Raw genomic sequence first — 72,089 nt, forward strand, 5'->3', positions numbered from 1 at the left:
CTTTGGTTCCGGTAGTAGGTGGAGTCTTAATGTGCCGTCCACCAGATCACAACACCATATAGCATTATAGGTCTGACAACTGCAGTATATACCCAGTGCATGACGCGCGGTCTAAACCCCAAACTTTTGCCAATGTTGGATTTGAAGTTAAATTTCCTGCCCAACGAAACAACCAAACCGGCCGGAACGAATCTCCACCATGGATCGCATTTGTTAAGTTGCTTTCCTTGTATCTCTTTTCAGTCAAACAAAGGATAAAAGAAAAGAATTGCTATACTAATTGAATTGAAAGTTGGAAACCAAAATTTCTGCCAAATCGAATAAAAATCGCGCCCTTTAGGAGCTCAAGAAGTAAAATTGGGAGATCGGTTTATAGGGTAGCTGTATCAGGCCATAGACCGATTCAAACCATATTTGACTCGTATGTTGAAGATAATGGGACAAACTCAAGAAGTCAAGATCCCAGATGGGATTATATGACAGCTATATCAGGTTATGAACCGATTTGAACCATATTCAACACAGTTATTGAAAGTCATAACAAAACACCTCGTGCAAAATTTCAGCCAAATCGGATTAGAATTGCGCCCTCTAGTGGCTCAAGAAGTCAAGATCCAAGGTCGGTTTATATGGCAGCTACATCAAAATATGGACCGATATTTTCTACAATCCCAACCTACCATTTACAATTCCAACCAACCTACACTTATAAGAAGTACTTGTGCAAAACTTCAAGCGTCTAGCTTTACTTCTTCGAAAGTTTGCGCGCTTTCGACAGACAGACGGACGGACGGACATGGCTAGATCGACTTCATATGTCAGGAAGTCGACATATGAAGTCTGTCGAAAGCACGCTAACTTTTGAAGGAGTAAGGCAAGACGCTCGAAATTTTGCTCAAATAAGTATACAGCTGATATATAAAATGATCTTGGGTCTTGACTTCTTGAGCCTCTAGAGGGCGCAATTCTCGTCAGATTTGAAAAAAATTTTACATGTGGTGTTTTGACAACTTTTTTAACAACTGTGCTTAGTATGGTTCGAATCGTTTCATAACCTGATATAGCTGCCAAATAAATCAATATTGGGTCTTGACATCTTGAGCTTTTAGAGGGCCCAATTCCTTTCCAATTTGGCAGTAATTTTGCACGTGATGCTTTGATATCAACTGTGTTACGTATGGTTCAAATCGGTACATAACCTTATGTAGCTACCATATAAACCGATCTCGGATGTTGAAATGTCCTATCATTGAGGTCGTCTCCAAAAGGGAACAAAGAAAAATTTTATTTCATACTTGCATTTTTCATTTTTTTTTCTTGCCAACGTGCATGACCCTTCTTGAAAAATGAATACATCACACTGAGCGTTGTGCGTCACGGGAATGATTTGCATGGTTTTCAGCTGTTAGCTGTGTGTGAAATTTCCTTTCCAAAACTGCCCCAAAGCAAGACTTACTTCGCGACCATGGCAATAAAAGGCGAAGGTGCGCCTTTTATAGGCCCAGTGCCTTAAATCGAGAAATCGGTGTACATAGCATCGGATAATAAATGTATCCTTTATGGGCCTAAGACCTTAAATCGGCAAATCGGTCTATATGTGGGCTACATCAAGATATAGTCCGATATGGCCCATCGGTGGTAAACTTACCCTGCCAATGGACAATGAGAGAATCTGTGCAATGTTTCAGTTCAATAGCTCTTCTATTTTTAACGACTATAGCGTGATTTCAACAGACAGACAGATGGACTTACAGACGGACGGACATGACTAGATCGTCTTAGATTTTTACGACGATCAAGAATACCCCAATCCTTGGGTGGGGGTAAAAAAATAGAATCATTTTAAGAGAACAGTGTTGCCATAAAATCTAAATTCCGAAAAATTGTCTTTGAATCTGTTCAAAGACAACAAATTTTTTAGTCCAATTTTAATACAATCGACCAAGGCTGTTATCAATTTTGTATTCACAGTGTATAGGTGGAACTCAATATAAGTGTGTAAACTTGTGCATGTAGGTGTGTGTGTGTGTGTGTGTGTGTGTGTGTGTGTGTGGGCGTAGGTAAAAATGCAAGTATGTTGGTGAAAATAAATGAATGAATAAATGCAAATGAGACAAATGGCTTAACAATGCGGTTATTGTTACATTTTCTATTACAAGGACATGCACAAATGTATGGTAGTGTGTGTATGTGTGGGAGCATCGGTAAGGATATATCTCAGTTGCACTGAATCTTTTGTATGAATCCTTTGCTTGTGATGAAATTTCCTTATCTTGACCGTATGAAGTTTCTCTGGTGCTCTTATGTGTACGTGTGTGCATGAGCATATTTTGCATTGTTTTCGCTTAATTGTGCATGCGTAAATGATGGCCTTATAATCAACATACGTGCACATTTAAATGCATTTACAAATACACGCACACACGCTCACACACAAACGCTTACTTCTTCTACGTTTGGGCATATCCTTTAGTTTGCGTTTATTAAGAGCCTGAACACGAAATGATCAAACATCCGCCCCATTTGCATACGTATGCAGCATTCGCACTCATAACGCCCCGTCCGTTTCACGTCACGTTACGAAAATTTTGCAGCCACGTATTGTGCAAGAGTCCTCTGCTTAACTAGCATTGTGTTCTTTCTTTTTAGCTGGCATGTTTTGTGTTGTTTACAATGTTCTTAACACGACCAGCGTTGCCTGGCTGCCTATGTCATTTGTTGATCGCATTTAAAGTGTTCTGTGGGTGAACTTAAATTTGCTATAATTGTTGCAGGCCTTAACTTAGTGTTATTCTCCTTCCTTCTTTCCTTATCCACTATGAGGCCAATCTCTCTTGTGGTGGTGTGTGTGTGTGTGTGAGCCCAAATGTACTGCCCGTTAAACATTTACATTGAGAAATTAATATGGATTATTTAATTTAAGCCACAAAAGATGGCCTAGCAGGGCAAAGTATTAACGATACGCCTGAGTGTAACAGGCAGTGTTAATCAGGGCTGCGGAGTCGAAGTCGAGCAATTTTGCCCGGAGTCGTATTCGGAGTCGAGAGAACTATCTCGACTCCGGACAAAGTAGTAGAAAAATATTCAACAAAAAATATAAAATTTTTTGAATTAAAAAAATAATTTTGCCTTTTTTTAAATTAAAGGTCGGGGTCGTTTCGCTTTTATATCCACCACCATAGGATGGGGCTTTACTAATCTAGTCATTCCTTTTGTAATACCTCGAAATATTTATCTAGGACCCCATAAAGTAGATATATTCTTGATCGTCTCGACGTTCTGAGTCGATCTAGCCATGTCCGTCCGTCCATCTGTCAAAATCACGATAGCGGTCGAACGCATTAAGCTAGCCGCTTGATATTTTGCACAGATACTAAGTATTGATGTAGGTCATTGGCGATTGCAAGTCGGCCATATCGGTTCAGATTCAGATATAGCTCCCATATAAACCAATCTCTCGATTTGACTTCTTGAGCCCCTGGAAGCCGCAATTTTTGTTCGATATGGCTGAAATTTTGCATGCGGTGTTCTGTTACCACTTCCAAAAACTGTGCTAAATTCGGTCCAAATCAGTCCCATGTAAACCGGTCTCTCGATCATCCTTGTTCGGTTCGTAGAAGCTTTAATTTTTGCTGTTTTATTAAATTTCATTAAAATTTTATGCTTTAGAAAAAACTTTATTGAAATTCAAAGCTTTAGAAAAAATTTCTTTGAAATTTTGTCTTAAAAGATAAGATAGAAATTTTATTTTGGAAAAATAAAATTTGAGAGTCATAGAGGAAATAGTTGTCCTTGAGAAGATCGGTTCATAAATGCGTTTGCCAAGACACTAGGCTGGAAGGGATAGAATAGGCATTCCAAGCACTTCTACGGAAGCTGGAAAGAGAATCAGATCTCCCGAAAAGCATAACACCGCCAAGACGCTGAAGAAGAAGAAAGGGAGCTCCTAACTTTCAAGTTCTCGGGGAAGAGCAAGCCAGCACCCCCGCAATGGTGACTCCAGTCAGTGTCGTGCGGAGGGAGAAGTCGGAACGGCAAGGAAGGAAGAGCGCATGACCCCTGCGTCTTCATGCAGGACTGTGACTTCCAAAAGGATGCCACAGCCATCACAAAAGGGGAAGATGGTCGCTGAGAAAGTTAAGAGCTGCCCTCTTACGGCGGAGTGTCAAGAAAGCATAACAGGGATGACATGACTTATGCAGTCAGTCCACCAGATCATCGGTCCCTGGTGAGGCATTTGGCAAACAAACGCTTTGCGTCAGCGGAATGTATTGATAGCGTCAAAGAGCTCGTTGGAAGTATCCACACTCCCAGCTCACATAGGCGACGGTCTTCATCAAGGATGTGGGCGGCGAAATCGCGATGGAACGCATGATGGAAGTCTTAAACAGGCAAAACCAAGATTTGGTCGTGGGGAAATAGGAGGAAGGAAGGAACTCTCCTTGTGGTGGGCATTGATCAAGTCTCCGTGAAAAGTTTGGCTAAGACTAAAGGCATGGCGTACAAGGGAGCCATGGCCATCTTTCTCAAGATTGGGAAGACTAGGATAGGCAAATATCCTTATATTGAGTCATCGGGCGGTGTAGTGGCGGGACACTCAATGCCGCTTTACGGCCGGGGGGCCGACGACGAGACAATCACCGACTCTCTCAATATTGGGGAGCAAAGATCCTAATACTAAAACATCAGACATCGAAGGGGCGAGAGACCCAACACAGCCTACCGAATAGGGACCCGACGACGGAACCATCAACGACTTTCTCGCGATTAGGAAGACTAGAATGGATAAAAATCGTAATGCTGAAACATCAGGCAGTGCAGTGACAGAGAACTCAATACCGCCTAACGCACAGGGAGCTGACAATGAGACCATAACCCACACTTAAGAAGCCCATTTATTTAAGATTTGGAGGACAAGTATAAGCAACGATCCTAATATTGGAACATCAGACAGTGCAAGGACGGTAGACTCAATATAGCCTAACGAGGATCAGAAGATGAGACCATCAGCCACCCCCAAGAAGCCCATTTAATGGAGGACCAATAATTGATGTCATCCAGATAAACCTCCACCGCAATGGATGGAGAAAACTACCAAGTCTTGACCTTCATATTGCCTTAATTCAGGAGCCATGGACGACCCGGAACAAAATTTCTGGACTGAACCATATCAACTACCAATTATTCTATGCTAACACTGGTACTCGGCCGAGAACCTGCGTTATTTGTCATATATTTTCCCCTGAGTTGTTAACGTCGGAAGCAACAGTGATGAGACAGGGTGACGGTGGAGTATACCTGTCATCATTTTATCTGCTTTTCGAATCTCCGACACCGTCACTCACCTCGGAGCTGCAACTGTTGATGAGGAGAGCAAAACAGACAGGAAATGAGGTACTACAATATTAGGGTGCGATGCGAACTCTCACCAACTTTCGTGGAGTAGTAACAGCAGGAATAAACGGGCCAAGCCCTGACAGAATATACTTAATATAATAATAATGGATACCGAGATAAAGAGTAGAACATACAGCGAACTACCCAAATAAAGGGTGATTTTTTTGAGGTTAGGATTTTCATGCATTAGTATTTGACAGATCACGTGGGATTTCAGACATGGTGTCAAAGAGAAAGATGCTCAGTATGCTTTGACATTTCATCATGAATAGACTTACTAACGAGCAACGCTTGCAAATCATTGAATTTTATTACCAAAATCAGTGTTCGGTTCGAAATGTGTTCATTCACCGTTCAGCGATGAGGCTCATTTCTGGTTGAATGGCTACGTAAATAAGCAAAATTGCCGCATTTGGAGTGAAGAGCAACCAGAAGCCGTTCAAGAACTGCCCATGCATCCCGAAAAATGCACTGTTTGGTGTGGTTTGTACGCTGGTGGAATCATTGGACCGTATTTTTTCAAAGATGCTGTTGGACGCAACGTTACGGTGAATGAACACATTTCGAACCGAACACTGATTTTGGTAATAAAATTCAATGATTTGCAAGCGTTGCTCGTTAGTAAGTCTATTCATGATGAAATGTCAAAGCATACTGAGCATATTTCTCTTTGACACCATGTCTGAAATCCCACGTGATCTGTCAAATACTAATGCATGAAAATCCTAACCTCAAAAAAATCACCCTTTACAAACAGCATGCCTATGTCAAGGGAAGGTCGGTGCTCAACCTTGTGCAGGCCAGCACAAGGTTGATCAAAAAATAGAGGATTCCTTCGATGCCAAATCATGCACATTTTCATTTACTTTTGTTCTTCGCTGTGCTATACTTTGAGTAGAAAACATTAAACGAAATGGTATGGTCTATAACCGGACAATATCCTTCAATGGAATCTTCATAGGATTTTAAGACCAATAAGTAAAAGAGTGCTAAATTCGGCCGGGCCGAATCTTGGGTACCCACCACCATGGATTCTGTCTGCTACAAATTTATAACTTTAGTTGAAAGGCATAATTTTGTTCTAAATACCAAACTTCTGTCAAACCAACAAAAATAAAGCTTTCAGGAACCGAACAAGGATAACTGAGGGCTCAAGAAATAAAATCGGAAGATCGGTTTATATGCGACCTATATAAAGTTATAGACCGGTTTGGACTGTACTTAGCACAGTTGTTGGAAGTCATAACAGAACACCAAATGCATTATTGCAGTGAAATCGGATGAAAATTTAGGCTTCCAGGGGCTCAAGAATTCAAATCGGGAGATCGGTTTATATGGGACCGATATCAGGTTATACACTGATTTGGACCGTACTTGGAACAGTTATTGAAAGTCATAACAAAACACTGCGTGTTTAATTTCAGCCAAATCGGACAAAAATTGTGGCTTCTTCGATTTGGCCATACTAAGCACAGTTGTTGGAAGTTGTAAGAGATCACCACATACAAAATGTTAGCTAAATCGGATGGAAATTGCCGCATACATGGGCTCAAGAAGTCAAATCGGGCGATCGGTTTATATGGGAGCTATATCCAAATCTGAACTGATATGGCCCATTTGCTATCCCCATCAATAGTAAGCATCTGTGCAAAATTCAAGCGGCTAGATTTACGCGTTCGACCGCTACCGTGATTTCGACAGATGGACGGACGGACGTACATGGCTAGATCGAACCAGAATGTCGAGACGATCCGGAATATACATATATATTTTATGGGGTCGCTGATCAATATTTCGAGGTGTTACAAACGGAATGACTAGATTAGTGTATTCCCATCCTATAGTGGTGGCTATAAAAACAGAAAGCGTAAACAGACAAAAAAAATTTTGTTAAAAAAATTTGGTGCTTGGAGTCGACTCCGGACTCGACGTGGAGGAATCTTCCCAGAGTCGGAGTCGAAAAATCTTCCTGGAATCGGAATCGAGTAAAAATTGCTCGACTGCGCATCTCTGGTTTTTATAACCATTAAAGGGAGGCCAAGTCTCAGCAACACCATGAAGATGACTCCCGCATGCACGGGTTCATCTGTCATGCAGAATATTTACAACTTTTCGTCGCAAATTGCTCATTATGGTAAAGCACTTTCACCGCTGATAATCGATTCGTTATGTTACGGTCAAGTGTCTGAGGCAGATGAAGCTTGTCTTACTTTTCTCACTGTCCTCATTTGGTTTATTTTTGTTGTTTGTCATCTTCTTTCACTTTCGGTGTCCCTGGGGCGTATGAGTGATATTAAATTTAAATGGAGCAAATTAAGCCAAATCGAATTGAGCCGTGGGCTTACAAAAAAATAAAGCACGCAAAGGACATTCAATAAAAGATGACATGATGTGGGTTACCAAACAGGGCGGGACTTACTTCGAATGCGTTCGCAACCAAAGGACGCACAGCGTTTCTCGGAATGACTGTGCCACAGTAGGATATCCTTGTTCGCTGCAATCGATTTACATATTCATTAATATGTTACCACACACACTCACTTGCTTACATATTTTCAAAATATGCACTCTGTCGTATTGCCACACATGCGAATACACACACACACACACACACACAGAAATTAAAGATATTTATTTATTTATTATCATTTTGGAAAGCATACACATTCCCCGCCCGCATTTACATTTGTGTAACAATAAAACAACAGATTGTCATTGCCAGCGCAGTTGTATTTGTTGTTTTAACAGACTTCCAATAAATCGTTATTGTTTTAAGAAAAGTTCAAGGATTTCCTTCATTCTTCTTTTTTTGTTCGTCTTGGCATTCTGTGCCCACGCTCGGCAATTTGCATAGACAGTGGAGCAAAGTTTGGGTGAACAATACAAAAGTTAAGAAAAAATCTGCAGCCTATCTTATATACGAAAAAGTTAGGTATGAATTCAATAAATTGGAGTAAGTCATGATTTTCAATTGTCATTCAGCAACTTACAACTCTTTATCGCACCGTGGAGGTTTTGGAATAGACACTAAATAAATTTTGCTAAACTGCTGGCAAGAAATCTCACAGGGAACTTTCAACATTTTAAAAATGTATCCGATCCCCGCCGGGTCTACTGTGAGCTTCTCATAATTGTCAAAAAATTTCAATGCGATTGTCTTGAAATTTTCCCAAATCCAGTTTTACACGCTAGAAGGAATGAGAGTTTATATATAATTTGAAGGGAGAAGGACTTTTCCCCATATCCTTATTTCAAAACGTGTCATTCATGGAGATGGAGCGCCGCTACAGGAGAAATTTTGTTTGTACCCTAACAGTTAACCAAAACACGAAACTGATAATTGATTTTTGGTAAAAAAAAAAAAAAAAACTAAAAAAAAGCGTGCTAAGTTTGGCGGGGCCCAATTTTGAAAACCCACCACTATGGATTCTGCTAAACATTTTTTACAAAATAAATGTTAGTTGAAGAGCAAAATTGTATTCTACATACCAAACTTCTGTCAAACCAGCAGAAAATAAAGCTTCTAAGAACCGAACAAGGATAATCAAGAGACCGGTTTATATGGGAGCTATTTCAGGTTATGGATCCAGTTGGACCATATTTGGCACAATTGTTTGAAGTTATAACAGAGCACTATTTGCAAAGTTTTAGCCAAATCGGACAAAAATTGCGGCTTCCAGGGGCTCAAAAAGTCAAATCTGGAGTTCGGTTTTTGTGGGAGCTATATCCAAATCTGAACCGACATGGCCCAACGACCTACTTCAATAACAAGCATTTCAAGCGCCTAGCTTTACGCGTTCGATCGCTATCGTGATTTCCACAGATGGACGGACGGACATGGCTAGATCGACAAAGAATGTCGAGACGAACAAGAATATATATATTTTATGAGGTCTTAGATCAATATTTCGAGGTGTTAAAAATGGAATGACCAGATTTGTATACCCCCACACTATGGTGGTGGGTTCAAATGCTCGGGGGAACGCCCCATCCAAAACGCCTCCGAACCCCACATATGACTACTCCGGATATATGTTCTTCAATTCAATGATACCTGGGTATAACATTCGAGTCTAACTTACCAATTGGTTGCAAGTGTACGGAGACCGCCCCTACACACTCATATAAAATATAACAGAAAGAGAATCTCTCCCAATTGGACATACATGTGTCTACATAATGACAATATAGGACTCAATTTAAGGAAGTTTTGGAATAGCATCCAAATTGGGGTCAATGATCTGATGGCCCTCCTTCACTAAAAGGAGTTCACCCAACACCCTGACAAGTATATCTATCAGGGCAATGTGGATTTTAAATTCGAGGTTTTACTTTAGAGAGTACGAAATCAACCCCAGCTTTTGGGCCAAAGTATGCGAAAAGCTAATCATAGTTGGTTTGACCAGACATGCAGTAATGCTGTCACATCGAAAGAGGAGGCATTTAGGAACTGGCCTCTGAACAAGAACGCCAATACTGAACTGCTGCGCAAACAGGCAAGAACTTCGCAAACAGGTCAAGGTACTTAGACGCGAAAAAGTTTCCTTACGAACAACATCTAGGTGGCAAAAGGGCATCTACGTAAGGGGCAATACGTCGATTATCCCTACTCTAGGTTAAGATGACCAGATATTCACTGACCCTTTTGATAAGGCAAACCTAATGGCTGAAATGTTCGCAGGAGATTCTTCCTTGCCGGAAAGCAATCAACCACCCCCTTTGACTGAAGCGCATCTGGTTCGATACCGGAGGGATCAAAAAGGATCTTGACGTAAATATATCCCCGGACCCGGATGGGTCACTTGTCCTGCTTAAATGTTCATTGACGTTTGCTCGTTCATTACACAATCTTTTCAATCTTGCTTACCGAGCAGGAGTTTTCACAGCGTGTTGGAAGGTTGCGAACGATCTGCCAATCCCCAAAAAGGACAATGCGAACAAACCCGCGAATTACCAACTAATAGCGAAATTGAGAGCATGGTTAATGATCATCTTGTGAGTTATTTGGCGTCTAACTGTATTCTTAATGACCGGCATGATGGCATTTCTGATTGCATTTTGTCGGCTAGATTGGGTGGAGTAAGGTCGAGTCTCTATATATATCTCCAAGGCATTTGATAGGGGTTGGCACGGTGCACTTTTGTCCAAGCTAGTCGCTTTTGGTATGGGTTAATGACTTTGTTCGACTTATATCGATCTTTCTTAGAGATCGCACTATAGGAGTGGTTATAGATGGGTTCTCAACCGTTGCATACATTTTGACCGCAGTTATGCCACTCTCATTTCTCCCTCCCTTTCCTTTATTTTTAATGACGAGTTTTTGGGCCAGACTTCGAATCCGTTCTACTGATTTGCAGATGGCAGCAACCACTGTCACTCATTTGCTTTCGACCATAGGCAGAGTCTTCAAGAAATTGGTGACAAGAAGCAGATTATGAATGATACCGTTTGACCCTCTTGCTGGCCGTTTCAGAGAGGAGTCGATTGAACAGAGTAGATTTTAATGCACCTAAGACCCAGTGCTGTTCGTAGTCGCATAAACGATTCACCGACCCTTTACAATTGTCATTAACTATCGGCGGCAATCACACGCTCTTGATGTTCTAAGAATGAGGATATAATGTGATATCCGTTGGTCAAAACATATATTCGCTGTGTCGAAAGAACCATTCAAGTGTTTGGACTGTGTTCAGGGGCGAGCGATGGTATTTATCTGCGATAGTAGGGTATCCAACTGTGTTGTTTCACCTCTCGAGGGTTTTTGTATAATATGTAAATTTCTCTGGCTTACAGGGTGTACTACTTTTCCGAGTTGAAGTCACCGTAGAGCAGAGGTATGCATGTCCGCCTTTGAACTCCTGGGTTCGAATCCTGACGGGACCATTAGAAAAAATTTTCATCTGTAGTTTTCCCCTCCTAATGCTGGAAACATTTGTGAGGTACTATGCCATATAAAACTTCTCTACAAAGAGGTGTCGCACTGCGGCACGCCGTTCGGACTCGGCTATAAAAAGGAGGCCCCTTATCATTGAGCTTAAACTTAAATCGGACTGCAGTCATAGAAATCTGAAAAGTTTGCCCCTGTTCCTTAATGAAATGTTCATGGGCAAATTTTCATTTGAGTCGCAGATCAATATTTCAAGGTATAACAAACGGAATGAACATCTAGTCTAGTGCACCCACATCCTAATTTTTGCCTCTAAGGGTTTAAATAAATCAAATACATAACTCAAAACTTCAACTTTTCAAAATCTAAAAAACTTTACGAACTTTTGTGTTCAATGAATGCTGTCTTTAGTAGACACTATCCACTGTATCATAGTTTTGTGAAGGGAAATGAGTTTTCAATTAAACAACACCATATGAGTGGGGTTGGGAGGGGCTCTCACAAAAATGTTCATTACGTTCCGAGTGCAGATTGTTATTGTTTTCATTAACTTTTCGATTTGATTCATACCAACCAAATGTTGATGTGGACCATAAGTTGCAGGGTATGGTGTGATAGAGGTATGTATGTGTGTAACTGTATATTGTCGATTGTAGATATTAGCGTGGAGTTAGCATAAATAAATAAAAGCGGCCGGGTCGAATCTTTGGAACCCACCACCATGGATTCTGCTAAGAATGTATACAAAATAAATTTAGTTGAAGGCATTCATTTATTCTACATACCAACCTTCTGCCAAACCAGCAAAAATTAAAGCTTCTACTAACCGAACAGGGGTAATCGAGAGATCGGTTTATATGGACGCTATAACAGGTTATAGACCGATTTCAAGCGTTCTTAACCCAGTAGTTGGAAGTCATAACAGAGCAAATCGGACGAAAATTGCTGCTTGTAAGAGCTGAAGAAGTCAATTCTGGAGATTGGATTTAAGGGGAGCTATATCAGGTTATAGACCGATTCGGACCGTACTTGACACCGTACCTGGTTGGTAGTCGCAACCGAACACCGCATGTAAAATTTCAGCCAAATCGGGAAAATTGCAGCAGGGGCTCAAGAAGTCAAATCGGGAGATCGGTTTATATAGGAGCTATATCTAAATATGAAACGATATGGCCCATTTGCAATGCCTAACGACCTACAACAATATTAAGTATCTGTGCAAAATTTCAAGCGTTCGACCGCTATCGTGATTTCGTCACACGGACGGACGGACATGGCTAGATCGACTAAGAACGTCGAGACGATCTAGAATATATCTACTTTATGGGGTCTCAGACGAATATTTCGAGGTGCTACAAACGGAATGACTAGATCAAACTACCACCATCCTATGTTGGTGGGTATAGAAAGCATAAAAATGTTTACAATAAACAAGACACAAAATCAAAACAGTGTTGCTGCATTACCCGAAGACCATACACACAATACCCTACACAGATGTATATTGCCATACTCATGAGTGTATGTCTGTGTGTGTGTGTGTGTGTGTTTCTGTATGATTATGCGGGTGTGGTGTTTATGCAAGTATTTGATGCATGTGAATTTGCAACAGCTGTTGCTTACGGCCAAAAATTATGTACCAATTTTTTTGGAGTGTAAATACAAAAACTTTTCCCATGCTCATGCTACTCGAACAGAGCAGATTTAAAATGTTTTCATTTTCGCTTAAACAACAACATTCTGGCAAGCGAAACTCGAAAGACAAACATAAGAATATTTTAAAAACTATGCATAATTTACTAAGTTTGCAGCACAAGATAGCTGCTACCACCAACACAAGGGGAGTGTAAATTTTGTTCCCATTAACTGATCTCCATGCTCTGGACATAAATGATGTTCAATCGATTTGGTAATATGATGCAGGAGTGAAATAATCCAGAAAATATGGTAGAATCAACCACGACCGAAGGGAAAAAATTTATACAAGTATTTAGTTTGACATCCTTGAGAAAATCCAAACTGTGAATGAGAATGGAATAGAATTGAAAGATTCATTCAACTTAACACGCAGAAACCCTCCAAACATTTGGGTATTAATTTCTCACTCCCTCTTTGAAATTACAATTTTTAGGTACTAAAACAACAAAATACTTTACTATCGGCATTCTATCATTCATGTTCCACTAAATAGTTTCATATCATATCTAGAAGCTCAAGAAGTCAAGATCCCAGATCGGTTTATATGGCAGCCATATCAGGTTATGAACCGATTTGAATCTTATTTAGCACAGTTGTTGATAGTTATAATAGAATGCGTCATGCAAAATTCAGCCAAATCGGATAGGAATTGCGCCCTCTAGAGGCTCAAGAAGTCAAGACCCAAGTCGGATAAGTATTGCGTCCTCTGGAGTCTCAAGAAGTCAAGACCCAACATCGGTTTATATGACAGCTATATCAGGTTATGGACCGATTTGAACCATACTTTGCACAGTTGTTAGATATCATAACAAAATACTTCGTGCAATATTTCATTCAAAACGGATAAGAGTTGCGCTCTCTAGTGCCGCAAGAATTCAAGATTCAAGTTCGGTATATATGGCAGCTATATCAGGTTATGAAATGATTTGAACCATACTTGACACAGTTGTTGAACATCATAACAAAACACGTCGTGCAAAATTTCATTCCAATCGGATAAGAATTGCGCACTCTAGAGGCTCAAGAAATCAAGACCCAAGATCGGTTTATATGGCAGCTATATCAGGTTATAGACCGATCTAAACCATACTTTGCACTGTTGTTGGAAGTGATACCAAAACACCACGTGCAAAATTTCAGTCAAATCGGACCAGAATTGCGCCCTCTAGAGACTCAAGACCCAAGATCGTTTTATATGGCAGCCACATCAAAACATGGACCGATATGGCCCATTTAAAATCCCAACCGACCTACACTAATAAAAAGTATTTGTGCAAAATTTCAAGCGGTCAGCTTTTTTCCTTTGAAGGTTAGCGTGCTTTCGACAGACGGACGGACATGGCTGGATCGGCTTAAAATTACATGACAATCAAGAATATATATACTTTATGGGTTCTCAGAGGAATATTTCTAGGAGTTACAAACAGAAAGACGAAATTAGTATACCCCCCTCCTTTGGTGGAGGGTATAAAAATGATATTGGCTCTAACAGCCAAAAAAAACTTGGAAAAATAAGAATTTACTCTTCATTTTAATGACGCATTTAATCGAATTTTTACCTTTTTGTAGTCCCTTTTTAGTCCCTCGTTTTCTCCCGTACCGAGATACCAATTAGACTAAAAATTGATATCGCCTGAGGTGGTTTTCTACTTCCTTGAGTGCTGATTTAGTGACTCGTACGACAGAAAGTGTTTGCAGGGAAGGGAGAACTATTAAAGTCATCAGCTTAAGCGCAGTTATGCAATCCTCGGCGAAGGTCTAAAATTGTTGACGCCTTGTATAGCTTTTCTTAAGTTAAGTTACAAGTCGCAATTTTGGGGCTCGAGAAGCCAAATGGGGAGATCGGTATATATGTGTGCTATATCCAAAATGAACCGATATGGCCCGTTGGCAATCCCCAACGACCAACATCAATATTAAGAATCCGTGCAAAATATCAAGCGGCTAGCTTTACGCGTTCGACCGCTATCGTGAATTCGACAGACGGACATGGCTACTTCGAGTCTGAATGTTGAGACGATGACGAATATCCACTTAATGGGGTCCTAGGGTGTTACAAACGGAATGACTAGATTGGTATATCCCGATCCTATGGTGGTTGGTATGATAATCAATTTTCACATGATGCGTGCGGACAGGGGAGTTTTGGACCCATGTATTCCACAGGGTAGAAAGGCCTACAGGAATAGTTGGAGTGTTCACCGAATAATCTATTAGTCGCCAACTTGCACCGAATCCGTTGGGGCATGGGAATTTATGGTTTCAGGTATAAACCGCAGTAAAAAGTATCACAAATTTTGACCACAATGATATTTGACAAGCCATACAAGAGAGTACTTGGAGTGTTCGAAGGAGAAATACTTTATAAGATCTAATGATAATCAATCTGTTTCTTGTGGTTAATTGCTTTCTACTAAGGCTGAAACTTAGGCAAGGCAGAGCTTCTACAATATTATCCATCTTCTATATCAAAAAAATTTAAAGATTTGAGCCGAAGTTAACGATCTTTATTTAAAGATGTGCAATTGTTCTACTTTTTAAGCAAAGATTTTTTTTTTTTTTGGTGAACACTTTTTTAAATGACATTACCAAATGGTTACCCCAAATAGCAATTCCGTAGATCCTTAAAATAGAATTTTTGCAATAAAAATCACAATGAGAGTCAACTATTAAATGAAATGAGAAGAAGTCAGTGATCGGAGTTCTAAACGGAAGGTTGCGTCTATTAGTATGTACGGACGGAAATTCTAGGATAAGATCTTTTTTTTAAGATTCACTTCCTACGTTCGCAGTTATTAAAAAAATTTCTTATAATATTTTTTGTGTGTTCCAATTTTCTACTCGCATCAAAATTACTCTTAGTTTCTCTTTCAATTTAAAGATACAACTTAAGTCTGTATGCACCTCAAACTAGCTCAAATTTTGTTTAAAAATATCAAAACACTTAAATCATCACCCTGTAACGGAATGCCCTTATTTGTACTCCGACAATCGTTGAAACTCACTAATAAAGCCGTCTTGTTGTGAATGTCTGTCTGTGCCGACATTGCATTGCTTTTGGGGTTATCCATCCATACATCTCACTATCGATTTTAGCTTGTTATGACAAATGGCCGAGCCATGAATAACTGCAAACTTGCCATTTGCTTTATGAGTGTGCAAAGACAAAGGAGATAACTCCACCTAATTCCAACTGCGACACGGGAGATATTCTATCGCACATTGCACATCTATCGGTCGCTTGGTCGGTCATAACTTTGTTGTCCCCTCATAGTAGAGTACTAAACGGCATGCCAACGATGATGATGATGATGACTGCCGCTGCCGGCTAGGCTGACTGGGTTGCCTGGTATCTTGATTTGCTTTCTGGCGTTCTGTTTTCTCGTTGCCTTCCATTTATGTGTTCTGTGTGTATGATTCGATTTTGCAGCTTTTCATTTGGCTGAGTTAGGATTTAGATTTGGATTTAGTTCCATGGCTCGTTAGGTTTGATGGTTTATTTGTTTGCCGGCCTAGGCAAGCACAAAGTCAGCCTAGGCCCCACAGCCAATATGGTGGGTGGGGGGGGGGACACTTTGATTGGTAATCGATGTGAGTCATAAATTTGAACATTACCTAGACTGCGACTCCATAGGAATGGAGTGAAGTGAAGTGATTTAGCATGGCGTGCCACTTTGACTTTGGTGTCTTTGTCAGCTTGACTGGACGGACTGGTTGGTTGACGTTAGCTTGGCTTATTCATGCCACATACAACGATCGATCGATCGACCCAAGTTTGTGGCTCATTCACAAATTGTTGTATTACTCAGTTGTCAACGTGCGTTTTGAATGACTGTATGGTGAGTGGAGGGGTGGGAGCAGCCGCTTGAGGCTTACACCGAGTTGTTCTATCGCTTCACGTGTTGTCATGTCTGAGAAATTAATTCAATAAACATTTCATTGATACGTAATTTATCAAAAAACAAATTGCTCCCAAAAAGCCAGCAACAACGATTCCATGCACAACCAACAACCAATGCTTCACAAGCCAACCAACTTTTGAGACATGAAGACCGATAGACACACCGAGGAGGCAACAAGAAAAGTCACACAGCTGCAACGTCACAACATTTATGGATTTATATTTTGGCAGACAAGTTGTCAACATTTCAAACCATGTCCGTCTGTCTAACCGTGTGTCTGTCCCTATGATTTGCTTAAATCGGCCTTTAAAGTAATCGTATGCCTTGGATGCATAAATCTCCCCCCAAAAATATAGAAATTTATTTCTAACTACGCAGAGGATTGTTGAAACATTACTCATGCTAACCCTTTACCCTTTTGTGACAATTCCTCAAAAATTCCCCGATTAAGTTGACTGCCTCAATCCAAGGTTGGGTAAATTACTTGGAATTGTAAACCCCCCATTAAGCATTGAACGAACCTTCGTATCATAATTTTTCGTTGAGTATGTAATGAACTTAATTAGCATTTAAGATTATCGCCATGTCAACTGAATGTCAATCCAAATCATAGGCTGATGAAAGAAGATCCGTTCAGGTATTCCATATCAAAACTTCAATATGACTTCATGCAGATTAATTGGTCATGAACGCAAAATACATTGTCATAAAAAATGTCCGGTAGAGTAGAGTAGAGTAGAGTAGAGTAGAGTAGAGTAGAGTAGAGTAGAGTAGAGTAGAGTAGAGTAGAGTAGAGTAGAGTAGAGTAGAGTAGAGTAGAGTAGAGTAGAGTAGAGTAGAGTAGAGTAGAGTAGAGTAGAGTAGAGTAGAGTAGAGTAGAGTAGAGTAGAGTAGAGTAGAGTAGAGTAGAGTAGAGTAGAGTAGAGTAGAGTAGAGTAGAGTAGAGTAGAGTAGAGTAGAGTAGAGTAGAGTAGAGTAGAGTAGAGTAGAGTAGAGTAGAGTAGAGTAGAGTAGAGTAGAGTAGAGTAGAGTAGAGTAGAGTAGAGTAGAGTAGAGTAGAGTAGAGTAGAGTAGAGTAGAGTAGAGTAGAGTAGAGTAGAGTAGAGTAGAGTAGAGTAGAGTAGAGTAGAGTAGAGTAGAGTAGAGTAGAGTAGAGTAGAGTAGAGTAGAGTAGAGTAGAGTAGAGTAGAGTAGAGTAGAGTAGAGTAGAGTAGAGTAGAGTAGAGTAGAGTAGAGTAGAGTAGAGTAGAGTAGAGTAGAGTAGAGTAGAGTAGAGTAGAGTAGAGTAGAGTAGAGTAGAGTAGAGTAGAGTAGAGTAGAGTAGAGTAGAGTAGAGTAGAGTAGAGTAGAGTAGAGTAGAGTAGAGTAGAGTAGAGTAGAGTAGAGTAGAGTAGAGTAGAGTAGAGTAGAGTAGAGTAGAGTAGAGTAGAGTAGAGTAGAGTAGAGTAGAGTAGAGTAGAGTAGAGTAGAGTAGAGTAGAGTAGAGTAGAGTAGAGTAGAGTAGAGTAGAGTAGAGTAGAGTAGAGTAGAGTAGAGTAGAGTAGAGTAGAGTAGAGTAGAGTAGAGTAGAGTAGAGTAGAGTAGAGTAGAGTAGAGTAGAGTAGAGTAGAGTAGAGTAGAGTAGAGTAGAGTAGAGTAGAGTAGAGTAGAGTAGAGTAGAGTAGAGTAGAGTAGAGTAGAGTAGAGTAGAGTAGAGTAGAGTAGAGTAGAGTAGAGTAGAGTAGAGTAGAGTAGAGTAGAGTAGAGTAGAGTAGAGTAGAGTAGAGTAGAGTAGAGTAGAGTAGAGTAGAGTAGAGTAGAGTAGAGTAGAGTAGAGTAGAGTAGAGTAGAGTAGAGTAGAGTAGAGTAGAGTAGAGTAGAGTAGAGTAGAGTAGAGTAGAGTAGAGTAGAGTAGAGTAGAGTAGAGTAGAGTAGAGTAGAGTAGAGTAGAGTAGAGTAGAGTAGAGTAGAGTAGAGTAGAGTAGAGTAGAGTAGAGTAGAGTAGAGTAGAGTAGAGTAGAGTAGAGTAGAGTAGAGTAGAGTAGAGTAGAGTAGAGTAGAGTAGAGTAGAGTAGAGTAGAGTAGAGTAGAGTAGAGTAGAGTAGAGTAGAGTAGAGTAGAGTAGAGTAGAGTAGAGTAGAGTAGAGTAGAGTAGAGTAGAGTAGAGTAGAGTAGAGTAGAGTAGAGTAGAGTAGAGTAGAGTAGAGTAGAGTAGAGTAGAGTAGAGTAGAGTAGAGTAGAGTAGAGTAGAGTAGAGTAGAGTAGAGTAGAGTAGAGTAGAGTAGAGTAGAGTAGAGTAGAGTAGAGTAGAGTAGAGTAGAGTAGAGTAGAGTAGAGTAGAGTAGAGTAGAGTAGAGTAGAGTAGAGTAGAGTAGAGTAGAGTAGAGTAGAGTAGAGTAGAGTAGAGTAGAGTAGAGTAGAGTAGAGTAGAGTAGAGTAGAGTAGAGTAGAGTAGAGTAGAGTAGAGTAGAGTAGAGTAGAGTAGAGTAGAGTAGAGTAGAGTAGAGTAGAGTAGAGTAGAGTAGAGTAGAGTAGAGTAGAGTAGAGTAGAGTAGAGTAGAGTAGAGTAGAGTAGAGTAGAGTAGAGTAGAGTAGAGTAGAGTAGAGTAGAGTAGAGTAGAGTAGAGTAGAGTAGAGTAGAGTAGAGTAGAGTAGAGTAGAGTAGAGTAGAGTAGAGTAGAGTGGAGTAGAGTAGAGTAGAGTAGAGTAGAGTAGTAAATGTGGCTTTTATGGACCTAAGATCCTAAATCTGAGGATCGGTCTATATGGGGGCTATATGAAGATATAGTCCGAGTAGAGTAGAGTAGAGTAGAGTAGAGTAGAGTAGAGTAGAGTAGAGTAGAGTAGAGTAGAGTGGAGTAGAGTAGAGTAGAGTAGAGTAGAGTAGAGTAGTAAATGTGGCTTTTATGGACCTAAGATCCTAAATCTGAGGATCGGTCTATATGGGGGCTATATGAAGATATAGTCCGATATAGCCCATCTTCAAACTTAACCTGCTTATGAACAAAAAAATAGGTCTGTGCAAAATTTCAGCTCAATATCTCTATTTTTAAAGACTGTAGCGTGATTTTAACAGACAGACGGACGGACATATCTAGATCGTCTTAGATCAAGAATATATATACTTTATAGGGACGGATATGGATATTTCGTTGTGTTGCAAACGGAATGACAAAATGAATATACCCCCATCCTTCGGTGGTGATCAAATCACCTCACAACCATAGAGTTTCGGCAAAAACCGTTAGTTTGAGTGACACACAAACCATAAGCAAAGTTAATTATAGAAAATTATCGCCGAAGATGAAAAGTAGTGCATCTACATCAAGATGACACAAACGAGGGTCAACGCAGAGACGCCCAAGTCAAGGATCATTCGGTATCTTGGGGTAAAGTGTTTTTCAATAGGGACAACTTTCAATTTAATTTGTGAACGCACTCTTACACTAATCATTGATCTGCCACAGTCAATTTATTCAGTAACCTGTCGGGCGGTGCCGACTGTATAACACCCTACACCTACCCTATAAGTACAATGGGGGAGCTATATCTGATTCTGTGAGCAAATATCTTCAGACTGTAATAAATACGGTTGACAAATGACAACATTATTGCAAGTTATCCAAAATCTAACGTACATATATATGGGAGCTATATCTAATTCTGAACCGATTTCGAACAAACTTCTCAGATAATGTGGTAGTCATCGAGGAAAGCGTAGTGCAAAATTTTGGCATGATTGGTCAAACAATGGGCTTGTAGTGGCTGTAGGGATGAAAATCTGGCGATATACATATATGACAGCTATATCTAAATCTGGGCCGATTACAATAAACTTCACCAGTAATATCGAGAGTCGTAAGAAAAACCTTCCTGTGAAATTTCGAGAGAACCGGTTAAAAAATGAGCACTTTCTTGCAATATTTCTCAAAATCGGACGAACATATATATGGGAGCTATATTTAAATCTCGACCGATTTTTATGAAATTCACCAGTAATATTGAGAGTCATAAAAAAGTCCTTCAAATTTCGAGAGAATCGGTGAGCAAATGACCATTTTATTGCATAATTACTGAAAATCGGAAGAACATATATATGGGAGCTATATCCAAATCTGAAGCGATTTTTCCAAATTTCAATAGGCTTCGTCTCTAGACCGAGAAACATGCCTGTGCCAAATTTAAAGACGGATGAAAACTGCGACCTGTACTGTACATGGACAGACAGACGAACGTAGAGACAGACAGACAGACGGACATTGCTAAATCGAATCAATGGGTCTATCTTTCTTCCCTTTGGGTGTTACAAACAAATTCACTAAGTTATAATACCCTGTACCACAGTAGTGGTGTAGGGCATAAAAATGGTCCATTCAATTGGCGCCTCATTCGTGCGATTTCCTTTGGAGTTACGTCAAGTCATTGGTCTATGCCAACAAGCCGACGACGTTTGAAGAGCTCAGAGCCATCATTGAACTCTGAGTTCTGGAAATAGCTACCATTTCGGCTGAAATGTGTGATCGAGTCATCGAAATTTGCCTCCAATGTATTGACAGATGCAAACGTGCCCGCGGTGGCCATACGAACGAAGTCGAGTTCCATTCATAAATGTTTTGATTGTACTTCAAGCTGATAATAAAGTTTCTGAAATCTCTCAAAGGGTTTATGTGTTATATTTTACGTATTGGAAAATCCAATATTAGGAGATTTCCTGAAAACAACAGACGGATAGATGAGGACCTTTACGTAAACCAATTGCATAGAGGACGATTTACAGCTAGTATGTGAATGAAATGGAATATTACCCGTAACAAAGGGTGGTGTCAATGCCCAACCCATCATCCTATTGCATTAGTAATACTAACGCTTGCGGCAATAAAAATCAGATGAAGATACACAAACCCATTGGCAGGTGTAAAAGGTTTCTAAGTATTTTGGGCCTAAATTGAGCACCTTCCAATTCCAAATATTAACATACTAAACATCCCCAAAGGCATCTTAAGGAGGGGTCGAAACATGTTTCCATCAATAATGGGTAAGTAATTAAGGAATTTGAAGGAGCAACAACTCGAGAAGATTAATTTCTATGCCTTTCCTGCAGAACACGATAAATTGGCAAAGGATAAAACGAAACCAGGTCTATGCTAGCAACTCTTTTGCTCTGAAGCACCCACCACTGCACACGTGTATCTGCAACCCGTTTGCCCTCTTTTCGGAAATCCATACAAAGTTGTCCATATCAATTCCATTTTCCTTCTCAAAACAACCACAAGTCACTCTGAGGCTTTTTTCCTTGCTTTCGGATTTCCATGTTTTCATGTTATTTGTTGGTTTTGTTTTTTGCTGGTTGGGGCCCAGATACTGTCTGCCAAATTTAAAGGGGACCAAAGCGATGGGCAGTAAGATGAGCAAATGTTGGCTGGTCCATTACCATTGCATTAAAATGTCAGTCTGTCAAGCTCAGCAGCACAAATCATTTTTTGATACGCATTCTCTGGCCACTGAGTTTTGGAATTGGCCGTTGGGATGATGTGTATAGCCAGCCTTCAATCCATTACCTTCCCCCCGCTTTTCCATCCTCTCCCTCGGGTGAAGGCCAATTTACTAAACCACTGCCTGTGGCAGATTCGCTGTCATTTGCGTCTTGATTCTGTGACCAGGTTGTTGGTAAGAAGCGGGTGTCGGAGCATTTGGCACCACTATTTCAAAAGTCATTTTTAATCAATTTCGCAACACAACGAAGCTTAAGCAAAAATTGATTAATTTATCAAATTCTAACAGAACCAACGAAACAAAAAAAAAAAACCCCCCAAAACTCCAACATACAAAAAAGAATTTTCTTAATTTGCCATGTGGCGTAACAGGAAACATGCGTCTGTCTAGCTGTTGTTGTTTTTTTTTTTTTTTTTTTTTTACAACAACTACTAACGAAATGTTCTTGCTACAAAACCATCACCCAATGAAATGACGATAATAGATAGGAGCTCTGAATGGCAAACTGGCTGGCATACCCTTAATGTCATAATAAATGTCCGGTTTTTTTTTTTTTAATCCCCCCACACCCATACACATGCACGCACGCATTACCAATGATGATCTTGGGTTTTTACTTCTCTTTCATTAAATCTGCTAAACTGCAAAGTTTGCGTACTGCTGGGTTTACCATATCAGGGGCGGGGTATCACCAATTAACTTGCAATCAAAAGAAGTTATGGTTGAAAGTTGATCTATATGCTGGTGTCTGGTTGCAACTGTTTGCCGTTGCAACAACAGACACTTGCGATTTGCTGGCAAAACATGTTGCCTTTTTACCAACACGCAATGTTGCATTTTCAGATAAATCAATTGAATATTAAGCGGAAACTTCGCCAGCAATTACGTATATGGCTATCGGTATTAGGATGAGAATGGTGAGAAAGACACACAAGAACTAATGAGGATTTAATATGGGGAATAAAGTGCTAATGTTGAGAAAACAAGTAAACGCGTGCTAAGTGTGCCACCACCATGGATTCTGCAAAAAATTTATACAAAATAAATTTGGTTGAAGGGCATACAATTTTATTCTACATATCAAACTTCTGTCAAACCAACAAATATTAAAGCATCAAGGAACCGAACAAGGATGATTGAAAGACTGACTTGGAACGTATTCGTCAGAGTTGTTGGAAATCACAATACGGACAAATATTCCGGCGTGTAAGGGCCCAAGAAGTTAAATCTCGAGATCGGTTTATATGGGAGCTATATCAGGTTATTGACCGATTTTGACCTTACTTGGCACAGTTGTGGATAGTCTTATCAGAACACCACATGCTAAATTTCAGCTAAATCGGATAAATTATGTGGGAGATCGGTTTATATGGGAGCTATATCCAAATCTGAATCGATATGGGCCATTTACAATCCCCAACGACCTACATCGATATAAAGTATCTGTGTAAAATTTCAAGCGTCTAGCGCGTTCGACCGCTATCGTGATTTCGACGGACGGACGGATATGGCTAGATCGACTCAGAGCATCGATACTATCATGAATATATTGGTTTGCCCAAAAAGTAATTGCGGATTTTTTAAAAGAAAGTAAATACATTTTTTACACTTTTTTCTAAAGCAAGCTAAAAGTAACAGCTGATAACTGACAGAAGAAAGAATGCAATTACAGAGTCATAAGTTGTGAACAAATTTGTCAACGCCAACTATATGAAAAATGCGCAATTACTTTTTGGGCAACCCAATATTTAGGATATCCAATTGTTGGACCAAGTGCTAGGGGGACCACCCCAAGCCCCAAAACACCCCTAAATCGGATATATTTACCGACGATGGCAATATGGGACTCAAATGAAAGGTATTTGAAAGGTATACTTTATAGTAATACTTTTAAGGCCGTAGAAGCAACAATTTCCGTAATGTTGTATAAGTATAATTGTATAAGTCCTATAGATTAAAGGTATTATGTAGACTCGGTGGGGTAGGGTATTATATAGTTGGCTCTGTCCGACTTTTGCCTTTCCCTACTGGTGTTATTGTAAAGCAGTAGCTTGTTTTAGGTTGAAACCCTTCTAACTTTAAGTGGCCTGTACAGTACAGTAAAGAGATCGCGATTTCGAAGCTTACCAAGCTTCATTATCAGTCCATTTTGCGAACAGAATGGACCAAAAATGGGCTGATGATGAAGCTTGGTCAGCTTTGAAATTGCGATCTCCATAGCCTTAATAGCAACTACACTCTTTAAAAAAGGGTTTTTATTTTGCCTTCTATTCCGAAAAGAAACAAAAACAAACCCTATTGGCTTCAGCTGGACAAGAAAATTCAAAGAAGGTTCTAAATTTCTTAAAATTGCTTTGAAAATTTCACAGCAACTTTCTAAGATGACTTTGACTTTCGATGTCTTCATCACTTCAAACATGGCCTTTTTCATTGGTTCCTTTGCATTTGTGCATAGATTTTTTTGTAAAGATATGAATATTTCTAAAAGAAATTTACATAAATTAAGAGACCATGGATGGCGTGATAGAATTTCCTTTTTCTGTTTGTGGGTTTTTTTGCTACAACTCTCAATGAAAATATAGAAATGAAACGAAATCCACTTTCTAATCACACCTCTCTGTCCAGAAGCAACATTTCTCAAAAAAAAAAAAAAAAAAACAGAAAAAAACGCCATGAAGCATTGTGATGACTGACTACCTGCAATTCCAGATTTGGACAGCAGAGCATGTAGTGTGTCTTTCTGTCTGTCCGTCAGCCTGTTTGATTGTTGTTAACTCCAGTTTTAAATATCATTCTTTCATTTCGATTTAAAACATCATATTCACATCATCAATCATAACCATGAGTTCTGCTCTGCACCATGCTTCTGCGCTCTCTGACTTGGTTGCTTCTTTGGAAATAACCATGAAAGGTAGCCAGCCAGCCAGCCAGTCAGCCACAAAAGCAAACCAAACGAAACGAAGCGAAAGATGTAATGTCAGTGTCTAAAAGCGTTAATCTGCTGTTCATACATTCCAAGTGAGCGCAAACAGACTTTTGATATCTTTTGGGAAGACATTTAATTATAATAATCACATCGAAATATAGGATTATGGTTGACACAATAAACCAATCAACCGGCTTCGCTGTTGGAACGCGAGTTCTGGCGCAAGTCCACACATTAGTTGTTATCCAAAGACTTAACGAGTTATTCGCACAACAGAAAACAAATGTATGGCTTGAACTGCACCCAGAGAAATCATTTGTTGGAATTCGATTATAAGAACAATGAGATAATAATGTCAAAGCAATTTCAATTGTTTGATTATTTTTATAGTTCAGTCGCTATCTTAACCACGATACAATAAATAGGGTTAAAAGAAGACCCAACTAACCGATATATCAGTTCCATCAATCATTCCCATAAGAAATAAATTCGTTTTGCTTCTGCCAATTGTATCAACAACGTTTTATTTTCTGCAGTACCATCAAAGAGTTGGCACAACACCCTTACTGTAGTTTTGCTTTTTACCCTACCGGTAGTTGTGTTAACTATCCTTCCGGCAGCAAGTACTACATATAAAATCTTCACATATCACTGAAGAATTCGGCAGCCGAGGTTCGAGTCCCCCGGCAGGAACAATTATGAAATTAATAAACAAAACAAGTAAGAGCGTGCTAAGTTCGGCCGGGCCGAATCTTATATACCCTCCACTGATCGCATTTGTCGAGTTCTATGCGCGGTATCTCTTTTTAGACAAACATAGAATATTAAATAAGAACTGTTGTGCTATTGGAGCTATATCAAGTTATAGTCCGATTCGGACCATAAATGAATGGTGAACATTGTGTAATATTTCAGTTCATTCGGATAAGAATTGCGCCTTGTAGGCGCTCAAGAAGCAAAATCGGGAGAGAGGTTTACATGGGAGCTGTATCAAGCTATTGATCGATTCAGACCATATTAGACACGTATGTTGAAGGTCATGAGAGAAGTCGTTGTACAAAATTTCAGCTAAATCGGATGAGAATTGTGCCCTCTAGAGGTGCAAGTAATCAAGATCCCAGATCGGTTTATATGGCAGCTATATCAGGGTTTATATATCGATTTACACCATACTTAGCACAGTTGTTGGAAGTCATAACAAAACACCTCACCTCATTTCAGCCGAATCGGATGAGAATTGCGCGCTCTATTGGCTGAAGAAGTCAAGATCCAAGCTCGGTTTATATGACAGCTATACCAGATTATGAACCGATTTGAATCATACTTAGTACAGTTGTTGAAAGTAATACCAAAACACTACGTGCCAAGTATGGTTCAAATCGGTTCATAATCTGGTATAGCAGTCATATAAACCGAGCTTGGATCTTGACTCTTGAGCCAATAGAGCGCGCAATTCTCATCTGAAATGAAATGAGGTGAGGTGTTTTGTTATGACTTCCAACAACTGTGCTAAGTATGGCGCAAATCGGTTCATAACCTGATATAGCTGCCATATAAACCGAACTGCGATCTTGACTTCTTGGGCCTCTAGAGGCCGCAATTCTCATCCGATTTGACAGAATTTTTGTACAACGGCTTCTCTCATGACTTTCAACATACGTGTCTAATATGGTCTGAATCGATCAATAGCTTGATACAGCTCCCATATAAAACTATCTCCCGATTTTGCTTAGTCTTAGGACGAAAGAAAATCCTCTCTTGTCAGAGGGTGGCAATACTGCCTTGCTTACCTGTGTGTAGGACTGTTTCGAAAGATGCACTACAGGTATTGCTTGGCGCGCCCCCGCTTGGTTTACTCGTGAGTCACATGGCCGCTCTGTATAGTGTGAAAAAGGGAATTCCATTAATGCGTGAGGATTGGCTCTCCGCTTCGGAGCTTGCAGATGGGGATGTTAGACCGCTCAAGGCACTCCGTTTTGGAGCGTCTTGATGATAGGTGGAGAACGAGATGGACGAACAGTGACAATGGTCGGGTGGCTTACGAATTTATTCGCGACGCGACGTTCGTACGAGACCGCCCGGACTTTGGCTTTGGCCTAAGTCTCGGACTGACGGGACATGGTTCCTTCAATGCATTTTTGCATCAGAGGAATTTGTCCGCGACTGATTTGTGCGACTGTGGGAGATCTGAGGACTGAAGGCATGTACTGACTTAGAGACTTAGGCGCGATAGGGATTAGCGAGGCGGTGTGGAATTTCAGTAGGGCCCTTGAGGACGAGACGACTGTTGCAAGGCTGGCCACCTTTTCTTAGTATTTCTTAGGAGGCGGACAAGACTTAGTGGAGGGATGATTACACGCTAGTTATCCATAACGAGGTGTTGCTGTGCTCGTGCAACCGAGTGATTTGGTGCTGCGCATGACATGGCCTGCCCATAGTTGGTTTCCATAGCTGTTGTGGTTGTGTTCGGTCACCCGTGAGGGTGGCCGCGTTGATTGTAAAGTCCCACGTTGATGCTGATATGTGTGGCCTAGCCCGTTAGGGGTGCCGTGTTCTGTTTGTGTTGTGTATATCGTCCCGTTGTATGTTTGATGCATACTTTTGTATGCTGGCTTGGGGTCGGCTTAGGGCGATTCTTTTCATTGGGGTTCAACTGGTAGTAGTTTTTTAAGTCTACGAAGTCTGACCGGATACTTTAATCTAGCACCACGGGTGTCAGGAGCCCCTGGAACTTTGGTTCCAGCCTGACAATGGTGAGGCTTCAGTAGGGAGCAACGCGGTGGCTGTGGTTTGTACCCAAATCGCGGGTAGAGCATAAGCACGGCGTGGAGTTGCGTTTTCAACCGGTTGTCGTGACCCATAGATCGGAAGGAGTTTTAGGTAGTGCTCCGTTCCTAAACAAGGAGGTGAACACGTCCAAATAAGTGGGATCAAATTGATACTCATGTGTGGGTTACCACATGTGGGGGCGTTGGTAGACGCATTGTATTCACCCTTGGGCCTTGGGCCGTGATGGCAGGTATCTGCGTTAAACTCGACATTTGTGTACAGAAATGCTTAATGCTCTGTATCATAATTAAGGAAATGATGTCGGTAGGCTAGAGGATGCGTGAAAGACTGCCAAACATGATGAGAAAAAAAATTGATTGAGGCAACAAATCTGTTTTCTGGGTGTGAGCATTGGGACGTCTGCTGAGTCTGGTGTCTTATTTCTTTTAAATTTTTTTAAGGGCTTTTTTTGTAACCCTATATCATTATTGTGTGTCTGTATGATGTTTGCATTATCATTTACGTGATTTAAGGTGTTACGTTGACTCTCTATGTGGCGAGGCATTTGCAGGTCATAAATAATGAATCGATTAAATGAATGCTCGGTTTTCACATATCTCCAAGGCGAAGGAGGCGGTGGTTGACGATGGTGAAGAAGAGGATGATGATGCTGATGAGAAGACATCGAGTGAAACATCATTCGATTTTTGAACTTTAGGCAAAATGAATGAAAGCAGATGTCAGCGCGGTCAGTTCACTTAAGTCTCTATGGCAGCAACAGCAGCATCATAAGCGAATGAATAAATTCGGGTGTAAAAGTCAAAAGTGAAGGAATTCATGTAACTCCCACTTTTCGGTTAAGTGTAATTTGAAAACTTGACAGCTGCATTTGAAACAAAGCCACAAGAACTAAAGCTCGTTACAAACTATTGAAAATGGAATCATTTTCATGTCTGGGTGGGAGGAAATTAAAAAAAAAACTTTAAATTTGTGTATAAATGCATTTTGGATTTTTTTTTTTTTTTTTTTTTTTGTAAAACACTTGAGGTATGTAATTAAAAAATTAATTACTATTGTCAAAACAAATGTTTACAACCATGTTATCAATTTTGTACTTCAGCTGAAATGTAAAAATTTTCTTCTATTGATGAGTCTATATAAAGTGAGGAAGAACAACAAATTTTGGATAACATTAGCATTGTTGAAGATGCCTCATTATTATAATTGTAATTAAAAACAAGTAAGAGCGTGCTAAATTCGGCCGGGCCGAATCTTATATACCCTCCACCATGGATCGCATCTATGGAGTTCTTTGCGCAGTATCTCTTTTTAGGCAAACAAAGAATAATGAATATGAATATGGGGCAAAGAGTTTGGCTACTACAGTCCACCTCCAAATCCAATCCCTATTTCCGTCCCACGCCACATATTGGAGATGGGTGGGACGATTCAAGCGAAATTTAGTTTGTTTATAATAACTTAAATACACAAATTTTGTATCCTTATTTAGGGTGGGATATCTATGGCGTCGTCCCACCGCCAAAGCCAGCCAAATGGAATACAAACCAACAATGACAATATGTGACTCAAGTGAAAGGTATTGAGACCAGAGCACAAATCTGATTCGCGTCACCCCCAAAAACACCTCAAAACCGGACATATTTACAGACCATAGCAAAATAAGGCTCCAATGAAAGGTATTTGGGTGAAGAGCACCAATATTATATCCACATTGGTACGAAATATCTAAATGGCAGTACCAGCACTCCCAAACAGGATTTATTTCCTGACGTGACCGTATAGGGCTTAGATAAAATAAGAGAGTGAATGGAGGCACTGCGGAGCGGGCCCTGTCCAGCTTTTCTTATATATAAAAATTTATTTGTGTATGTTCGTTTGTTTGTTTGTCTGTTCTGTGTAGACTCAAAAACGGCTGAACCGATCTTCTTGAAATTTTCACAAATGGTGCATAATGATCCCGTAGTGAAAATAGGGTACTACATTTTTCAATATCCGAAGGGGGTGCGGACCTTCCCCCTCACCCGTATTTTCAGAAACTCCAGATCGCGGAGATGGGTGGTGCGATTTAAGCGAAATTTTGTGTGCTCTCTTATAGTAACCCTAGGGGGACGCCCCATTTCAAAACTTACTAAATATATATATGGACCAATCACGACAATATGGGACTCAAACGAAAGGTATTTAAGAATTAAATACGAATCTGATATCAAAATGTTTATCTCCAAATATCCCCCAAACAGGACTTATTTTCTGACCATCGCAATATGGGGCTCAAATAGAAGGTATTTGTAGAATACGAATATGATATCCAAATATGGAACCAAGTGTTTTGGGTGCCGCCCCTCCCCAAAAACACACCCCAAAGAGCACATAACACCAAAGAGCTAGCCATTGCAATATGGGGCTCCAATTTTCAGAGAAAGTCACTTAATGGCCGCCCCATCCCCCAGAACATCCCCCAAACCGGACATGTTTGCCGACTTCGCAAATATGGGGCGCAAATGAAAGGTATTTTGGAGTAGACCATGAATCTGATATCAACATTCGGGACCAACTGTCTAAGGGACGTATTTGCTCACCATGACAATTTGGGTCTTAAAGAGAGTGGAGATCTCCACAAGGCAGAAATATTTGAAACAAAAAGGGGTTGAAATGAAAGCTATTTGAGATAAGAAACGAATTTGATTTCCAACTTTGAGTACAAATAAATGATATTTAGAGTAGAACACGATGCTGATTTTTTTTCAGGGCTAAGTGTTTGGGGGACAACCGCACTCCCCGAAACACCTAAATCGGACATATTTAATGTCCAACAGGTCAATGTGGGGCTCAAATGAAAAGTATTGGGGAGTAGTGCACTTTGGGAGTAGAATACGAATCTGATATCCAAATGTAGGATATTGTATTTGCGGCACCGTCCCTTCCCTAAGGGTACAAATTTACCGATCCAATTAAAGGTATTTGAGATTACAAAACGAATATGATAACCAATTTTGGGGCCAAGTGATTGGGGTACGCCTCATCCCATAAACTTCCCTCTAACCAATGGCAATGTGGGGTTGCAATAAATGGTATTTGAGAGAAGAGCACGATGCGGAGTGGGCCAAGTGTCTGGGAACCAACTCACCCCGAAAACACCCATAAATCGGACATAGGCGATATGGGACTCAAATGTAAGATATTTGGGAGTAGATCACGAAATTCATACCCATTTTCGGCACCACGTTTCTGGGGGTCCACACCACCCGCTTAACCCACCAACCGCCGCCCTGAGAGCCTTCTTACTCCCATAATTCCCATGAGAATATCGGGGTCAAATTAAGTCTGATAAGAATGGAGTACCCGTTGAGCGAACTCATAAATCAGAAAAAGGTCATAGGGGATTCAGATAAAGGCATTTAAATTGTTTAACTGTCAGCCAAGCGATATACATACAAATTCTATTATCGTAAAGGATAATTTAAAGGATAGTTTTGTTCCATATAAAGTAAAAGAAGGCGTAGCGAAGCGGGCCCGGTTCAGCTAGAAGTTTATATTGGGTTGCCCAAAAAGTAATTGCGGATTTTTCATATAGTCGGCGTTGACAAATTTTTTCACATCTTGTGACTCTGTAAAAGCATTCTTTCTTCTGTCAATTATAAGCTGTTACTTTTAGCTTGCTTTATAAAAAAAGTGTAAAAAAGTATATTTGATTAAAGTTCATTCTAAGTTTTATTAAAAATGCATTTACTTTCTTTTAAAAAATCCGCAATTACTTTTTGGGCAACCCAATATATTCTTGACCTTCGTAAAAATCTAAGACGATCTAGCCGTACGTCTATACGTCCGTCTGTCTATTGAAATCACGCTACTGTCTTCAAAAATAGAGATATTGGGCTGAAACTTTGCTCAGTTTCTTTTTTGTCCATAGGCAGGTCTGATGTCTGAAGATGGGCTATACTGGACTAATATCAGCAGGCCTGACTAGTTTTCCCACTGGATAATTCGACCCGTCCGAACTTAATGTCTTTTTACTTGTTTGATTTGATTTTATTAAATTTTATTTATTCATTCCTTTTTGTGGCCACGAGAATCTATGAGCAAGGAGATATTGTTTAAATGAGCTCTTACCATAAAAAATAATAGAATAACCATTATTTGATAGCCCATTGTGAAGACTATGTGCACAATTTGAATAACAAAGATTTGAGATAAAAATTCTCATGGCTGGCCTTTTTTAAGGATAATCCTGTGTTTATCAACTTCATGTCCTTTTTGCATGGCCATTGAAATGATTGTTAAACTAAAGCGTAGCTATACCTGAAAATTATCATTTGGCTTAAAAGACCATCATATTCATTCTTCGATGTAGGCAATTAGCATCTACATTAGGCTCGTGTTAACATCCTTTGTGTTGCTGTGCATTGTGTGTATACATGTGTGTGTGTGTGTGTGTGTGTCTGCTAACCAGGACCTCATTAGCATGCATTCAAGCGGAAAATTGTGGAATTATACGCAGCAAAGGCGTAATGGAGCCACACACCAAATGACACCGCACTCTCTCACACTTACAGCAGCCGCGGTCGTGATCCCTTCGATGCGGGTCTCTCACTTTTCACTTTGGCGAGGAAGGCGGGATGGCGCACTTTTAAAAGTGCAACTGTGATAAGCCAATTTGCGCTGCCAAAAAGCATTCATGGCTTGCTTGGGCTCATGCATACCTGTTGTCTGGCCTAAGATCAAAATATGCGGGCATTGTCAAGGTCCGCAAAAGAAAGTCTAGCCCACAATGCGTTGCAGTGAATTGTTTTGTCATGCTTTGCCTTTCCACTTGGGGACGAGGGCATTTACTTTGGCAAACTAATTTAACAAATGCAAGACTCTAAATAAATAATTTGCTCCTTCCTCTGGTTTTGTTTTGCTTTTTTTTTTTTTGGCCAGCCATTAGCAGTAAGCCAGACGCAAATTCATTAAAATTAATTGAAACTTTTTTGTTTCGGGGGACTAGGGAGGGGGAGAAAGCATTTAAACAACACAGCAGTTAAATAAATGTTTTGGTTGGTGATTTTGTTATGCAAACAGAAGTCAAAGCCCTGATTCAAAGGAAAAAAAACTCAAATAGCGAAAAAACTACAACAAATAATTAAAGCCGTGACTGAGAGACAGGCTGTCGAAATAACTGACTGCTGTGCCTGCAATGCAAAGAGCAGAACTCTTGACAAGTTGTTGCTGCGTCAAAGAAAGCCAAACCAGAAGCAGCCAAAAAACGAAACGCCAAAAAGCGGCAATTTTGCAATATTGGCAATATGAGCTTTTCAAAATTTGCCAAAAAATTCTAAGGCATGTTTTGGCCATTAAACAAAAAAAAAAAAAAAAAATAAACACTTCAAAATGGGCAAAGACATTATTATTTATCATTTCATATCTTGGCGTTTTTAGGGGCCGAGGCACCGATTTCGATTTCGATTCCAGCACTGCTTCTTGCCATGGATTCCTCCTGGCGTTTTGGCTTCGGTTTTTGTGGTGGAACAAGCCAACACCAACCCGCCGCTCGTGCTACTTCCAGGGTTTGTTTTAAGGTCCAGCACCCCGAAACGTCAACGCCAAGCCAAGTTAAAGCAAACAAAAATCATTGGGCACACAACAACACCGCCACGTTCTTTATGAGAGCGAGAAAGATTCGATTTTGTGGTCCAATGGCCAGAATGGCGTTTTAGCACAAAATTAATGACACAGCGAACATGACAAATATTTGCTGTTTTAGCCTAAGCAATAACACATTTTTTCCAAGTGATTTTCAAGAACAGGCGCGGACCAAAGCGCGCCGAGCTTTGTATAACCACCAAGGGGAGTGAAAAACAAAAACCGTAAACAATGGCCGGCCGCACCACGACAAGAAGACGGGTATTAGACAAGTCGAATATTTAGTCATTTCGCCCATCATCAATTATAAATAAAAACCAAAATGAAAGAATGGCCCACGAAACAATTCAAAAAGAAAACGAGAAAAATTATACAAACTAACGTATCGTAAAGCCAAAGTAACCGTTAAAAAAATGATTGTTACAAAAAAAAAAACAAAAAGAGAATTCGAAAATCATTAACATTCAAACAGCTGTTGAATGCATACCAACGAACTCACACTCACACAACCAGGCCCATATGCTGCTCTGTTAAAAAAAAACATTTCGAAGGGGGGGATACAAATATTCTCCCACCCTCCTTAGAGCACCTGATCTCACAGTTTTTTCGAGGATGCCAAAAATTTGTTAAAATTTTTCACTTGAACTTCAACGCCGGCATCAACGCTCGGCTGACTGGCTGGGGCTATGATAATAGCCGCCGGAATTCTTTGGCAAAAATCATCGCTGTGGTGTGGAAAAAAATCAATTAGCGGTTTTAAATTCCATTTAAAAAACCATCACGCCTCTTTAATCACAGCGTCTTTGTATGTCTGTCCCTCCGTCCGTCCGTCCTTCTGTGATTCTGCAGCGATTTTGTGGCTTGTAATCGATACCTCGTAGCTTTTATATCAACGCATTTTTCATTTTTAAAAAAAAATCTTTTTTTTCGTTGTTACCATCAGAAAAAATCGCTTTAAATGCAAAATACTAAAACCATCATCAAAATATCAAATTTCAAAATATGCTTTTATACGGTGGAGAGCGAGCTTGAACGAATGAACTGAAACCAAAAGCAAAAAAAAAAATAATAACAGAAAGAACACCCAACCAAATGAGAAAACAGAGTGACACATGTACTAAACAAAAGTTCGTAAACCGAACAACAAGTATGACCAACCATCCATCCATCCAAGGTCCAAGCAATTGTGGGTTGTGTTATGGACTAACTGCCCAACAAACAAGTGAAAACCCGTTAAGATCGGCCCGGCCGAACTTTAGATACCCACCACCACGGGTATATATGTAAACCACCTTTCGCTGTGTCAAATTTCAGTGAAATCGGATTATAAATGCGCCTTTTATGGGGTCAAGACTTTAAATCGAGATATCGGTCTATATGGCAGCTATATTCAAGTGTGGACCGATTTTGGCCATAATGCAGAAAAATGTCAAGGGGTTTAACTTAACTCGCTGTCGCAAATTTCGGCGACATCGGACAATAAATGCGCTATATTACAGAAGTATGTGGAGGGGCTTAACACAACTCACTGTCCCAAATTTCGGCGACATCGGGGCCCAAACCCTTAAATCAAGAGATCGGTCTATATGGCTGCTATATCCAAATCTGGACCAATCTGGGCCAAATTAAAGATGTCGAGCGCCCTTACACAACTCACCGTCCCAAATTTCGGCGACATCGGGCAATAAATGCGGCTTCTATGGGCCTAAGGCAGCTATATCCAAATCTGGTCCGATCTGAGCTATAATACAGAAGTATGTGGAGGGGCTTAACACAACTCACCGTCTCAAATTTCAACAAAATCGGATAATAATTGTGACTTTTCTCGGCCTAAGACCCTAAATCGGCGGATCGGTCTATATGGCAGCTATATACAAATCTGGACCGATAAAGGCCAAATTGAAGTAGGATGTCGAAGGGCCTGAAACAACTCACTGACCCAAATTTCAACCAAAACGGATATTAAATGCGGCTTTGGGGGCTATATCAAGATATAGTCCGATATAGCCCATCTTCGAACTTAACCTGTTTATGGACAAAAACAAGAATCTGTGCAAAGTTTCAGCACAATATCTCTATTTTCAAAGACTGTAGCGTGATTTCAACGGAAAGACGGACAGACGGACGGACATGTCTACATCGTCTTAGATTTGTACGCTGATCAAGAATATATTGGGTCGGATATGGAATGGATATTCCGATGTGTTGTAAACGGAATGACAAAATGAATACACCCCCATCCTTCGGTGGTGGGTATAAAAAACAGCTCAAGAACTTTTGCCTGTGCAAGGGCAAATGCTCTCCAGGCATTCTTCTTCCTCTGCCGGCGGAGGACAGCAGCAACATGTTTGGAAACCTTATAAAATATGTTTTCCTTAACATTTTGTCATTTAATTTCTTTGTGAGTTGGTTTGTAAGTGCCAAACATAACCGAATCATAGGTTTCCATAAGCAATTAAGGAAATGAGGTGACCAGGGTTTTGAGAGAACTTTAAACAAGTAGAAAGGCATTAAATTCGGCCGGCCCCGTGCTTTCGATATCCACCACCTCAAGTATACATGTATGTTGAGCCATTTATAGGTGAAGTCCCGAAGATGTCGTGGGTAAACATCTTAACGCACAGTAAACTAGCCATCAGGGCAATAACAACAAGGACGGTAAGGTCACGAACAGTTTTGGTGTGTAAGAAGAAGATAAATGCCTTGTCTGTGGATGGCACGATCTTCCCAATGCTGGCGACTTTTGTGAGGAACTAGGACATTTGAGGAAATGGCATGGCAGCCATTTTAAAACTTCTCCCCAAAGAGGTGTCGCACTGCGGCCGTTCGGGCTTGGCTATAAAAAGGAGCTTAAACTTGAATGGGACAGCACTGGTTGATATGTGAGAAGTTTGGAATGTTCTAGGGAAAAAATGGAAGGTTAAAGATCGTAAATCGAGAGATAATTGTGTTTGGGAACTGTATCTAAATGTGATACAATTAACCACATATTCGGAAAGGATGTGTAGGTGTCTAATATAACTCATTGTACTAAATTTCAGCAAAATCGGGTAATAAATACGCAATTTGTGGATGAAAGGCCTTCAATCGGGATATCGATATATATGTCAGCTACATGCAAATATGGTCCGTAAAATACAGTGCGAAATTTCAGAGAAAACGAGTAATAAATGCGGTTGTGCACCTTTGACCTTAAATCCATCTTTATGGTTGCTGTATCAAGATATTGTTCGATCGAGACTATATTCGATATACATGTCGAGTGTCTAAGACAACTCACTGTACTAAATTGCAGAGAAATCGAGCAATGAATGCGCCTTCTTCAGACCTTATACTTTACATCGGCAGTCGCTCTATATAGGAGCTATTTCAACATATTGCCCGATTTAACTATATTCAATATGGTTATCCAGAGTCCTTAACAACTCTTTTGTGGGCATTAAACTGTAAATCGTATGTTCGGTCTATGTGGGCCTATATCAATTTATAGGCGCTAAAAGGTATCTGTGCAAAGTTTCAGCTCATTTTAGAGACTGTCTGTCGCGTGATTTCAACAGACGGTCGGACATGGCTATATGGTTTTATGATTTTACGAAGATCAAGAACATATATAAGAGTGTGTCAAAAAAAAACCAAAGGATTTTTTTTGAAGCGCATACCTTCCATTTGTTTTCCTTTTTATCCCAATAAGTAAAATACGAAATATTATGGACAAGTAAGAGCGTGCTAAGTTCGGCCTGGCCGAATCTAATATACCCTCCGCCATTGATCGCTTTTGTCGAGTTCTATGCGCGGTATCTATTTTTAGACAAACATGGAATATTGAATAAGAACTGTTATGCTATTGGAGCTATATCAAGTTATGGTCCGTAAATAAATGCTGAACACTGTAGAAGTCATTGTGTAATATTTCAGATCATTCGGATAAAAAATGCGCCTTGTAGGGGCTCAAGAAGCAAAATCGGGAGGTAGGTTTATATGGGAGCTGCATCAAGCTATTGATCGATTCAGACCATACTATGTTGAAGGTCATAAGAGAAGCCAAATCGGATGAGAATTGCGCACTCTAGAGGTTCAAGTATGGACCGGGTATATAAATCTTAAATCCTGAGTGCTTATTACTTTGGTCTCAGCTAAGCTAACCTTATGAATTAGATCTCAATGCTAAAGGCCAAAACAGAATGAGAGCGTTAAGCTTCGTTTTTGAGCGTTGTCTTAAAAAAAGGACATTAAATGCCCTGATTATTTTCATTGTGAGACATGTTAGTAGAAACTTGGAATTGCGAATTGGTCTTCTTCGTCGAAGAGGTATTTGTAACGAGAAGTGGGTGACTCAGGTATTATTGGTATTATACGAAGTGTTTTGCTTTAACTTCTAGCAACTGAATTGGCTGAAGTGTAGTATTGTATTTTGGTTTGATCATCAACAACTGTATGGTTAAAATCCGTTTATAAACTGATAGAGCTCCTATATAAACCGGCTTGACTCCTCAAACCTCCAGAGAGCGCATTTATTAAGCGATTTTCCTGAAATTTTGCATAAAGTGTTTTGTTTTGAGTTCTAACAATTACCGATTTTTATTCTTGAGCCACTATAGGGCGCAATTCTTATCCGATTTGGTTAAAAAATTGGGCAATGAATTCCATATTGGCCTCCAACAGCCAAACCAAGTATGGCTTAAATAGCATAGCGATTCTTATCCATTATCCTTTGTTTGTCATTAAGGATATATCGTCAAAAGAACATGACATATGCTATCCATGGTGGAGGGTATATGAGATTCGGCCCGGCCAAATTTAGTACGCTTTTCCTTGTTACCATATTGTTTTTCCAAAAAGTAATTGCGGATTTTTCATATAGTCGGCGTTGACAAATTTTTTCATAGCTTGTGACTCTGTAATTGCTTTCTTTCCGCTGTTACTTTTAGCTTGCTTTAGAAAAAAAGTGTAAAAAAAGTATATTTGATTAAAGTTCATTCTAAGTTTTATTAAAAATGCATTTACTTTCTTTTAAAAAATCCGCAATTACTTTTTGGGCAACCCAATATAAACTCAATGCTATGTTTACCGTGATAACGGCTGCACTCTACAGTACCATTTACCTAACTGTCTTTACATATGAAACTCCCTTGCAGTATCTAGGGTTATATTCTGTATGAAACAGGAATGATAACTTATTGCTCCGTACTCTGGTATATGAAGGGAATACCTTTGATACCCTGTACGTATATTCCGTTGTTTTCTAACGGACAATTTGTATAAGCGTAGATTCTTGACCCAGAGTTTTCCAGAATCGATCTTAAATGATACTCCTTAAATCAACCGCACTCTGAATTATTATTTCTTGAGCTGTTAACACTCGCATTGTGGAACTTTTACATTAAATTTTCTATGAAAGGATAGAGAGAAGAATTATTCCACCTCGCTTCCAAGTTCCAAGTAAACTGCTGCAAACTACGAAATGTTTCTTATATGGACAAACATGTTCCGAGAGATATCTTGCGGTAAAATATCTCTCCGTCTTTTAACAGCAACTGCCTGATAGTCGGTGGCCCCTAGACACTTTAACGAATTTGAAATGGCCAATTGTAGACCCTCAGAATCTGGTCACCCCATCCATATCCAATTACAAACCAATAAACAATATGTGTTGAAACCTTTAGTCCTCCAGCACTGTGAACTGCTCACAGAAACAACCTCCAATGCCAATGGTCAACAAACAACAACAAGAAGAAAAAACGTATCCAGAAAAAAACTAAAAAAAAACCTCAAAAGAAAGTCGTCCATAAGTTTGGTCAAGAGTGTGCGTCGTATGTAAATTATGTCTGTGGTTTGGTTAATTAATTTTCCCACAAACATGGTCAAACAACAGAGAGAAGCAGAAAAACGACCAATACAACAGCAGCCGCAGCTCCAGCCTCAGCTTCGAAAGCAATAACGAACGACACTGTCGCTTTTGGGCTATGTGGATATATGCGGAGTGGATGCCTGCCTACCTCTGCCTGCTTTCCATGTCGGATGCCCTGGAATCTGTCTTGCATGGCTTGAACAACTAAATAACAATAGCTATCTTTTTTTCTTCTCCTGGGGTGTTTTTTTTTTTTTTTGCTGAGCCCAATGACTGTTGCAGCAAAGAACTCTCACACAAAAAATGGCAGGTGTCAGACGTAAATATGCTTAAAATTTATTTTATTTCGGAAAAAATATCCACAACAACAGCAGAGAGATTTTCAAGAGCGATGTTGGGTGTATTACCGCCGGCAGATAGAAATGAAAATCATTTTCAATGTTACCATGCGTTTACAAACGGCCACACGATTATTATTGCAGCCAAAGAAAGTCATGGACAAACCACTCGAGGCCATGCTCCACTGGGATTACCATACTCAGGCTTGACTCCTAAGTTTTGTCTGGGCCTATCCCTCCAAAGGGTCTGTCTCTAGTGGTGGTGCACTTGTTGTTTGTGCAATGCGTAACGCGTTTCTACTTGACCCCCATAGAGAATTGCGTGCATTGTTCAATTCTGGCATCTCATGAAGTCAACTATGATACTATTTTGCATTTTTCTCCCTTTCTCTACTTCAAATTCCAAAGATTCGAAATTGAATAGTGCCCTTCAAAGGGTTTCCATCACCAGCCATTATCATAGCGCGTCACATGGAGCTCCCTGAGTATAGAAAACACGCCTACTCATTTCCGTTCGTTTCAGTCGGAGGCTTGATTATTTTCCCATTAGCTGAAATAATCCCCAGCCACGAAATAGCTTCTGAAAAAGAGGCGTTACAAAATATGCAAAAAAGATTTGTTTAAACAAAACAGCAAAAACCAGAAGTAGGAGGAGGAGGAGAAATTGGTAGAGTAGCACAGCACCACAGCAGTGTATAAATTATCATTTTTCTTCTACTGTTCTCGGCGGCCACGCGGTATGCGTGGAATAGAAAACAAGATCATTAAGGGCCCAGCTTAGCGAACCTCACTCACTGCCTCCTAGAACTCCACTCGTCCAGGGGGCGGGGTGGGGCAGCGAATAATTTTTAATAAAACAAACACAGCAAATGTTCCCATTTTAATTACAAATTAATGACCAACGACCTGCCGGCAGCTAGAAACGAAACAACAACCCACACACACACACACAACAAGCAGCCTGCCATTCTATCAAAACACAAGAACGGCTGTAGAATTACACTGCGTATTAGTCCTTTAACAAATGGCCACGGCCAAGAGGTAATAGCCCCAAACAATGCTGCAAGTCAAATGTGTGCTAGTTTCAGTTATCATCGACGCATATACACAGCTAATTAGACAATGACAGCCAAATTATACGCTTAACATGTCCAAATGCCCACAAATCTACGCACACACTCACACATACCCGAATAATTTCACATTCTTATACACACTACATAGGGTGGCAAATATCGAAATAGCCAAAAACTACACGGGGAAAAAGATATGCAAAAAAAAATTGGGACAAGGAAACCACCTTAAATTGATATCAAATAAATTTCTTAATTGAAACTTAATCCAAAACGGGAAACGAAATTATTGCAGAAATCTGGCCAAAAAATGTTTGCGGTTAAATTAAAAAACTTGCTACTATAAGCAGGTTAAGTTCGAAGATGAGCTATATCGGACTATATCTTGATATAGCCCCCGTATAGACCGATCCGCCGATTTAGGGTTTTAGGCCAATAAAAGCCACATTTATTATCCGATTTCGCTGAAATTTGGGACAGTGAGTTGTGATAGGCCCTTCGACATCCTACGTCAATTTGGCCCATATCGGTTCAGATTTGTATGTAGCTGCCATATAGACTGATCCTCCGATTTAGGGTCTTAGGCCAATTAAAGCCACATTTATTATCCGATTTCGCTGAAGTTTGGGACAATGAGTTGTGTTAGGCCCTTCGACATCCTACGTCAATTTGGCTCAGATCTGTTCAGATTTGGATATAGCTGCCATATAGATCGATCCTCCGATTTAGGGTCTTAGGCCCATAAAAGCCCCATTTCTTATCCGATTTTGCTGAAATATAGTTGCCATATAGACCGATCTCTCGATTTTAGGTTTTGGGGTCATAAAAAGCTCATTTATTGTCCGATGTCGCCGCAATTTGGGACAGTGAGTTGTGTTAGGCCCTTCGATATCCTTCTTCGATGTCACTCAGATCGGTCCAGATTTGGATATAGCTGCCATATAGACAGATCTCTCGATTTAATGTTTTGGGACCATAAAAGGCGTATTTATTGTCCGATGTTGCCGAAATTCGGGACAGAGAGTTAAGTTAAGCCTCTCCACATATTTCTGCAATTTGGTCTAGATCGATCAAGATCTGCATATAGCTGCCATATAGATCGATATCTCGATTTATAGTCTTGGCCCCAAAAAAGGCGCATTTATAATTCGATTTAAATGAAATTTGACACATTGACTTATGTTAGGCTTTTCGACATCCGTGTCGTATATGGTTCAGATCGATTTAGTTTTAGATATAGCTACTAAAAAGACCAATATTTTGTTATACACAAATGAACAATGACTTGTACTTATTAGTATTTGGTCCAAATCGAATCATATTTCGACATAATTGCTATGGGACGTAAGGTATTCAATTTTCACCGGATTTTGATGAAAGGTGTTTTACATATATACCCGAGGTGGTGGGTATCCAAAGTTCGACCCGGTCGAACTTAACGCCTTTTTACTTGTTTAACTATTGCACAAAGCATCCAATTCGTATTTAAGAAAATTTAAACGATAATTAAAAGAAATGAACTTAGCAACAGAAGCTGTTGTATGTTCGGTAGCACAACATGAAATTAACAATACAAAGTGGCGTATCAAGTGAGGTTTGACAACATCCATGCCGACACCTTGAATGTAGTCCATGGAAAAAGAGCGCCACCCATTGCACCTTATGAAATACAACCCTATCTCTCGATTATTATCTTGGGCCTCTAGAGAGCGCTATCCGATATGGCTGAATGTTTGTACGTAAGTCTGAATCGGTCCATTAGCTCATAAACTCCCATATAAACTGATCTCCTGTTTTTACATCTTGAGCCTCTATAGGGCGCAAATTTTTATCCGATTTGGCTGCAATTTTCCATAATGATTTCTAGGTATTTCTTTAACATCAATACCAATAATGGCTCGAATCGGTTCATAACCTGATATAGCTCCAATAGCATTACAATTCATATCCATTATCCTCTGTTTGCCTTTAAAGAAAAATCAGGCAATGGACTTGACAAATGATACCCAAGGTGGAGTGCATATAAGATTCGGCCGAACTTAGCCCAATTTTTACTTGCCTTTGTTTGTGTCTCCGACCTCAGGCCGGAGGTGAAGTGGATGTCAGGGCAAGCATGCCCAACTCCTAATCAAACTACGACTTTGCCCTGAAAACCCTGACTCCGCCCTTTCCATGGTTCAAAGAAGCCCTTTGCATCTTCCAACTAGTCCCTACTTCATATAGTTCGACGCCAAAGCCTTCAGCGTCGCCTGACTGTCCACATATACACCCGTTCCCGCATCGACATCATCTCCAGTGCCTTGAGATCCGCAAAAACGCTAAACCTGCGATAAAGCCTTTATGATTCCTTATTTCACGGAATTCAACAAAGACTCCTGTTCCAATGCCCCCATTCGTATATACCGAAGCTCTCGGGAAGGGGTTACTATCCCACAACGTCAACAAGAAAGAACTCCCATGATATCTAATCAGTTGCGCTGCATTTGGCATGGCGCCACGCCTCACCTTCATTCCCCAGGAGAAAATAAGAATGACCAATGTCAGGGTACGGATACGGAGAGAAAGCTGTCTAGATGGGCGAGGGCCAATGGTATTGGTATAAAGCTTAGAGAGGCAGAGCGGGTGTTGTTCACCAGAAGGAATCGCATGACGTTCAGTTCAGGGGTCTAGTCTTGGATGGAGTGGAGCTGTCTGGGCGCTATTCTTGACCATACATAGAACGGGAGAATGAACGTTGAGAAGAGTGTTAAACTGAGGCTGAGTGCGCATGGCGCAACTCAATAGACAGCAGTTGGGAACATAGACCAGGGGCGATCCGATGGATGTACACTGCCGTGGTTGGCTGATCCTAACCCATAAGCGCTTGGTGTGGCACCGGGTCATAAAGAGGCGAGTCTACTCGGTATGGTGGATAAGGTACATTATATTGTGGCAGTGCAGATATCGGAAGCGAGGAGGAGTGCTCTGAGAGCAGCACTGAATGCTATACTCTGAGAATCAGTGCAAAGTTTCAGCTTAATATCTCTATTTTTAAAGACTGTAGCTTGATTTCAACAGACAGACGGACGGAAATGTCTAGATCGTCTTAGATTTTTACGCTGATCTAGAATATATGTACTTTATAGGGTCGGAAATGGATATTTCGATGTGTTGCAAACGGAATGACAAAATGAATATACCCCCATCCCTCGGTGGTGTGTATAAAAACACATGCGGTATTGGGAAAGAATCGTTCTATCAGTGTACTTTTTTCGACCTTACAAGGGTATTATAATTTGCGATAACCGACCACCGTCTGAACTTACTTTATTAGTGTTACCCTTCCTACCTAAACCTATTAGACCATATTGCTTTATATTATCTGTTTTAATTTAAATAATTTGAATGATTTTTTTTTTTTTTTTTCAGTGTATTATTACCCTTGCACTGCCAGTCAAGGTGGAAGAAAGGTAAGCTATTAAACGAATCCCCCGTTGCTTCCGCTAGCCAAGGACTGAAGAAATGCCAGACGGAGGGACAGACATGAAAATGTGCGTACTTATGCATGCGTGTCGTCTCATTGCCTTGCATTACGCTGCGTCTTGCCTTGCACATGTTACGGGTGAAGCATTTATGCGTATCCTTTCTTAGTCGTGCAATAATGCCCAAACTACAACAGCAGCAACAACATCCTACAACCCACCCAAATAGGGCTAGAAACAAGCACATACATACATTACTGCCATCGTTTGTAGTTGTTATGTGAAGGGTTTTACCCATAAGGGCTAATAAAACCACGGAAATGCTGGCAGCATATTAAACGCATCACCTGTATAATTCTATGCGTTTACGCCGCGACAAACGCCAAACAACATTAAAATCCAAAGCCGAGGCAACTTCACGACCATTTAAATAATTACGAAAATTCAACTGCAACTCATACACATTTGCCTTAACTTCAAATTATACCATGTAATTTTTTATTTCCCAAGAATTATGTAAAACATTTTAAATGTTTGCTTCAAGTAGTCTATACATAGAGTGGGTAAGTCCCATGTGGGAGGACAAATTGGTGGCAAAGAACATGCAGGGAGAAAACACATATACAAAAATTCCTTCAAATTATGTTTGATAGCTAATGCATTTCCCGCAATTTTGATCAAGTTCTCCTCCAGTTTTTATACTCTCCACCATAGGATGAGGGCCTACTAATTTCGTCATTCTGTTTTTAACTCCTCGAAATATGCGTCCAAAACCCCATAAAGTATATAAATTCTTGATCGTCATGACATTTAAAATCGAACTAGCCATGTCCGTCCGTCTGTCCGTCCGACTGTCTGTCTGTCGAAAGCACGCTAACTTCCGAAGGAGTAAAGCTAGCCGCTAGAAATTTTGCACAAATACTTCTGGTATTGTAAATGGCCCATATTGGTCCATGTTTTGATATAGCTGCCATATAAACCGATCTTGGGTCTTGACTTCTTGAGCCTCTAGAGTGCGCAATTTTTATCCGATTTGAAATTTTGCACGACGTGTTTTGCTATGATATCCAACAACTGTGCCAAGTATGGTTCAAATCGGTTCATATCCTGATATAGCTGGCATATAAACAGATCTGGGGACTTGACTTCTTGAGCTTCTAGAGGGCGCAATTCCTATTTGATTTGGTTGAACTTTTGCATGACGTATTTTATTTTTACTTTCAACAACTGTGTCAAATAAGGTTCAAATCGGTTCATAACCTGATATAGCTGCCACATAAACCGATCTGGGATCTTGACTTCTTGACCCCTAGAGGTCGCAATTATTATCCGATATGCCTGAAATTTTGTACGATGGATCCTCTCATGACCATAAAATAAAAAAAGAGCGATATCAAGATATAGTCAGGTGCGGACCACAATTAAATTATATGTTGGAGACCTGTGTAAAATGTCAGCCAATTCGAATAAGAATTGCGCCCTTTGGGGGCTCAAGAAGTAGAATAGAGAGATCGGTTTATATAGGAGCTGTATCAGGCTTTAGACCGATTCAGACTATAATAAACACGTATGTTGATGGTCATGAGTGGATCCGTCGTACAAAATTTCAGGCAAATCGCATAATAATTGCGCCCTCTAGAGGCTCAAGAAGTCAAGACCCAAGATCGGTTTATATGACAGCTATATCAGGTTATGAACCGACTTGAACAATACTTGGCACAGTTGTTGGAAATCATAACAAAACACGTCGTGCAAAAATTCATTCCAATCGGATAAGAATTGCGCCCTCTAGAGGCTCAAGAAGTCAAGACCCAAGATCGGTTTATATGGCAGCTATATCAAAACATGGACCGATATGGCCCATTTACAATCCCAACCGACCTACATTAATACGAATTATTTGTGCAAAATTTCAAGCGGCTAGCTTTACTTCTTCGAACGTTGGGGTGCTTTCGACAGACGGACGAACGGACGGACGGACATGGCTAGATTACATAAAATGTCGCGACGATCTAGAATATATGTACTTTATGGGGTCTCAGACGAATATTTCGAGTAGTTACTAACATAATGACGAAATTAGTAGTATTAGTTCCTACTGCCATTTTTCACCCAACTTTGTTTTTTACATAAAATTTCGATAACATGTGGGTTTATTCTAAAATCTTAAAAAAAAGTTTCGAACTTATGTGGTTACCACACTCTACGAGTGTCATCTGTATCTAAATGAGTTATAATAACCAAATTCAATGCTAACGATGGTGTAATTAGAAAGTGATTGCTCTAAAAACGAATGCTGGCCCAAGCTGCTGGCCATGCAAAACACAGTTAGAACTCTCAACGGGGTATATATGGCAAGACAAAAAACTAATTTCTTCCCTGCATGGCTTAAAACAAAAAAAAAAAAAAGAACATACCTTTCAAAATGGAACTGGACCAGGTTGGAGCTAATGCTTTAGCTCTTGCTCACTGGCCATCCCTCAGAATTGTAAGCCACCAATTTGGAATAAAGTTAAAGTCAATTTCCCCATTTCAGTTAATGATTGCTTTGGTCTGGTTTACTTGTTGTTACTGTTGGTGTAGTCAGTGAAGCATTTAAGCTAGCCAAACAAAGTACATGAAGAAAAGGAAGCAGACAAAAAAAAATAAAAACATTAATAGAAAAATTCACAAAAATTACCAAAAACCAAATAAAGTTCAACAAATACAAGCTCCTCGCAACGCACGACCTCACAAACATATTGACTTTAAGGTAAAAAGAACTATGAAGAAATAAGCGAGTATCGGTAGTAGATCATCTCAAGAGTGTTGAGGCATGCCATGAAGTGATTGGAGTGACTGTAGAGTGCCACCAGAGAGCCAAGTTCGCATGGATGGATAGCTGGCTAAGTGGCTGCCTAGCTCGCTGCTGGCTGGCTGGCTGGCTGGCTGACGAAGTGACTGAATGGATGGCAAAGCCTTTTGGTGATTATTTGTTCTCGTTTTATATGCCTCCCAACTCCAGTCTTCTAACCTATAATTATGGGTCGTTAGGGTCGCCGGTAGTTAGTTTGTTTTTCAACTTTTTCCCTCAACCAAATAAATTAACATTTTTACAATACGAAAATGATTGTTTTTCTGGTTTTCATTCATATGTCGGTTCATCTGGCTGTCTGTCTTTCCGTCCTTCTGTACGGTTGCCCCCAAATACAGTCTAAGGTAGAAGGCGTTACCACGTGTTTTTCAAGTAGATGAACAAATTATTTATTATTTCCCTGTTGTTGTGTTGCGCTATGTTGCCCATGTTGTTGTGGTAACCACAAAATCTGCTGTGTTTTTTTTTTCTCGAATTAATTGAATTATTTTGGTTATGAACAATTTTCCATGAATAACAATAACCACCTTGATATGGTGATGATAATCTGATGGATTTTCCAAATCGAGTTGCCACATCAATGATTTTTTTAAAGAAACTTAAAATTCCATAAAATGTTTATGAATATCGAATACCAACAACCAAATTATTACAAAAGCCTAATTGCGACAATGTTCAAATTTTGCCAAAAAAAAATCTGAATTGACAAAAAATACCCGCCACTTGGAAACCCACCACCATGGATTCTGCTAAAAATGCATACAAACCAAATTTCGTTGCAGGGCATAATTTTATCCTACAATACATACCAAACTTCTGTCAAGCAACAGAACAAAGATAATCGAGAGACCGGTTTATATGGCAGCTACATTAGGTTATAGAACGATTTGGACTTTACTTGGCACAGTTGTTGAAAGTTAAAACAGAACACCCCACGCAAAATTGCAAAAATGCAAAATTATGCCTTCCAGGGGCTCAAGAGGGGATCGGTTTATATGGAAGCTACATTAGGTTATAGAACGATTTGGACTTTACTTGGCACAGTCATAAGAGAACATCATTTTTGGCTCAATGGGTACGTAAATAAGCAGAATTTTCGATTTTGGAGTTAAGATCAGCTGTTTATGGGCTGGTGGCAACATTGGACGGTACATCTTCAAAAATTATGATCGGTTCTTATTTCAGCTTTATCAGGTTATGAAACGATTTGAACCATACTTGGCGCAATTGTTGGATACCATAACAAAACACTTCGTACAAAATTTAATTCCAATCGGATAGGAATTACGCCCTCTAGAGGCTCAAGAAGTCAAGACCCAAGATCGGTTTATATGGCAGATATATCAGGTTATGGACCGATTTCAACCATACTTGGCATAATTGTTGGATATCATAACAAAACACGTCGTGCAAAAATTCATTCCAATCGGATAAGAATTGCGCCCTCTAGAGGCTCAAGATGTCAAGACCCAAGATCGGTTTATATGGCAGCTATATCAAAACATGGACCAATATGGCCCATTTATAATAAACGTCGGCCCCGCCCGACTAAACGTTTTACTCTTTGCTGAAAGGACTCGTTGGCTATACTTCAATAAGTGGGGCATGGCGATAGCATGAAAGAGATCAGAGATTTTCTAATATTGTTGTAGCCACATCTTCGTAAACATCACAAGCGTGGATAACATCATGCATTGTTGGTGGAATTTTTACGGTTACGGCAACACCTGCACTTGTACATTTGACTTTCAAATACATGCGAGTTTTTTGAGCAGAAATAATTACCTCACGCACTGCCAATTCGGGATAGCTCACCGTAGTAACATCGGGTTGTATAACATCACAAGATTCTGAACTTCTCCTTGCAGTGCGGGATAAAGGCAGAACTGCTCTGGTTTGCCTCTGGAGGCCACCGTAGCGCAGAGGTTAGCATGTCCGCCGATGACGCTGAACGCCTGTGTTCGAATACTGGCGAGACTTTTAGAAAAAAATTCTAGCGGTGGCTTTCCCCTCCTAATGCTGGCAACATTTGTGAGGTAATATGCCATATAAAACTTCTCTCCAAAGAGGTGTCGCACTGCGGCACGCCGTTCGGACTCGGCTATAAAAAGGAGGCCCATTATCATTGAGCTTAAACGTGAATCGGACTGCACTCATTGATAGATAAGAAGTTTGCCCCTGTTCCTTAGTGGAATGTTCACGAGTAAAATTTGCAATTTTGCTCTGGTTTACCAGGCAGGTCAATTTCTTCGGGTGCAATGTAATCTCCAAGGACTACATTTACCCAATAGCTACTCACCGTATCCGTTTGTTTATTTTAATCTTTTAAATCTTCTTTAATACGGATAAGTTGCATTGTAATTAAAATATTGTCGAGTTCTTTTCCCGGTATCTTTTCCCGATATCTCTCTCTCTCTCTCTCTCTCTCTCTATAAGGCAAACACTGGATAAAAGATAACAATTGCTATGGTATTGAAGCTATATCAAGTTATGGTCCGATTCGGACCATAAGTGAATTGAATGTTGGAGACCATAGTAGAAGTCATTGTATAAAATTTAGACATCAAATCGGGAGATCGGTATATCTCTATCGAAATTAATTTCTAATTTTATTTGCCCGTTAGGGCTAAGATCATTTTTCTAATGATGTGTTTGTCCATTTTCAATACCCAAAAACCTGCATTAATCAAAATCAAATATAGGTGCGAAATTCCCTAATTTATTTGTTCGACCACGATCGTGATTTCGAAAGACGGACGAACAGACTTGTCTAGATAGACTTAGAATGTCAAGACTATCAAGAAAATATATACCTGATAGGGTCGCAGATCTTTATATCGAGGTGTTACAAACGGAATGTCTAGTTCCACTCATTCTATGAAAACTGAAAAACATGGCAAAATGTGCTGTTATTTATAGCACTGTATAGCTGGGGTAATCGACAAAGGCACAACAAGCAAAAAAATTAAAACCTACTTGCAATATGTCAGCCCAAAAATATAATCCATTGACTTCTGTCACATTTTTTGAAAAAAAATTGACAAACATTTTTGGGGAAAAAAATGTTGAAAATATTTTTAACGAAGCTCAAAATGTCTTCGATAAAATTCGATAAGTTTTTTTTAAAAAATTATGTTTAAGTAATTTTTCCTATAAATCAAATAAAAATTTGAAGTGGCAACATTGTTGTTGACACCAACAACAAGCTGGCATGGCTTAAAGCACATCACATTGGGGCAACACCTCAATGTGTTTGTCCCACCATTTACAATTTGTATTTGTACTTAGCACTCAATCGCGATGCATTTGCATTGCAGACGGGGAGGCGATGATTAAATTGCTTAACAAATGTCAAACCACAGCCATGATCCGATCATTGGAATATTGGAGTCATCACCGCCATCGTCATCAGCTGCAGCAACAACAGAGCAAGCAATGGCAACAATTTCATTGGCCCCGACCCCTTAGCTCCCCGTTGTAGTTGTCGATACATTAGAGCATCTATCTAGCCATTTGCCAACGGTTTGTGTGATGAACATCAGAAACTGCGGTGATGTGTTATTGGCTCGTTGGTTGAGGACTGACTTGCCCTGCTCTTACATTTTGCACTTTGTCAATTGCAACAGACCACAAGCAATAGAAGCTCATCCATGGCAGTCAGGCTAGGCCAGCAACAGCAAGAACAGCCCATGCATCAATACATCTCGCACATCCATGTGAGAATGCTATGTTTGGCTGTGTGTATGTAGGTGCATGCTGATGAATAACCATCATCAGAATAGGTAGGTCTAGTTCATTTGCTCAAATTGCTAATGATTCCGTTGGCCAAAGTTAAGCTGCCGATTTATGGCAGGGATTTCCTAAACGAAGGAAACGTCAAAATTGGGAAAATCAATGCATCCATGGGTTGTACATTTACAAAAGGTTGTACCGCAAAGTTAAAATTAGTTTTCATAGAAAATTTTGCCGAAATTCAGTTGAATCTAAAAAAATGATACAGAAAACTAAAGACTTTATTTATATTGAAAATTTTGGCAAAATTTGTCAAAATTATTCCAACATTAAATTTTTGCTGTTTTAGAAGGTATTTTGTCAAAACTTAAGTTTTATAGAAAACTAGCTAAACCAGGCCCGCTCCGCTGCACCTTCTTTTACTTTATATGGAAGAAAAGTTTTCTAGGAATATTTATTTTCGACAATTAAGGAGCTTTTAGTGAAATACCATGCTTGACTAAGAGTTTAACAATGTAAGTGCCTTTATCTGAATCCCATATGATCTTTAACCAATAAAGATTTACGAATTTAAGTTTAGATGCAAGGTGTACTCCATTCTTAAAATACTTCATTTCGGCCCGATATTCTCATGGTATCTGATTAAGTGGTGTTTTCGGGGGAGAGGTGGTCCGCCAGATACTTGCCCTGAAAAAATATCAGCATCGTGCTCTTCTCTCAAATACCATTTATTTAATCCCCATATTGCCATTGGCTTAAGAGGAGTTTACAGAATGAGGTGTCCCCCAAACACATGGCCCCAAAATAGGTTATCAAATTCGTTTTCTAATCTCAAATAACTTTCATTTAAGCCACATATTGGCATGGTTGAAAATTTTTTTCCCTTTGGGGGTGTTTTGGGAAATGCGTGATGCTCTAAATACATGGTCCTACATTTGGATATCAAATTCGTATTCTACTCCCAAATACCTTTATTTGAGCCCCATATTGCGATGGTCACTAAAAAATTGCTGTTTGTGGGGTATTTTGGGGAAGGGGATACCCCCAGAAAATTGGTCCCGAAAATGGGTATCAATTCTTGCTCTACCCCCCAATACCTTTCATTTAAGCCCCATATTGTCCTGGTCGGTAAATATGCCCGATTAGGGGTGTTTTGGAGAGTGGGGTGGCCCCCCAAATTCTAAGCCCTGAAAATATATCAGCAACGTGCTCTATTCTCATATATCTATATAACATTTATTTCAACCCCATGTTGCCATTGTCCTCAAAATTGGATATCAAATTCGTTTTCTAATCTCATTTAAACTTCTTATTCCAAAAGTCAGGAAATATGACTAGTTTGGGGTATTGGCCCTAAAAACTATGAATATTTAGTTCCACTCTCTTTAAGATTGTCTTGGTGAGCAAAGACGTCCTATTTGGGCGTTGTTATGGTGGTGGTACGTCCGCTAGACAGTTGGCCCCTAACGTTGATAACAGATACGTGGTCTACTCCCACATACCTTTAATTTGAGCAACATATTTCCATAGTCGGCAAACATGACCGGCTCGGGGGGTGGGCAGCCACTCAGAGGGTTGGCCTTGAAACTATATATCGGATTCGTGTTCCACTTTCAAAACCCTCTTATTTGAGCTTCATATTGCAAAAGTCAGAAAATACTTCCTATTTGGGTGGTATTGTGCGGGTGACGTGGCCCCACAGACACTTTTCTCGAATATTGATATCAGATTCGTGCTTTACTCTCAAAGACCTTTCGTTTGAGCCCCATATTGCTATGGTCGTAAATTTGTCCCCTTTGGGGGATGTTTTTGGTGAGAGGCGGCCCCCAAATACTTGGTCCCATATTTGAATATCAGATTCGTATTCTACATTCAACTACCTTATATTTAAGTCCCATATGCCCATGGTCAGTAAATAAGTCCAGTTTGGGGGGTGTTTTGGGGAAGGGGTGGTACCCCAGAAACGTGGTCCCACACTTGGATATCAGATTCGTATTCTACTCGCAAATACCTTTCATTTAAGTCCCATATTGCCATGGTCGGTAAATACGTCCGATTTAGGTGTGTTTTGGGGCTTGGGGTGGTCCCCCTAGCACTTGGTCCGACAAATGGACAGATACAGATACATTTTCTTATCCTAAATACCTTGATTGATGTCCGTCTGACTGTCCGTCTGTCTGTTGAAATCACGCTACAGTCTTTAAAAATAGAGATATTGAGCTGAAACTTTGCACAGATTCTTTTTTTGTCCATAAGCAGGTTAAGTTCGAAGATGGGCTATATCGGAATATATCTTGATATAGCCCCCATATAGATCGATCTGCTGATTTAAGGTCTTCGGCCCTTAAAAGCTACATTTATTATCCGATTTAGCTCAAATTTGGGACAAGGGGGTTGTGTAAGGCCCTTCTATATGCTTCGTTAATTTGGCCCAGATCGGTTCAGATTTAGATATAGCTGCCATATAGACCCATCTGCTGATTTAAGGTCTTCGGCCCATAAAAGCTACATTTATTATCCGATTTAGCTGAAATTTGAAACAGTGAGTTATATTAGGCCCTTCGACATCCTTTGTCAATTTGACTCAGATCGGTTCAGATTTAGATATAGCTGCCACATAGGCCGATCCTCCGATTTAGGTTCTTAGGCCCATAAAAGCGACATGATTTTGCTGAAATTTGGGACAGCGAATTGTGTTAGGCCCCTCGAGATCCTTCGTTAGTTTGGCTCAGATCGGTTCAGATTTGGATATAGCTGCCATATAGACCGAACGTCCGATTTAGGGTCTTAGGCCCATAAAAGCCACATTTATTATCCGATTTTGCTGAAATTTGGGACAGTGAGTTGTGTTAGGCCCTTCGACATCCTTCTTCAATTTGGCCCAGATCGGGCCAGATTAGGATATAGCTGCCATATTGATTGATCTCTCGGTTTTAGGTTTATTGTCCGATTTTTCCGAAATTTGAGACAGTGAGTTGTGTTATGCTTTTCGACATCCGTGTCGCAAATGGGTCATATCGATTTATTTTTAGTTATAGCTTCTAGAAAGACCAATATTTTGTTATACACAATTGAACAATGACTTGTACCGATTAGTATTTGGTCCAAATCGGAACATATTTCGATATAATTGCTATGGGACATAAAGTATGCAATTTACACCGGATTTTGATGAAAGGTGGGTATCCAAAATTTGGTCCGGCCGAACTTAACGCCTTTTTACTTGTTAAACATAAATATTTGTTGTGTACTCCCGAATACCTTTCATGTTTGTTTGGGGGAGTGTTGGGTTTGGGAGAACGCTTAGATACTGGAACCTCATTTTGAATACCATACTCGTATGCTATTCTCCAATATCTTTCATTTGATAACCATATTTTCATTTCCGGCCCACTTTTAACTGTGGGTGGGACACATCCTCCGTTACCCCTTCCGATGTCCACAAATTATATAGCCTATTCCTCCTTACAGACCATATTCCTAATATATTCCCGAATGCCTTTCATTTGAGTCCCATATTATCATGATCGTCCAATAAACCAAAGGTGGGGTTTTGGGGTGGTCACCCGGTTACTGGGACCTAAAATTTTATATGAAATTCCTATTGTCCGCCACCCTTCCGATATCAATAAATTTCATAGCCTATTGTTCCTTCCAGACCAAACCCCACAATCAGTGAAAATTTGAAGAAAATCGGTTCAGCCGCTTTTGAGTCTATAAGGATCAAACAAACTTACATAACCACGAATAAACCAATAAGCGTTGTCAATATTTTTCTTTTTAACAAAATTTTGTTTTAATTATAATTACATTTTTTGATGTTAATGTGTTTAGAAAATTAGATTTTCATAAAAAATTCGAATTAATTTTGAGGACACCGAAGGTTTCGATAACAGTGTAAATATTTTTAATACTGGCCATAGCAGTCATACCATTGCTTCCAATATTACTTAAGATGAGGAATGGGAGGAGGAAAATGATAACCGCAAGAATCCAGAAAACATGACAACACAAACGATGAATTGCTACAGCATGCCAAAATCAGTGACACATTTGATCCAAAACCGACCATGGCTAGCTTTCCATCAAAACCAATCAATGGCTGAGCCAAATAGACAGCAGCAATTTGGTTATATAAAGCAAAAGCAACAACAGAATGAAAGTGAGGGAAGTGGGAAATATGAAAATTACATTTGAATGCTGCAGAAAGCCATCTATGCGCACTAATGATTTGTGAATATGGAGGACCAACGCTCTCTAAACTGCTTCCTTAAACCCTTCAAAAAGTTTTGTAGCAGTTTCTCTAGAAGTTCAAAGTCCAAACACAGCTGGTGGTGTTGACGATGATGGTGATAATAAAAAGCCAAGCCAATCTTTTTTCCATTAAAAAAGTTGAAAATTTTTAATTGTTCTTTGCAGCTAACAACGGCTTGGGCAACTGTTGTGGCAGAATTATAGTTTGTGGCCGGTTTTGGCCTTATTTGTTGGCTGCAACTGCATTTGTGCTGTGAAAAGTAATCTTAGCATTCTGTTGAGAGATGTAAACAAATCGTACATAAATCTTTTTTTGGTTGCGTTGACGACATAAAGCTGCTGTCCTTGGGCTTATTCATGAAAGATCTCAGCGTCAGCATTGCCATCGCGCAATCGCCATCGCCATTGCCACCAACACCAAGCGACGAGCGAGCGAGCAACAACTGCTATTTGTTATTCCGACTATCCATGCCACACAGAGGTTGTCGATGAGATCCATAGCAAATCATTGCATGCTGCCCCTGTGCTTGTCTTAACGCCAAATCCGCCTCATGCACCAACGTAAGTAACTTGGTAGGTGAATGAATGCAACCTTAGATGGCTGGCCATGCCAAGCCATGTTTCGCATAGCCAGCTTGGCTATCTGCTAGCAGGCATTCTACACTCAACGAGTTTGAGCGGGTGAGTGAGAAGTGATTGCATTGCAATTGAACCCACAATTCCGAAAAAACGTAAGCGAATAAATGTCTTTGGGATCTTTGAGACATGCTTTTTGGGTGACTCCAAAACCGTTTTAACGGTTAACAGCACACATGGCAATAGTCGTTGAGGCGGCTGCTTAGAACCATGGGACTTTACAATATTCCGTTGCCAATGTTGCCCAAAGTTGTTACTTCTAATAATTGGAGAATATATATGTGCACTTAAAACATTGTTGTGCTGTCTTCAAATGTGGTCGTGGAGACACTGATGACGCAGAACGCAGAAAACGTCTTGAGCAGGCGGTAGGCGCAAAAGAAACCTTTAAATTACTAAACTTCTTAACTATCATAAACTCCGGAAAAATATTCGTTTTAATTGTTAGCGGACATCACAAAGACGTTAAAAGATTGGGCCGACTTTTTCATTGGGACGAAGTCCGAGTTAAAGGCGTATGCGACGAATGCGCATGTAACACGGTGGAACAGCGAAACAGTCGGTAGGACGGGGAAAATACTATGGGATGATCCGGATCGTGAGAGGACGAGGCCATTACAGAAAGAAAAGTAAGAAGGAGGTCATTTTAGCTTTTGGTATCATAACGGGACACATAGGACTACGAGCTCACTTATGCAAAATCGGTATGGCAAGTGATAGCATGTGTAGGGCATATGGGGAAGATGATGAGAAGTTGGAGCGTTTCCTATGGCATTGTCCGGCTTTCGCGGCCAAGGGTTTTGTAGTTAGCACGGAATTCCTAAATTAAAATGTTCATTCTCGAGGAAAGACAAAGCCGATTACTGGCTTAGATCCGCACCCTCTTTTCAACCTAACCTTACCTAACCTACAACAATTCACCTAAACCGGGTTTCATAAAATTTCAGAGCAGTCAGCAATAGCAGCAGCACAACAATCTCGCCATACGCTATTGCTCTGCTATATTATTTTTGTATTTTTTTTTGTAGTTTTCTTCAAGTCTTGTTTGCTTTGGTTTGTTTGATAGCTTATAATATGTTGCAACATATTTATAAAAAAAAAACAACCTACCAAAGACACCAACAGCAACAACAAGTAAGCTGCAACAGAACAAATAATCATCAGCCACTATCAGAGACACCAAACAGAAGAGACAATGGCAGCGTAAATACAAACACACAGACCCACCAAAAGGAGCAACATCACCAAAAAACAGCGGGTGAAATATTTGTTTGAGGCAACATCACAATCCAACAACAACTAGCAACAGAACATAGCTTTTAACACTACTACACAATTTCCACAATTGTTCACAGCTCTGGGAGATCGGAGTGCAAAGAACCCAGCAGCAACAACATTGCAACTGTTATGGATTACCCAGTCAGCCAGCGAGCGAATAGGCGAGACAACCCACCTTGGAAGTCATTCCAAGCTTCTTAAAAGGTTGCTCCCGCTACTTTGGCTTGTAGAGGTTTTTGGAGTTCTTAGTCTAACTGCAAGTACTTGCAACAAAATCTTAAAACAACACCAAGCAACATTTAACGGTTAAGCAATTCGCAATCCACAATTCTATGACTGGTCTTGTCAGTTAAATTGTGCCAGGGAGCGATAACAATCATTTTTAGTGGAGGTTTTACTTTTTCGGGTCTGTTTGTATTTCTGCTGCTTTTGTCAAGGGGCCCAATGAAGCTCAAGTTGCCACTAACGCCGTTGTTGCTGAATTAACGAATGTTTCCCAAACTCCAAAAAAAAAAACCTCGCTAGCAAAAAAATCGAAAATCACAAAGAATTGCGAATGAGCCAAAGAATTTTAGGATTTATTTGTTACGTTTTTTGATTTGAGACCATTGTGCGATTGTGTTGCAGCCACCAAACAAAAACATCATTATTTTAAATCTCGGCAACAGCAACAGCAACAGCACAAAAGCCGATCCGATACGTCTCCTTCAGTGATCCTCATCCTAAGAGCTTGCTGGGGCATGCTGCTGTTGCTGCTGTTGTTGGTGTTTGGTATGCTTTTGTGATTTCGGTTTGCATAATTTCGTAAATTGCAATCGATTTGCATATCCGTCCTCAGCAATGTTGTTAAAGTGCAACAAACAAAAACAAAAAACACAGCCAATCGACCAGCAACCAAAACCAACTTCCAGAGTTTATTTCAAGACCCATTGATCGCTACAATCCAATCCGAACAACGAACAACCAACCTAGCCATTAATCGGCCCGTTCGGATCAGCGGCGGATGGATGGACGGACAGACGGACAAACAGACATTCATTTGTTTGACAACAATGTCGTACATCAAGCTAGTGGCCTCGTATGTCTTCCAGTGTCTACCATTTTGACTGTAGCTTCTAGTCACACAACAGTCACAGGGAGACCTAAAACTGCACCAACAACAGCACCACCAACAGAATGAATGAGAACGACAAAAAACCCGACAACAGAATGTCAGTCTTGACATTTTCATGTTTATTGTTAAATGTTGATGTCATCACAGTTTCGGTTTCCTTTCGCAATCTTTGCAAGCCGCATGCCGCCGGCCGCCTGCCTACACTGGCAGTCTGCAGCCTTTGCTCCCGCTTATTGTCCTCTTTAAGCTCGTGTTGAGGAGTTGTTGTTTACAAAAAAGAGCAAGGCGAGAAGGCTTTCGGAAGACATACTATATGCGACGAGTACTTCCTTTTGTCAGGGCCCATCATTGCAATTTAACAAACAAGGTGAGGTCACTCGATAAATCAACATTTGCAAGGCGGCGCATCTTGGGACATGCCCAAGACCAATGAAAGTTTTCTACGTACTTCCAGTTTTGAACAATTTTTTTAGAAAAATAAAATCCCTGCACTATTCTTCATGGAAAATGAAAATGGTTAAGTTAGGTTGAAGAGAGGGTGCGCACATTAATCCGCCCCATGCGACTATGGACATACACCTAAGCCAGTAATCGGCTTGTTGTGCGCTCTAAGTACCAACCTTGAAAAAGAAAATCTATGTTAGGAATTCCGTGCTACTACAAGTTGGTTGGTTGGTTGGTTGGTATTGTGTACCCACCTAAGAACCGGTGTCATCATCTTCCCCGCATGTCCTACACACGCTGTCATGTGTAGTAAGCTCGCAGTCCAGTGTGTCCCGTTGTGTCCTTCTTACTTCCTTTCAGTAATAGCCTAGTCTTCTCACGATCCGACTCTCCCCATATACATATATATGTCCTTTATTTACAATGGGAGTATACTAAATATTTATACCCTACACCACTACTGTGGTACAGGGTATTATAACTTAGTGCATTTTTTTGTAACACCCAGAAGGAAGAGAGATAGATAAGTATACCGATCGAATCAGAATCACTTTCCATGTTAATTTGTGCACAAAGTACAGGTCGCAGTTTTCAATCTTTTCGATCTCTCTATTTTACTTCTTGAGCCCCCAAAGGGCGCAATTCTTGTTCGAATTGGCTGATGCAATCCATGGTGGAGGGTATATAAGATGCGGCCCGGCCGAACTTAGCACGCTTTTACTTGTTTTCGTTCGGCATGCTCAAAAGCTAAAATGAACCAACAATTAAAAAATGAAATTTTATAAAAAACCAGCTGACCCGGGCCCGCTCCGCTGCGCCTTCTCTTAGTTTATATGGAACAAAAGTTTTCTTGGAATATTTATTTTCGACAATTAAGGAGCTTTTAGTGAAATACCATGCTTGACTAAGAGTTTAACAATATAAGTGCCTTTATCTGAATCCCATATGATCTTTATTGGTCTACGAATTTAAGGTTGGATCCAAGGTGTACTCCATTCTTAAAATACTTTATTTCAGCCGTCTCATGATATCTGATTTAGGGGTGTTTTCGGGGGTGAGGTGGTCTCCCAGGCACTTGGCCCTGAAAAAATATCAGCATCGTGCTCTTCTTTCAAAAACCATTTATTTAAACCCCATATTGCCTTTGGTTTAGGGGAGTTTATACGATGAGGCGTCCCCCAAACACATGGCCCCAAAATAGGTTATCAAATTCGTTTTCTAATCTTAAATACCACATATTGGCATGGTCGAAAAATGTTTACCCCTTGCGGGGTGTTTTGGGGAAGGTGTGATTCCCTAAATACATGGTCCTACATTTGGATACCAAATTCGTATTCTACTCCCAAAAACCATTATTTGAGCAACATTTTGCGATGGTCACTAAAAAATTGCTGCTTGTGGGGTAATTTGGGAAAGGGGTAGACCCCCAGAAAATTGGTCTCAAAGGTGGGTATCAATGCTTGCTCTACCCTCCAATACCTTTTATTTAAGCTGCACATTGACATGGGGTATATATGGCCGATTTAGGGGTGTTTTGGGGAGTGGGGTGGTCCTCCAAATTCTAAACCCTGAAAATATATCAGCAACGTGCTCTATTCTCATATATCTATATATCATTTATTTCAACACCATATTGCCATTGCCCTCAAAATTGGATTCGTTTTCTAATCTCATTTACTCATTTAAACCACTATAAAAGCCCTCGTATTTGAGCCTCATATTGCAAAAGTCAGCAAATATTGGGTTGCCCAAAAAGTAATTGTGGATTTTTTAAAAGAAAGTAAATGTTTTTTTACTAAAACTTAGAATGATCTTTAATCAAATATACTTTTTTACATTTTTTTTCTAAAGCAAGCTAAAAGTAATAGCTGATAACTGACAGAAGAAAGAATGCAATTACAGAGTCACAAGCTGTGAAAAAATTTGTCAACGCCGACCATATGAAAAATCCGCAATTACTTTTTGGGCAACCCAATACTTACTTTTTGGGTGGTGTTGTGGGGTCGGGATGGCCCCATAGACACTTTCCCAAATATTGATATCAGATTCGTACTTTACTCCCAAAGACCTTTAATTTGAGTCCCTTATGGCTATGGTCGTAAATTTGTTCCCTTTGGGGGATGTTTTTGGGAAGGGGCGGCTCTCAAACACTTGGTTCCATATTCGGATATCAGATTGTAATTCTACACTCAAATACCTTTTATTTAAGCCCCATATTCCCATAGTCAGTATATTAGTCCTGTTTGGGGGTGTTTTGGGGAAGGGTGTGACCCCCAGAAACGTGGTCCCACATTTGGATATCAGATTCGCATTCTACTCGCAAATACCTTTCATTTGAGTCCCATATTCCCATGGTCGGTAAATATGTCCGATCTAGGGGGGTTTTGGGGGTTGGGGTGGTCCCCCTAGCACTTGATTCGACAAATGGATATCAGATACGTTTTCTTATCCTAAAAACCTTTTATTTGAGTCCCATATTGTCGTGATTGGTCTAAATATATGTTTGGTAGGTTTTAGGGTGGGGCGGCCCCCCTAGGTACCCCATCCGAAATTTGGATACCAAATTTTTATTTCTAAGGTACTATATGAGGGCACACAAAATTTCGCTTAAATCGCACCACTCATCTCCGAGATCTGGTGTTTTTTAAAATTAGGGTAAGGGGGAGGGTCCGCCCCCCCCCCCCCCCCCCCCCCCCCCTTCAGATATCAAAAAATGTAGTACCCTATTTTCACCACGGGATCATTATAAAATTTCAAGAAAATCGGTTCGGCTGTTTCTGAGTCTATAAGGAACACACAAACATACAAACAAACAATAGACTTTTATATATGAGATTTCTTAGAGAGTTTTGTAATTTTTTTTTTTTCTTTAGAAAATAAAATCAAATATTGGCCCAATTTAGGAAAATACCATTTAATTTTTATTAAATCTCTGTAATTCGTTGGGGTACAAACCCCAACGAATTACAGAAATTATTTCACCACACCTGGTTAGTTTCATTGCGTTTAAATATGGTACAAAAATATAAAGTCAGTTTAAGTGTTCGGTCCAATTATGATGGGAAAACGAAAAGACTGGTCACCAACGAAATCAATCAATTCGCAATTCGCAAAACTGACCCATTTTTCCGAATTGCAATGATTGACATACTCGTAAATCTTACAACGCAAATTGTGATGAATAAATGAATTTCTGGTCATTTCCTCGCTGGTATTAATCCCACAAAAGACCATGCCAGATTCCATTCCATGGGCGAAATGTGGCCGTCATCTCCGTCATTTGTGCCCAATCATAATTCCCTTGAACTTTTACCACTTAAAAAATTATCAATACTTTGGCGATTTGTTGTGCGTTTTCGTTTGCAACAATGACAATTATATGGGTTATAATCTTTTCGAAGAGATGAAGAAATTGTTGCCATTGCCACGACCACGATGATGGTGGTGGTGGTTAGCATGGGGCTCCAGTTGCAACAGCATCATTGGCGCTGCTCGAGTTTTAGGCTTTCTGTGTGTGATTCACAAATGGATTTTTGATTGGCGGTTGTTTGACTTCGATTTTGGCGAAAGTCTACTCAATACTGCTGACGACGCCACCAAGGAAAAAAGTCAATATTTGCATTGCACTGCACTTTGTTGGATAGCTGAATTGAGCTGAGCTGAGGTGTGCTGTTATTGGCTTAGTCGCTGGGTTTGTTTGTTCCATCTTAGTCCTGCTCTCTTTTGTTGTGCATTGTGGTTGGGCTTTTGGGTGCTCTTGGGGAAAACGTTCGTCATAAAATTGCAAAGAAACTGAAACCTAAGCAAAAATTGCATGTCACTACGCACTAAATAAATATGTTTTTTTTTGCTGATTAACCTGTACAAATGGCGGTTATTGCATGTCTTCTTTTTAGCTTGGGCGAAGATAACCATACAGTTGGATCTGTTTATGCAACCAACCAAGTGCCGATGATGCTGTTGCTCCACTTTTTGTGGAAAAAGTACTTTTTTTGAAAGCCACATAAAAAAAAAACAAAATGAATTGGTCTCCCGCTAGGTACACAGCAATAAAGTTTTGGTTAAATTGCTTTTACTAAAACATTTAATTCAAATTTTGACTAAATTTACTGTAGAAATAAAATTTTATTAAATCGTTAAAAGAAAAACCAAAATTCAAACTTGAATGGGAAAAGGGTGAACTTCAACGCCATCTATTGGAGAGTATAGCCAAAAGAACTCAACATTAGCTTCTTCTTGATTACTGAAACTCAGAATAGTGAAAAGGGCAGCTTGTGATAGTAAGTGAATTCTACTAAATCAGTTTCCGTTGAAAAAAGAATCTGGTACATACTCGGACTAGGAAGAATAACTCTATTATTTATGGACTTTTTGCACATAGCAGCGCCATCTATCGGAGAGTTAAAGTGTGCGATCCTTAACAAATAAATAAATAATGAATACAAATTAAAACGAAAACGGTTGGGCTTTGACTTATTTTTGAAAAATGTTATTTTTGGGTTTGCTTGTAGCCTGTTTGAGGACGTCGCACAATTATCCAGACGAACAAACAACAATCGCTCGAAATCGAATATCTTACGGTTTGTGTATGTCGAATTAAATTTTTCACCTGCACATACGTAAGTCAATGTCATCATTCATTTTCACATGCTTACGATTTTGGGATTGCCATAGGGGTGTTTTTCGAATTCTACTAATCTACTACCAATTTGTATGTACGATTGCCCAACTATGTTGTAATTTTCTTTATTTCAATCATATACACAAGTTCAAAGAATCACTATCATAAAACAAGTAAAAGCGTGCTAAGTTCGGCCGTGCCGAACTTTGGATACCCACCACCTCGGGTATATATGTAAACCACCTTTCATCAAAATTCGGTGAAAATTGCATACCTTATGCCCCATAGCAGCTATATCAATATATGTTCCGACTTAAACCAAATACTAATAAGTAAAAATTATTGTTCAATTGAATATAACAAAATATTGGTCTTCTTAGTAGTTACATCTAAAAATAAACCGATCTGAACTATATACGACACGGATGTCGAAAAGCATAATATAAGTCTGTGTGTCAAATTTCAGTGCAATCGGATTAAAAATGCGCATTTTGTGGGGCCAAGACTTTAAATCGAGAGATCGGTCTATATGGCAGCTATATGCAAATCTAGATTGATCTAGACCAAATTGCAGAAATATGTGGAGGGGCTTAACTTAACTCTTTGTCCCAAATTTCGGCAACACCCCAAAACCTAAAACCGAGAGATCGGTCTATGTGGCAGCTATATTCAAATTTGGACCGATCTGAGCAAAATTGACGTAGGATATCGAAGGGCCTAACACAATTCACTGTCCCAAATTTCAGCAAAATCTGATAATAAGTGTGGCTTTTATGGGCCTAAGACCCTAAATCGGAGGTTCGGCTATATCCAATTATGGAGCGATCTGAACCAAATTGCAGAGAGATGCAAAGAGCCTAGCACAAGTCTATATGGGGCTATATCAAGATATAGTCCGATATAGCCCATCTTCGAAATTAACCTGCCTATGGAGAAAAAAATAATCTGTGCAAGGTTCAATATTTCTATTTTTAAAGACTGTAGCGTGATTTCAACAGACAGAGGGACGACGGGCGGTCATGGCTTGATCATCTTAGATTTTTACGACAATCAATAATATATATACTTTAGAAAGTCGTAAATTGGCATTTCGATAGTTGTAAATAGTCGCGCATCCTTCGGCGGTGGTTATAAAAACCTATAATTTTTCTTTTGGAGCACCTAGAAGCTCTAATGTGTGTCCAAATTTGCAGAAGTACGCTAAAGAGAGATATCCGTAAATTGTTATAGACAACCTTTTTTGGCCCCTTATAATACCCTCCACTATAGGATGGGGGGTATACTAATTTTTTTTATCATAGAATCCGTGGTGGGCATCTAAGGATCTTAAATGTTAATATATGTATGTAATAATTTTATAATATCAGTTGTCTTTTCTCGCTCGAAAGCAAATTATCAGGTGACTGGTTTTGACATTTACTTCGCATTGTTGACAACTGTTGCGACATACATGAACCCATTTTTGTATGGGAATGCTTAAGTTTTTGTACAATACGTTTAAAATCGTTTTTTTTCGTTTGCAGGCCGAAAGAACGCTTGCGTTCGGCGTCAACAAACAGGCTATTAGTTTAATGTCTCTTCTCCAACTTTTTGAAAATGTAGCTTGAAAAAATGTACTCACCTTTTAAATAACGATGAGTTTGATTGTTCTGTATCAGCATTCATTTCTTGCGGTGTATTCATAAATGTGATCTAAAAATGATGTGTTGACGATGTCGATAAGCATGCGCATGCCATTTGAGAACCAGCAAAACATTGAAAAGATGTACTGTTATAATGCGTTATGTTGACTGTTTTGTTTTTATGGTGTAAAAAGCACGTTGCAGTATAACTATGTCTGGCTGTGGCTGTGGTATGTGTGCTTCTGCTGCCTGCTACTCCTCCTGGCATGCCTGTTTCCTTTAGAGCCTCGTTTTCTGCGATATAAATTGTTTTGTGCATCGTTAACGACAGCAATATTAAGAGAAGAGTCAAAATAAGCGTCAGTACGTCAAACATTCCTTATGCCCTAGTCGTGCTATGGTCGTCGTCAATCCAGACGATGGCAAAGCAGACAAACGCAAACAAACGTCCTCGTCTCAGATGCTTGCCAGAATGTGTGCTACTCATTATGAGTTGCCTGTTTACTGTATAGTTTGTTGTTGACGGGACACGTAAGGAGTTGCAAAATGTTTGCCAACTGATTACGAACTGGTGCACAAAGAAGCTCTTTGCTTGCCCCCGTGCATCTTTCATACACTTACTCATCTACAGAGTGTTGAGCAGTGTAGCTAACCTATAATGAGAAACACTAAATGGCCTGAGCACAAAAAGGCCCTCTAGAAGGTATAATGCGTGGAAAGTTTCTTCAAAATTCGAATTTTATAAAATATTTAATTGCCGGCCCCTTAAGTACCTGGGGGGCCGCCCCAGCCCCAAAACCCCTTAAAATAGGTTTTTTTTACGATCATGACAATATGGGACTCAAATGAAAGGTATTCGGGAGTAGATTACGTAGATTACGAATATGGTCAGGAAGTAGGAATAGGCTTCATAATTTATTGAGCAAAAGCACCACCCAAAATCAAAAGTGGACCGATGAAGACAATATGGGTATCAAATGATAAGTATGCGGGTGTAGATAACGAATCTGGCTTACAAATTCATGTCGAAGTATAGGGAGTCACCCCACTTCCACAAAAACGCCCAAAATGGGCACATTAGCCAATCATGGATATATAGGACTCGGTTTGTTTGTTCCGTATGGACTGAAAAACGGCAGAACCGATTTTCTCGAAATTTTCGCGTATTGTGTAGGTTGGACTGGAAGGAAACATGGGCTATATAATTTTTCGGTATCGGAAGGGGGGACGGACCCTCCCCTTTATACCAAAAACACAATCCAAAATCAAAAGTGGATCGATTGGGACAATATAGGTATCAAATGAAAGGCATTGGAGAGTAGAATACGAATATGGTATTAAATTTTAGTCTAAGTACCCATCGGGCCAACCCCAAAACTCCCCCAAACAGATATATTGGACGTTCATTTCATATGGAGCTCAAATGGAAGGTATGCCAGATTAGAATCTGGCATACAAAACCAGATTGAAGTATAGGGGGTCACGCCACCCCTCAAAAACGCCATTAGACCCATTGTGACTATCTGATACTTGGCTAAACCGATTTTCTTAAAGGCGAACCCTCCCTATTACCCCGAAAACGCCACCCGTATGCGAAAGTGGTCCAATGGGCACAATAAGGGTATCAAATTCAAATTCTTAGTAATTAAACAATATAAAGGTTTTGAAAAAAAAAACGTTTTTCGGACTCGGCCTGAAACTTTAATCGGACAAAATTGATTGATATGTGCGATATATAGCCTGCTGTTTTTGTGGTGAGCAGAGGATAGATAGCATGTCCGCCTATGCAGCTGAACGATTCGACATAATTTTGGGTGCCATTCATTTAAATCACGAAGTGTTCTGATGGTTCAATATGATAAATCGACGGATTTGTGTTGTGGTGTCTCCCCAGATATATGACCAGAATATAAAGGGTAATTTTTTAAAAGCTATGGGAAAGTACAATAAAAAAAACATAAAATTTAGAAAAATTCATGAAGTCTTTATTTGAAATCTATCAATAGTACGGTCATATAATTTAATGTTTGAAGATTATTTCATGCAAATGTTGACCGTGACTGCGCTTCAAATGATCCATCGGCTTAGTCCAGTTTTGGCACACTCTTTCCAACATTATGGGCTGGTGTCTCACGAATAAATGCTTCAATGTTGTCTTCCAATGCGTCAATTGAAGCGGGCTTGTCTGTATAGGCAGAGGTTTAAAATAGCCCCACAAAAAAGTCAAAAGGCATAAAATCGCATGATTTGGGCGGCCAATTGATCAGTCCCGAACTTGAAATGAAATGTTCACCGAACTAGCCCGTCATTAAGTCCATTGGTAAGCGTGGTGTTTGGCATGTGGCACCGTCTTGTTGAAACCACATGTCATGAAAGGCAAGCTCTTGCATTTTGGGCAAAAAAAAAAATGGATACAATTTCACGATAGCGCTCACCATTCACAGTTACGTTACGATTCGCATCATGTTTGAAGAAGTACGGTCCAATGATGCCACCAGCCCATAAACCGCACTAAACTATAACATTGGCTAGAACTTGGCTGATCTTCATTCCAAAATCAACAATTCTGCTTATTTACGTACTCATTGAGACAACAATGAGCTTCGCCCATAAAATGAAAGAAGAGCGCGGTGAACTTTCTTAACAAAGCATGCATTGTGATAATAAAATTCAGTAATTTTCAAGCGTGGTTCGTTTGTAAGATGATTCATGGTTAAATTATAGACCAAACTGGAGATGATTGGCAGTGAAATGAAACACGAAACGTGCGTGAGGTGTTTATACCAGTGTTGCCAAAAAGATAATTGCTAAAACGTCACCCTTTATATACACTTCAGACTCGCTGTCCATTTCCTAAACATTTTCATTTCAATCTCAGCCATGTACACACATTGGCTTTTCCTTTTATACCCTCCACCATAGGATGGGTGTATACTATTTTCGTCATTCTTTTTTAAAATAACACCTCGAAATATGCGTCTGAGACCCCATAAAGTATATATATTCTTGAGCGTTATGTCTTTTAAATCTAGCCATGTCCGTCCGTCAGTCCGTACGTCCGTGAAATTTTGCACGGCGTGTTTTGTTATGACATCCAACAACTGTGCCAAGTATGGTTCAAATCGGTTCATAACCTGATATAGCTGCCATATAAACCCATCTGGGGTCTTGACTTCTTGAGCTACTAGAGGGCGCAATTCCTATCCGATTTGTCTGCAATTTTGCATGACGTGTTTTATTATTACTTTCAACAGCTGTGTCAAATAAGGTTCAAATCGGTTCATAACCTTTGTACAACGGATCCTCTCATGACCATCAACATACGTGTGAATCGGTGTATAGCCTGATACAGCTCCCATAAAAATCGATCTCTCTATTTTACTTCTTGAGCCCCCAAAGGGCTCAATTCTTATTCCAATTGGCTAACATTTTACACAGGTCTCCAATATTTAATTGAATATCATGGTATCGCTCTAATAGCAGAGCAAATCTTTTCTTTTATCCTTCTTTTTGCCTAAGAAGAGATGCCCGGAAAAGAACTCGACAAATGCGATCCATAGTGGAGGGTATATAAGATTCGGGCCGGCCGAACTTATCACGCTCTTACTTGCTCTTTTTAAATTTTTCATAGTTTTATTTTTATAGAAAACTAGTTGGCTCGGTATGGTTCGCACACCCATAAGTGTGTGCGGTCCTCTTTTGACTCTCACATAACTTTCATTAGAATCCAATCTTGTCTTGTTCGGTGTACATGTCCATTTGGTGTATAATTTTGGGGTGGGGCGACGCGCCTTTGAATAGATCGTAGACTTTTACATAAGTTTTGGTATTCTACTCTCAAATTTCGTTTGATATTGTCCCGACCGGCCTACATGTCCGATTGGGGATGGTTTTTGGGGTGGGGCGGCCCCCCTGGGACATGACCCAAATTTTTCTAACCATATTTCATTTTGATGTCCATTTTGTACCTAATGCAAAATTTGTCCATTTGGATGGGTTTTGGGGTCGGGCGTCCCCCACGGTCAATTGAGCTCAACGTTTTATACCAGTTTTTTGTTTTTGGGTTACCATAAGGTGGTACAAAAAAATTCACATAAATCGATGCAACCATCATCTAGACCTGGCGATTTTGAAAATTGTGGGTAGGTGGAGGGTCCAGACCCTTGGGGATATCACAAAATGAAGTACCCTATCTTCACCGGGAGCAAAACTTTACAAAAATTTTTTTTAATTATTTTATTTAAAAAAAAAAAAATTTCTCTTGAAATGTTACTTCCATAAAAAAAATTATAACAATTTTATTGCGTTTGTCAAAATTGTATTTTTATATCATACTTACTGAAACGGGCTCGCTCTGATGCAACTTCATTCACCTTCTATAACCTTCTGTTGTAGCCCTTTGCCCATATTGCGGTGGCCGGTAAATAAGTCCTGTTTGGGGGTGTTAAATTCAAAATTTTTATTCAAGGATCTTTGAAAAAGGCCCTTTACTGCTGGCCATTACGATAAATGCCAATATGGCTTTGTATCTCATCCTACCATACCTGTTGCAGAGTGGTTTTCTTTCGGTTTTAACGCTCGTTGCTGTTACAGCTTTCCTTCCACAAAAGCCTTTGATACCACAGACACGCAATGCCATTTTCAATGATATTAGAGGGTCGTTAAGGAGTTACGTGCCTTGTACCTCCCTATGAGGAATCAAACTCGCACACACACGCATATCCGGGGCCAAAATGAAAATTTAAAATGCAAAGTTTTTGCTTCTTGTTGCCTGTTCGATGGGTTCAGTTTTTGATTCGTTTTTCGCTTTCGGTTATAATTTATTGGTTTTTATGCCTTACATTCTTGTGATGAAGACGATGATGGAGTTGGGAGATGCGGATTGCAATGGGGCTAGAGCTAGTGGTCGTGGTGGCTGTGATGGTGATGGTGTTGCCTTACCAAAATTCAGTTGCTGTCTGTCTGAAACTAAGTTTTCACATTGATGACCCAATTTGCAGGCACATCCATTTGGTGGTGTTGGTGGTGGTGGTGGTGTAGTGAACTACAACAATAACAACGACAGATTCATTGAGATGTCGATAAAAATCTCAAGTTAATTTTTTATTATCATGAAAGCGTTGAAAATCTTTGAAAGAAATTTATTTGTAATAAAATATTGCTGCTCTTCGCTATGCCTGGCTGCTTTAGCCTTGCTCGCTGGCTGAAGCCAAACCAAGCCAAGTCAACAACACACCATCACCGCCAGCAGTGTGATCAAAAACTGAACTGTTCTACTTGACTCTGTGAGCTGAAGCTCAAGGAGCGTTTCTTAATTTAAAATATATATCATCAAAACATGCAACCTATCCAGCAACCCTACCCCATCGCCGTCACCGCCAGCAACTCCCCGGCCTTGGTCAGGGCCAATAAGAAATTTCAAGAGATGATTTTGAAATATGACTCTACTCTGAGAAGAAAGCCAAACGAGGGACCTATAAAAATTCAATTACTATTCAGGTCACTTAGCCAGCTCGGCCAAGTTGTAGCTGAGAATGGCAAACAGAGCAATGCAACAACGCTTTGTCTCTGGCACTTTCATTCCAATGTAATGAACTTCAATTAAAAGTTAATGAATTTTCATTTTCCCCCCTTCTCTGAGGCGTAATTTGCCCAATAAATTCTGTTAAACGCTAACAATTAATAATCAGCAGCATAAATAGGAATTAGTTCATCATTTGATCTTGCAACTCAATGCGAACAAAGTCAAAAATGACCAAATCCATAAAATAAAAGAGAAAAACATTACAGAATGAGAAGACATTCCTACATCTATGATTTATTGGGAAATTTTAAGTACCCCCTTTATGGGCTAAGGAAAATTGATAGACATTTGCTGCTAATAACTATGAAATGGTAAAACGTTTTATGTCCGAGTATTCACCCATTTGGTTGGGAAAGTAGGCCCATCATTAAATTCTAAAAGCCTTTAATATGACATCACGTTCCAGGTCAAAGTAGTGAATGCATACCAGAGTAATCTGTCAATAGGAGCAGAGTAAAGTGCAAATTAGAAAGATATATGAAGGAATCGTGTTTAAAATTGAGACAAATTTCCAAAAAAAAACAAGTAAAAGCGTGCTAAGTTCGGCCGGGCCGAATCTTATATACCCTCCACCATGGATCGCATTTGTCGACTTCTTTTCCCGGCATCTCTTCTTAGGCAAAAAAGGATATAAGAAAAGAGTTGCTCTGCTATTAAAACAATATCAAGATATGGTCCGGTTCGGACCACAATTAAATTATATGTTGGAGACCTGTGTAAAATTTCAGCCAATTCGTATAAGAATTGCGCCTATTGGGGCTCACGAAATAAAATAGAGAGAACGATTTATATGGGATCTGTATCGGGCTATAGACCGATTCAGACCATAATAAACACGTTTGTAGATGGTCATGAGGCATATCGGATAATAATTGCGAATTCTAGGGGTCAAGAAGTCAAGATCCCAGATCGGTTTATATGGCAGCTATATCAGGTTATGAACCGATTTGAACCTTATTTGACACAGTTGTTGAAAGTAAAAATAAAATACGTCATGCAAAATTTCAGCCAAATCGGATAGGAATTGCGCCCTCTAGAAGCTCAGGAAGTCAAATCCCCAGATCTGTTTATATGACAGCTATATCAGGTTATGGACCGATTTCAACCATACTTACCACAGATGTTGGATATCATAACGAAATACTTGGTGCAAAAATTCATTCAAATCGGATAAGAATTGTGCTCTCTAGAGGCTCAAGAAGTCAAGACCCAAGATCGGATTATATGGCAGCTATATCAGGTTATGGACCGATTTGAACCATACTTGGCACAGTTGTTGGATATCGTAACAAAACACGTCGTGCAAAATTTCATTCCAATCAGATAAGAATTGCGCACTCTAGAGGCTCAAGAAGTCAAGACCCAAGATCGATTTATATGGCAGCTATATCAGGTTTTGGACCGATTTGAACCATACTTGGCACAGTTGTTGGATATCATAACAAAACACATTGTGCAAAATTTCATTCTGATCGGATAAGAATTTCGCACGCTAGAGGCTCAAGAAGTCAAGACCCAAGATCGGTTTATATGGCA

The sequence above is a fragment of the Stomoxys calcitrans genome, chromosome 1, assembly GCF_963082655.1.
Source record: "Stomoxys calcitrans chromosome 1, idStoCalc2.1, whole genome shotgun sequence".
Lineage (NCBI taxonomy): Eukaryota > Metazoa > Arthropoda > Insecta > Diptera > Muscidae > Stomoxys > Stomoxys calcitrans.